Raw genomic sequence first — 71,181 nt, forward strand, 5'->3', positions numbered from 1 at the left:
TTTTTTTTTTGAGATGGAGTCTCACTCTATCGCCCAGGTTGGAGTGCAGGTCGGCTCACTGCAACCTCCACCTCCTGGGTTCAAGCAATTCTCCTGCCTCAGCCTCCCGAGTAGCTGGGACTACAGGCACCCGCCACCACATCCAGCTAATTTTTGTATTTTTAGTAGAGATGTGGTTTCACCATGTTGACCAGACTGGTCTCAAACTGCTGACCTCTAGGGATACACCCGTCTCAGCCTCCCACAGTGCTGGGATTACAGGCACGAGTCACCACATCCAGCCAAATGTTTGCTGAATTCTTATAGCCCCAGCATTGTCCAAGGCTCTGGAAACACCGTGGTGGACAGGACACCATCCCTGTCCTTAAGAAAGGTGAGTATAGAATTCGAGCGTAAGTGGAGAAAGAAGAAAGAGAGAAAGAGAAGGAGAGGAAAGAAGGAACAGAAGAAAGGGAAGGAAGGGAAGGAAAGAAAGGGAAGGAAGGGAAGGGAAGGGAAAGGAAGGGAAAAGAAGGAAAGAAAACAGAGAAAGAAAAGAAAAGAGAAAAGAAAAGAAGACAGACTGGGTGCAGTTCCTCACACCTGTAATCCCAGCACTTTGGGAGGTTGAGGTGTGCAGATCACTTGAGGTCAGGAGTTTGAGACCAGGCTGGCCAACATGGTGAAACTGGTCTCTACTAAAAATACAAAAATTAGCCAGGTGTGGTGGCACGTACCTGTAATCCCAGCTACTTGGGAGGCTGAGGCAGGAGATCACTTGAACCTGGGAGGCGGAGGTTGCAGTGAGCTGAGATTGCACCACTGCCCTCCAGCGAGGGCAACAGAGAGAGACTTCGTCTCAAAAAAAAAAAAAAAAAAAAAAAAAAAAAAAAAGAAAGAAAGAAAAAGAAGAAGACAAAAAAGGAAAAAAAAAAAAAAAAAAGAGAGAGAGCAGTAAGGTGAGAGGATGGAGGATGTAAAGAAACTCCCTGTCTGCTGTCCCAGTGAGACCTAAACATGGGGAGCCAGAGAGGGGAGTCAGAGGAGGCACAGTGTGTTAGGACGGGTTCCCCAGCCCTGGGAAGCTCTTCCTGGAGGAAGTAGCATCCTGGCTTGTGTGCAACAGAGACTGAGCAGAATCAGGAAAATATAAACATGTCTCGGCCGGGCGCTGTGGATCACACCTGTAATCCCAGCACTTTGGGAGGCTGAGGCAGGAGGATTGCTTGAGCCCAGGAGTTCAAGACCAGCCTGGGCAACATAATGGGACCCTGTCTCTACAAAATCTTAAAAGTCAGCTGGGCATGGTGGCACGTGTCTGTAGTCCCAGCTACTTGGGGAGGCTGAGGCGGGAGGATCACTTGAGGCCAGGAGGTTGAGGCTGCAGTGAGACATGATCACACCACTGCACTCCAGCCTGGGTGACAGAGTGAGACCCTGTCTCAAACAAACAAACAACTAAAAAACCGTGTCTCCTGGAGTTGGAAGAAAAACAAACTTTTGTTTGTTTATTTCCAGTTAATCCATTTACGCTGAAAGCAGTTCTAGGGGAGTGGTTCGTTCGTTCGTTTGTTTGTTCTTCCTTCCTTCCTTCTTTCCTTCCTTCTTACTTTCTCGCTTTCTTCTTTTTTCTTTCTCTCTTGCTTTATTCTTTCCTTGTCTTTTCTTTCTCTTTTTTTTTTTTCTTTCTTGCTCTCTTGCTTTCTTCTTTCTTTCTTTCTGTTTCTTTTTTCTTTTTTTTTTTGAAACAGGGTCTCCCTCTGTAGCCCAGGCTGAAGTGCAGTGGTGCAATCTCAGCTCACTACAGCCTCCAGCTCCTTGGTTCAAGCGATTCTCCTGCCTCAGCCTCCCAAGTAGCTGGGACTATAGGCATGCACTACCACACCCGGCTAAGTTTTGTAATTTTAGTAGAGACAGGGTTTCACCATGTTGCCCAGGCTGGTCTTGAACTCCTGACCTCAAGTGATCCACCTACCTTAGCCCCCAAAAGTGCTGGGATTACAGGCACGAGCCACCACACCCGGCCGAGGGGGGTTTTCTTATCCCCTTTTACAGCCTAGAAAACTGTGGTTCAGAGAGGGAAGGTGGTTTGTTCGCGGCCACAGAACTCATGAATGGCAGAACCAAGACTCAGAGCCGGATCTGTGTCATGCCTGTGCTTTGTGCTGCCTCTGAGAGTCAGTCTCAGAGTCCTATCCCCACAACCCTTACGCTGAGAATGAACCTTCAGGGTGACTTTCCCCAGACTTTGTCCCGAAGCTAAAACTACTCTGTAGTTAAGGGACAATATCAGAGCCAAGGGCAAATAGCAGCTAGATAGATAAGGGGAGGCATCTGCAGGTTAGCAAAAGTCAGCAAATTCCCTTCCAACTTTCAATCAGCCAATAAAAAAAGGGAAATGCAGCCCATCCCACCAGCTTCCAGAACATAACAACAAACTGCCGCTTGCCTGGGAGAAGCGCGGCTCTTCCCCATTCTGAGTCTTGAGAGAAGTTTCCGCAAGCAAGATTGTGACCGGGCCATGACCCATAGCAAGAACTGAATGTTCCTTTGGGTTTGTGATTATTCAGAAGTTAGAAGGCTGGGGAGAGAGACTTCCAGGGAATGCCTTTTTAGAGGCTGAAAAGCTTTATCTGCAAAGTGGTTATTTTCCTTGGCAAAAAAGAAGCAGCAGGCTGGCCGGGCACGGTGGTCCATGCCTGTAATCCCAGCATTTTGGGAGGCCGAGGTGGGCAGATCACCTGAGGTTGGGAGTTCACAGACAAACCTGACCAACATGGAGAAGCCCCGTCTCTACTAAAAATACAAAAATAGCCGGGCGTGGTGATGCACAACTGTAATCTCAGCTACTTGGGAGGCCGAGGCATGAGAATTGCTTGAACCCAGGAGGCGAAGGTTGCAGTGAGCCGAGATTGCCCCACTGCACTCCAATCTGGGCAACAGCGTGAGACTCCATTTCAAAAAAAAAAAAAAAAAAAGGAGTGGCAAAAAGTGGAAGATGGAATTAGTAGGAGCCAGGGGAGGAGAGGGCCTGGGGTCCTCTTGCTGGTCGGCTTGGGGCTGAGCATTTGGGGAACTCCAGCCTGGGCGATAGAGTGAGATTCCATCTCAAAAAAAAAAAAACACAAAAAAACAGGTTGCAGTAAAGAAGCCAGCCAAAACCCACCAAAACCAAGACAGCGATGAAAGTCACCTCTGATCCTCCTCCCTGCTCATTATACTCTAATTATAATATATTAGCATGCTAAAAGACACAGCCACCACTGCCATAACAGTTTATAGATGCCATGGCAATGTCAAGAAGTTACGCTATATGGTCTAAAAAGGCGGAGGAATCCTCAGTTCCCTGAAAACTCATGAATAACCCACCCGTTCTTTAGCACAGAATCAAAACCAACTGTAAGGATGCTTATTCAAGCACCCCATGCCACTGCTGTGCCTATGGAGTAGCCATTCTGTATAACTCTACTTTCTTAATAAACTTGCTTTCACTTTACTCTATTTGTCCTGAATTCTTTCTTGCACTAGGTCCAAGAACCGTCTCCTGAGGTCTGGATCGGGACCCCGTTCCTTGATAGTTTGTATGTCCAGCAAATTACTAATCATATGTGTATGTTTTTTGTTGCACAAATAGTATCATACAGTACGTACTCTTGTGCATTTTGATTGCTTTCATTTAAAAATAGATCTTTGGCCACGCATGGTGGCTCACACCTGTAATCCCAGCACTTTGGGAGGCCGAGGCAGGCGGATCACGAGGTCAGGAGTTCAAGACCAGCCTGGCCAACATGGTGAAACCCTGTCTCTACAAAATACAAAAATTAGCCAGGTGTGGTGGCGGGTGCCTGTGATTCCAGCTATTCGGGGAGGGGCTGAGGCGGGAGAATTACTTGAACGGGGGAAGCGGAGGTTGCAGTGAGCCAAGATCACGCCACTGCACTCCAGCCTGGGTAACAGAGCAAGACTCTGTCCCCCGCCCAAAAAAAAAAAATAGATCTTTATCGAGTCATCTATGAATGGGCAAATGAACTTGTTGCCAGTTTTCCACAACTACCGATATTACTGCAATAAACCTCTCTGCCCAGGTACCTCTTTGCATTTGCATAGGGTTCCCTTCAGGAAGTGGAGTTGCTGAGTCAATAGATATGTGTGTGAAGCATTTTAGCAGATGCTACCAGATCATCCTCCAAAGAGGCTGGTCCAGTAGATGCTTTAGCTGGTAGTGCAACAGAGTGCCAGGTTCCCCACACTCCCAGATGCCTGCTACCCTCTTCTTCTGTCCCGCCTGCTTCAGTCCTCTCATGGTCACTGGCTGGAGTATAGCCACCATGTGGTACAACCTCTGGGGAAATAAATGAAGACCACCCAAATGAAAACTAACACACTACTTATTCAGAGCTTGTTACAGCAAGGGGGTCAGCCTCCATCCCTTGAAGAGACTCAGAGGCAGGCAGGGGAGGGGGAACACTTTGCAGCAGGAAAAAGGGAAGGCACAGGGCTGCTTTGTTTTATTGATTTCCTTATTTTTGAGACAGAGTCTCACTCTGTCACACAGGCTGGAGTGCAGTGGTGCGATCTCAGCTCAGTGCAAACTCTGCCTCCCAGTTCAAATGATTCTCCAGCCTCAGCCTCCCGAGTAGCTGGGATTACAGGTGTGCGCCACCACGCCTGGCTAATTTTTGTATTTTCAGTTGAGATGAGGTTCCACCATGTTGGCCAGGCTGGTCTCAAACTCCTGACCTAGTGATCCACCCACCTTGGCCTCCCAAAATGCTGGGATTGCAGGCATGAGTCACTGCACCCAGCCTGATGGACCACATATACAACGGTGGCCCCACCCCATAAGATATAATACTAAATTTTTACTCTACCTTTTGTATGTTTAATGTGTTTAAGGAAGGAGACCACTACTACTCCTGCTGCCCTCCTCCCCCCACCTTGCCTAGTTCACAAGACAGGAGGAAAGAGAGAAACAAACAAAAGTAAGATAAATAGCCAGACAACCTTGGCACCACCACCCGGCCCTAGGAGTTAAAAAAAGTAGTAATAATAACATCAACCCCTGACCTAAACTACTTGTGTTATCTGTAAATTCCAGACACAGTATGAAAAAAAGCATCGTAAAACTTTTTGTTCTGTTAGCTGATGCATGTAGCCCCCAGTCACGTTTCCCACGCTTGCTCGATTTATCACGACCCTTTCACGTGGACCTCTTAAAGTTGTAAGCCTTTGAAAAGGCCAACTATTTCGGCCGGGCGCGGTGGCTCAAGCCCGTAATCCCAGCACTTTGGGAGGCCGAGACGGGCAGATGACGAGGTCAGGAGATTGAGACCATCCTGGCTAACATGGTGAAACCCCGTCTCTACTAAAAAAATACAAAAAAACTAGCCGGGCGAGGTGGCGGGCGCCTGTAGTCCCAGCTACTGGGGAGGCTGAGGCAGGAGAATGGCATGAACCCGGGAGGTGGAGCTTGCAGTGAGCTGAGATCCTGCCACTGCACTCCAGCCTGGGCGACGGAGTGAGACTCCGCCTCAAAAAAAAAAAAAAAACAAAAAAAGGCCAAGTATTTCTTTTTCGGGGAGCTCGGCTCTTAAGACGCGAGTCTGCTGATGCTCCCGGCCGAATAAAAAACCTCTCCCTTCTTTAAGCCGGTGTCGGAGGAGTTTTGTCTGCGGCTCATCCTGCTACATGTTCAGATACACAAATACTTATCATCGGTTGCAGTTGCCTCCAGTGTTCAGTACAGTCACACGGTTGTACAGGTTTGCAGCCTAGGAGTGTAGCCGTCTAATAGGTTATCCTTGCCTGCTGCCTAGACAGAGCCAAGTTATCAAGACGGGGGAACTGCAATAGAGAGAGCTTAATTCATGCAGAGCTGGCTATAAAGGAGACCAGAGTTTTATTATTACTCAAATCAGTCTCCCTGAGAATTCAGGGATTGGAGGGTTTTTTTGTTTGTTTGTTTGTTTGTTTTGTTTTTTGTTTTTTGAGACAAGGTCTCACTCTGTCACCTACGCTGGAGTGCAGTAGCGTGATCTCAGCTCACTGCAACCTCCGCCTCCTGGGTTCAAGTGATTCTCCTGCCTCAGCCTCCCGAGTAGCCGGGATTACAGGCACACAGCACCACGCCTGGCTAATTTTTTTGTATTTTTGGAAGAGATGGGGTTTCACCCTGTTGGTCAGGCTGGTCTTGAACTCCTGACCTCAGGTGATCCGCCCACCTCGGCCTCCCAAAGTGCTGGGATTACAGGCATGAGCCACCGTGTCCGGCCCTAACTTGATGACCTTTCATTGGTTTTACGAGAACAGTTTAGTTTTGGGGAAGGGCTATTACCGTTTAAACTATAAACTAAATTTCTCTCAAAGTTAGCTTGGCCCATGCCCAGGAATGAGCAAAGACAGCCAACCTGTGAGGCTAGAAGCAAGATGGAGTCAGCCATGTCAGATTTCTCTCATGGTCATAATTTCCTCAGTTTTAATTTTTGCAAAGGCGGGTTCAGAAGCAATAGGCTAGACCATCTAACCTAGGTGTGTAGGAGGTTAGCCCATCTATGTTTGTGTGAGTCCACTTGATGTTTGCACAATGATGAAATCATTTAATAACACATTTCTCATATAATGCTTGAGCAATGCGTGTCTGCGTCATTGGCTTTCTGTGGTTGGTTCTGAGTTGGAAAAGTGGGGAGAATAGGGAAGCTGGCAGCGACTGAAACCATCTTTGCAAAAACCATAATAGTGAGAAAATGATGGCAATGAAAGAGAGCTGACACAACTAACCCCCATCTTGCCTTTAATCTCTAAACTGCCCTTGGTCATTCCTGAGCTTGGACCAAGCTAACTTTGGGTGAAATTTAGTTTACAGTTTAAATGATAGTAGCCCTTCCCCTAAATTAAACCACCTTTGTAAAATGCAAGAAAGACCACGAGGTTCGGAGGATGAGAGGGGCCTGAATTCTGCTAAGATTTGGGTAAGTTACCAGTCATTGTTCCAGAAGTCACAAGATCTGCAACTTCTCCAATTACTCATGTAGATAACATCACTATTGCAGAACCTGTGATAGACTTTTTTTTTTTTTTTGAGACGGAGTCTTGCTCTGTTGCCTAGGCTAGAGTGCAGTGGCGCGATCTCAACTCACCGCAAACTCTGCCTCCTGGGTTCAAGCAATTCTTATATCTCAGCCTCCTGAGTAGCTGGGATGACAGCTGCATGCCACCATGCCTGGCTAATTTTTGTGTTTTTAGTAGAGACTGAGTTTCACTTTGTTGGCCAGGCTGGTCTTGAACTCCTGACCTCAAGTGATCTGCCTGCCTCAGCCTCCCAAAGTGCTGGCATTAGAGGTGAGAGCCACTGCCCCCGGCCTATGATAGGCCTTTTAAGATGTGTTTTTGGACTGGGCACAGTGGCTCACAACTGTAATTCCAGCACTTTGGGAGGCCAAGGCGGGTGGATCATGAGGTAAGTAGATAGAGACCATCCTGGCTAACACGGTCAAAACCCGTCTCTACTAAAAAATACAAAAAATTAGCTGGGTGTGGTGGCGGGCACCTGTATTCCCAGCTACTCGGGAGGCTGAGGCAGGAGAATGGCATGAACCCAGGAGGCGGAGCTTGCAGTGAGCCAAGATCGCGCCACTGCACTCCAGCCTGGGGGACAGAGCAAGACACATCTCAAAAAAAAAAAAAAAAAAAAAAAAAGATGTGTTTTCAGACTTTTGCATTTCTGACTGTTTGATGATTCCACCCAGACCAGTGACTCCTCTGTGGCTCTACCCAGAAGTGGACTCAATGTAAAAGGACCATTTTCCACACCCCTATGATTGCATCCCCAACCAATCAGCAGCTCCCATTCCCTAGCCCCCTGCCTATCAAACTATCCTTGAAAAACCCTAGTCTCTAACTTTGGGGGAGGCTGAGTAATAATAGCACTCCAATCTCCTGTACAGCCAGCTCTGCATGAATTAAACTTCTCTGTTGCAATTCCCCTGTCTTGATAAATTGTCTTTACCTGGGCATTGGGCAAAATAAATGCATTGGGTGGTTACACTATGGACCAAGCATAGACTCTCCAGGATGAATGCTGCAGAGGCTGTGGTGAGAGTCCTGTGGTCTCATGCAGTTGGGACACTGTCTGTATTTCAGTCTCATCCCTGAATGCTCTGGTTCTCCTCCCTCCTTAGGAACATGCTTTCTCTCCGGGTGGAACCCCAGTCGCCATTCAGGTACCAACTCTGCAAAGTTGGTTCTGCAGGCTCCTTCTTCCCATCAGAATGTCCCCTGCTGTGTATTGTTTTGCTTTGCTACTTACTCTGCTTTGCATTAGACTTACAATAACTTTAGTAGCTACTGCATATGCAATGCCCACTACTGGGCCTCTGTGGTGCTCTGTGGACTCCTGGCTGCCAGTATGTGGCTCTCTGTGCCTTGGGGCTTTTTTTGAACCATGGAACTTATTCTGCTCCCACTTGCTGAAAGCCCACCCCTCACATACAGCTGGCAAAGACTGATGGAGTGGGTGTGTACTTCCGAGGGGGATGGATCTGTAGGTTGATGGATCCCCACCAGGTTACTTAAGGGTATATGTTGGCCACACATGGTGGCTCATGCCCGTAATCCCAGTACTTTGGGAGGCCAAGGTGGATGGATCATTTGAGGCTAGGAGTTTGAGACCAGCCTGGCCAATATAGTGAAATCCTATCTCTACTAAAAATACAAAAATTAGCTGAGTGTGGTGGCGCACACCTGTAATCCCAGCTACTCAGGAGGGTAAGGCAGAGAATAGCTTGAACCTGGGAGGCGGAGGCTGCAGTGAGCTGAGATTGCCCCACGGCACTCCAGTCTGGGCAACAGAGCAAGATTCCATCTCAAAAAAAAAAAAAAAAAAAAAAAAGGTATGTATGTCAGAGGCGTGTGACCCAGAGCAACTCCATCTTAAATACAGCCTAGGTAAAATGAGGCTGAGACCTACTGTGTGTATTCCCAGATGGTTAAGGCATTCTAAATCACAGCATGAGACAGGAGGTAGGCACAAGATACAGGTCATAAAAGACCTTGCTGATAAAACAGGTTGCGGTAAAGAAGCTGGCCAAAATCAACCACAACCAAGATGGCGACGAGGGTGACCTCTGGTTGTCCTCACTGCTACACTCCCACCAGTGCCATGACAGTTTACAAATGCCATGGCAACATCAGGAAGTTACCCTATATGGTCTAAAAAGGGTAGGCATGAATAGTCCACCCCTTGCTTAGCATATCATCAAGAAATAACCATAAAAAATGGGCAGCCAGTGTCCCTCAGTGCTGCTCTGTCTATGGCGTAGCTTTTTTTTTATTCCTCTGCTGTCTTAATAAACTTGCTTTCACTTTACTCTATGGACTCGCCCTGAATTCCTTCTTGTGTGAGATCCAAGAACCCTCTCTTGGGGTCTGGATCGGGACCCCTTGTATGTCTGCTGCTTAAACCTCACCTCCCAGGCCATGGTGCTGAGCCAAGGGGCAGGTGTCTCGGAGAACCCAAACGTCCCAGAGCGGATCCAGGAACATAGCCAAGGCAAACAGTCTCATTGTGTACAATAAGCAAAGAGCCAGAAAATTAGCTTCAAAGCAGCATAGAGACGGGTAGCAGGGCGGGTCTCTGAAGTTGTCCTGCTGCTAGCTAGGAGTCCTTGTATGTAAATCCTCATACACTTACCTACTCGCCATGCTGGACTTGTCTGAGTTCTCTGGTCTCGGCTCTTTCCCAGCTTGGGAGAACGTTCTTCTAGACAATCGCGAGTTTTCTGCATGACAGGGTCTCATGCCACTTTCCAGTGGTTTGAGCTCTGATTGTCCTCTACTAAATCATGCACTTTGTATTTTAATTTTTTATTTTATTTTTATTTTTGTGGAGACGAGGCTTCGCCATGTTTCCCAGGCTGGTCTCAAACTCCCAGGCTCAAGTAATCTGCCTGCCTCAGCCTCCCAAAGTGCCAGGATTACAGGCATGAGCCACCATGCCCCACTGATCATGCGCCTTTTTTTTTTTTTTTTTTTTTTTTTGAGACAAAGTCTTGCTCTGTTGCCCAGGCTGGAGTGCAGGCTCACTGTGGCCTTAACCTCCCGGGCTCAAGTAATCCTCTCATCTCAGCCTCCAAAGTAGCTGGGACTACAGGCTTGCACCACCTCACCCAGCTACTTTTTAAATTGTTTGTAGGCCAGGCACAGTGGCTCACACCTGTAATCCTAGCACTTTGAGAGGCCGAGATGGGCAGATCACTTGAGGTCAGGAGTTCGAGACCAGCCTGGCCAACATGGTAAAACCCTGTCTCTACTGAAAATACACAAATTAGCTGGACGTGGTGGCACATGCCTGTTGTTCCGGCTACTCAGCTGAGACAGGAGAATCACTTCAACCTGGGAGGTGGAGGTTGCAGTGAGCTGAGATGGTACCATTGCACTCCAGCCTAGGAGACAGAGCAAGACTCCGTCTGAAAAATAAATAAAAATAATTTTTGGGGGGGGGTAAAGAAAGGATCTCCCTATATTACCCAGTCTGGTCTTGAACTGCTGGGCTCACAAGATCCTCTGGCCTCCTAAAGTGCTGAGATTACAGTCATGAGCCACTGCACCCAGCCAGAGAACTGGAAAGCTGCACCATGTAGAAAACTTACGTATTTGGTGTCAAAACTGTTGTGGGCCTAGAAAGAGTTTTTCTCTTTCAAGGTCATGCAACTTGTAAAGCAGAATTGGCATTGAACCCACAGTGCTCTTGATTTGTGAGTGTGTTCACGTTATAATTCTAATTCTTTGAAGCAAAACATCATCGTGTATCATTTTTTAGCCTCCTAATACCCAGCCTGACCTGGGCGTGGTAGCAGGTGCCTGTAATCCCAGCTACTTGGGAGGCCGAGGCAACAGAATCGCTTGAATCTGGGAGGTGGAAGTTGCAGTGAGCCAAGATCACGCCATTGTACTGCAGCCTGGGCAATAACAGTGAAACTCCATTAAAAAAAAAAAAAAAAAATCAGTTTGGGGCCAGGTGCAATGGCTTACACCTTTAATCTCAGTGTTTTGGGAGGCCAAGGTGGAAGAACTGCTTGAGGCCAGGAGTTCTAGGCCAGCCTGGGCAACATAAAGAAAATTAAAAGATTAGCCAGGTGTGGTGGTACACACCTGTAGTCCCAGCTACTTAGAGAAGCTGAGGTGGGAGGATTGCCTGAGTCCAGAATTTCGTGGCTGCAGTGAGCTATGATTACACCACTGCTCTCCAGTCTGGGCAACAGGTGAGGCTGTGTCTCAAAAATTTTTTAAATTATTTAATTGAACCTAGCTGTGCATGTGTATTTTCAAAGTCAATAACAGGACTCTCAGCGGCAGGCCAAGGTCACTCCCAGATGCCTTGGGCTCCGGCTGTCTTCTTCCCCTCCAGTCTTGGAGAGGCAGCCTGGGATGCTTTCTGGGCACATACACCGTTGGTCACAGCCCAACCCTACCCACTCCAGGAGAGTAAAAAATATACAATGCCAGGCGCAGTGACTCACACCTGTAATCCCAGCACTTTGGGAGGCTGAGGCAGGTGGATCACCTGAGGTCAGGAATTCGAGACCAGCCTGACAACATGGTGAAACTCTGTCTCCACTAAAAATACAAAAACTTAGCCGGGCGTGGTGGCAGACACCTGTAGCCCCAGTTACTCAGGAGACTGAGGCAGAAGAATTGCTTGAACCTGGGAGGCGGAGGTTGCAGTGAGCTGAGATTGCACCATTGCACTCCAGCCTGGGGCGGCAAGAGTGAGACTCCATCACAAAAACAAAAGAAAAAAAAACAGAACACGCAAGACACAACAACCTTCAAAGAAAAAAAATCTCATTTTATTTGGACTATTATTTGAGAACAGCAACTTTGTCTACACTCTTGATAAACCCACACAGTATCTCATGCATAGAAAAAAAAAAAAAAGCTAGGGTCTTTTCTTCCCCTTATCCCCCCACCCCATCTTCCCTTCACCAAAATGTTGGGTGAGCCCAGATTTAAAGGCAGAACAGGCCCTTGGCCCCAAGACAGCATGGAGCAAACTGTCGCAAAGCAGGGAATCTCCTTAAAGTCATATCTTCACCAAAAGATTAAACTACCCAGGCTGGCCCTTCACCACTGGTCCTCCACGTTCATTTCTTTTTTTAAAAAAAAAAAAAAAAAAAAAAAAAACAACTGGCCGGGCGCGGTGGCTCAAGCCCGTAATCCCAGCACTTTGGGAGGCCAAGACGGGCGGATCACGAGGTCAGGAGATCGAGACCATCCTGACTAACACGGTGAAACCCTGTCTCTACTAAAAAATACAAAAAACTAGCCGGGCGTGGGGGCTGGCGCCTGTAGTCCCAGCTACTCGGGAGGTGGAAGCAGGAGAATGGCGTGAACCCGGGAGGCGGAGCTTGCAGTGAGCTGAGATCCAGCCACTGAACTCCAGCCTGGGCAACAGAGCGAGACTAGGTCTCAAAAAAAAAAAAAAACAAAAACAACACTATGATTTACTTTTTTTTTTTTTTTCAACATAAAAGTTTGAGTAGGCTGGGTGCGGTGGCTCACACCTGTAATCCCAGCATTTTGGGAGGCTGAGGCAGGTGGATCACTTGAGGCCAGGAGTTTGAGACCAGCCTGGCCAACATGGTGAAACCTCATCTCTACTAAAAATACAAAAATTAGTTGTGCGTGGTTGCGCACACCTGTAGTCCCAGGTACTTGGGAGGCTGAGGCAGGAGAATCACTTGAACCTGGGAGGCGGAGGTTGCAGTGAGCCGAGATTGTGCCACTGCACTCCAGCCTGGGTGACAGAGCGAGACTCTATCTCGGGGGGAAAAAAAAAAAAAAAAGCATCAGAACCAGGTCAGGAGAAGGGCAAAGAGTTGCCACTGCTCTCCTTCTGGGATCTTCTCACCCAGCTCCAGAAAGGCAAGGGGCTTTGGATGCTTGGAGCCATTGCTCAGCTCCCGGGGACCACATCACCTGCTCCCTCGAGTTTTTCATAGAAGAGACACATCCCTGGAGAGTGTTGCTAAGAAACAGGAAAATTAGCTCTTCCCCCCATCACTATGGCTTCCCCAGACCCCGAGCAGCCTGCCAAGCAGCCCAGGCCCAGACTCAGGGCTGGAGGGCTGGGCGGTGATTAGAGGGTGGTTTGGTTGCCAGGATCTCTCTGGACAGGGCCCTTGACACCCACTGCCCTGGCCCTAGGGGAAGCCTTCTTCTGCTTGGCATCCAGGTTCTTCATGTACCTCTGGACCCATGCCTGCTTGGGGTCGCCACAGAACTGCTGGCCCTTCTTGGTGGTGAAGCTGTGGAAGAAAGGGACAGGGGATTAGCTGAGGTCGACAGGGACCTTGGGCCACTCAACTTCATGGTGGGGAGGATGTGGACGCCCAGAGACAGTAAGGCCTTCTCGCAAGTTGCTGAGATGATACCATCTTCATTTTTTGACACGGTCTCACTCTGTCGTCCAGGCTGCAATGCAGTGGCGATCACAGCTCACTGCAGCCTCAACTTCCCAGGCTCAAGCGGTCCTCCCACCTTAGTCTCCTGAGTAGCTGGGACTACAGGAACATGCCACCATGCCCAGCTATTTTTTTTTTTTTTTTTTTTTTTTTTTTTGCAGAAACGGAGTCTCATTATATTGCCTAGGCTGGTCTTAAACTCCTGGCCTTAAGCAACCCTCCTAGGTCAGCCTCCCAAAGCACTGAGATTACAGACGTGAGCCACTGCACGTAGCTTTATCATTGTATTTCTACTTCATGCCTCTGTTTACAAAATGAGTTCACAGTTACTACCTATGAAGCTATTTGGAGGACAGACACATGTCGACCCACGTGACCTTGAGCAAGTCACCTTCCTGAGCCTCAGTTGTCCTCTGTAAAATGGGAACAACCATCCCTACCCCATAGAATTGTTGAGAGAATTAGATAAGACATTGTCCTGTGCCCCCGAATGGTGCCTCGTTGTATATTTGGTGCTCAGTAGATATTGAATCTAAATCCTTCTCCTGGTGGCTCACGCCTGTAATCCCAACACTTTGGAAGGTCGAGATGGGCAGATCGCTTGAGGTCAGAAGTTCGAGACCAGCCTGGTCAACATGGTGAAACCCTGTCTCTACTAAAAATACAAAACTTAGCCAGGCGTGGCGGTGCGCACCTGTAATCCCAGCTACTCGGGAGGCTGAGGCATGAGAATTGCTTGAACCTGGGAGACGGAGGTTGCAGTGAGCCAAGATTGCACCACTGCACTCCAGCCTGGGTGAGAGTGAGACTCTGTCTCAAAAAAAAAAAAAAAAAAAAAAAAAAAAAAAAAAAAAAATCCTCCTGGCTGGGTGTGGTGGTTCGTGGCTGTAATCCTAGCACTTTGGGAGGCTGAGATGGGAGGATCACTTGAGCCCAGGAGGTTGAGGCTGCAATGCAATGAGCTATGATCATGCCACTGCACTTCAGCTTGGGTGACAGAGCAAGACCCTATCTCCCAAAAAAAAAAAAAAAAGAAATAAAAGAAACAAAAAAATAAATATATCCTCCTTCTAGTTTTATGGGCAAGGAAGTTGAGGACCAGAGAGGGGAGGTGACGTCCCCAGGGATGCACACAGCCAGGGCCGGCTGACCTTGCTTCTCAGGGACACTGGAGTGGTACCTGCCCCAGCCCCTCTCCTACCACATGCCCATGAAGGATACCCACATCACTCCCACATTGAGGCACGTGCTCCTGTTGGACAACTGGTAGCTGACTACTCGGTTCTCAGGAATTCTCTTGGAAAGAAATGACATGCAGCAGGAAGAGGGGATGACCACAGAGCCTAGACGAGGAGAGAGAGAGAAGCCACGTCTTTTCCCAGCCTCCCCTCGGCTCTGGGCCTCAGAGCTGGAGCTTGAACCCTGCACCAAACACCACCAGTCCATTCACTGGGCTGCCCTTTCCCCAGCGCTTTCCTCCAGCCCCAGGCTGGTCAGTCCTGCACCCTCCACTGTGCCATCCCAGCCATGCCCTTGGAACTGCATCCTGCCCGAGGTCTTACCCGTAGGGATGATGTGGTGGGCACAGACACCAAGGAACAGAAGGCTGGTTACGATGGTCATTGGGCCTGCCATGTCCCAGAGAGCAGAAGCACCAGCTCGGGGCTCAAAGCCAACGTGCAGGAGGAAAGGACCTGGGGATAAAAAGCTTGGGTCCTTGCAGAGCACCCCAAACTCCCTCCCTCTGCCCTTTATAGGGCAACTAGAAGGAAACACACCCCCAAGCCTCCTCCACGCTTCCTTGAAAATCCTGAGGCCTGTGGTCTGGAAAGAGGAAGTTGTTGTCCCGTTGTTACCCAGCTGAGTCAAGGGTTATTTTGGGCTCCGAACAAAAGAGTGGGGGGAGGGGGCATCACCCCACCTCGGCCAAGTTCAAAGGTGTTGGATGCATTGTCAGAAGGCCCATGGGCCCCTGGCTGTGTTGGCTACTCCCTGTGGGATCCTGGATAAATCACTCATCTCCCTGAGCCTCAGTTAGTTCAGCTGAAAATGGGCAGAGTCATCCCTATCTTCTCCCTTCCATTCATTCATGCTTTCATTCATTCACCCGATTCTTTGTTACGCATGTGCTCTGTGCCAGGCACTGGGAGGATTCTAATGGGGAGACAGATGTGTGATCAAGGGTGTGTAACAGTCAATGAGAGGTCAGCTGGGCTCGGTGTCTCATGCTTATAATCCCTGCACTTTGGAAGTTTCAAGTGGGAGCATCATTTGAGGCCAGGAGTTTGAGACCAGCCTGGGCAACATAGCAAGACCCTCCTGTCTCTACAAAAAATAAAAAAATTAGCCAGGCGTGGTGGTGCAGGCTTGTAGTCTCACTTTTGGGGAGGCTGAGGTGGAAGTGTGTAGCAGGACGAGCTGCAGACAAAACTTCCGACACTGAGTTAAAGAAGGAAGGGGTTTATTCGGCTGGGGGCATCGGCAAGACTCCTGTCTCAAGTGCTGAGCCCCCCGAGTGAGCAATTCCTGTCCCTTTTAAGGGCTCACAACTCTAAGGGGGTGCGTGTGAGAGGGTCGTGATTGATTGAGCAAGCAGGGGGCACGTGACTGGGGGCTGCATGAGCCGGTAATTAGATCGGAACAAAACAAGATAGAGATTTTCACAGTGCACTTCTATACAATGTCTGTAATCTATAGATAACACAACCGATGAGGTCAGGGGTCGATCTTTAACTACCAGCCCAGGGTGCCGTGCCAGGCTGGCTGCCTGTGGATTTCATTTCTCCCTTTTAGTTTTTACTTCTTCTTTCTTTGGAGGCAGAAATTGGGCATAAGACGATATGAGGGGTGGTCTCCTCCCTTAGAAGGATGAATTGAACCCAGGAGTTCAAGGCTGCAGTGAGCTGTGATCACACCACGGCCTCTCCAGGCTGGGCAACAGAGCAACACCCTGTCTTACAATCAATCAATCAATCAATCAATCCATGACAGGTCCTGACAGAGCAAAGCAGATGCTCTCAGGGCCGCTTTCCATTAGCTCTTGGTGGCCTTGAAGTCCCAACAGCCATCACCCGCACCTTCAAGTTGCCGGAGCCACTTAGTCACCAAGGCTCTAGGGAAGTAGGAAGTGCCTGAAAAAGCACATCCTCTGGGGTGGCCAATGCCTGCCAGAGGGATGCTGACTCCAGGTCCAGCATGACCAACCCTGTTTCCTGAGTTTCCAGCTGGGTCAAATCTGTAGCCCTCTGTGCAGCAGGACTTTGCTTGGCCCCTTCCCCCTGACCAGATTCCCAGTCCCCTGATGGTCTCTCGTGGAGGTATCTCTTAATAAACCACAAGCCCATGAATCCCCGTCTCAGGGTCTGCTTTGGGGACCCGGACCCAGGACAAGGTGCGTGGGGGTAGGTGGGAGGAAGGGAAACATAGGACAAACAAGGGGCCAGGAGCTGTGGCTCATGCCTGTAATCCCAGCACTTTAGGAGGCTGAGGCGGGAGGATTGATTGAGGCCAGGAGTTTGAGACCAGCCGTGGCAACATAGCAAGACCCTGTCTCCAAAAGAAATAGAAAAATTAGCCAGGCATGGTAGTATGTGCCTGTAGTCCTAGCTACTGGGGAGGCTGAGGCAGGAGGATCGCTTGAGCCTAGGAGTTTGAGGCTACAGTGAGCTAGGAGAGCACCACTGAACTCCAGCCTGGGTGACAGAGCATAACCCTGTCTCTTAAAAAAGAACAAGGCTGGGTGAGGAGGTGGCTCACGTCTGTCATCCCAGCACTTTGGGAGGCTAAGGTGGGAGGATTATTTCAGCCCAGGAGTTCAAGACCAGCCTGCTCAACATAGCAAAACCCCATCTTTACAAAAAAATAAAAGAAAAAGAAAACAAACAAAACCACAGGAAAACTGGCCAATTGTGCCAGGAGGAAAGTCCAGGAGGGACTCATAACTGACAGCTGCACTGAGGTTGGAGGACGGACGGCACCAGCAACTATGCGGAAGCCTGTAAGTCATAACGTCCAGTTCAGTTGTAAGGGACTGAGGCAACTTTGTGAGACAGAGTGGGACATGGCTCCCACCTCACTCCACCCCTCATTCCAGGATCCCAGGTCAGGACCTCATGCTCAGAGACTCCCTTCACCCACTACTCCCATGTGGCTGACTGCCACGGTTACTACTTGAGACCCTTTCTCCAGCAGTTACTACTGTTACTGCTTGAAACCGTCATTACAAGACTGAACAAAGGGACCAATGTAGAAATGATAACAAAAAAACAAAAGAAACTGTTTTAAGGAAAGGCAGAAAGGGGAGAAGAGAGCTCCTTGATGCTACTGAGCAAAAGCAGCCCCTGAGCCTCTACAGCCCTTTATATTTATTGGGTAACAAGAGCAAGGAGGAGGAGGTAACGACCGGTCAGCTGCTTAATTGATCAGAGGTTCATCTTGTTACTGACAGGATTCAATTATTCCTAATCATAAGAAACATTTGTGTGGTCTCCCACGCTCCCATACCCAAACCCTACTCCCTTCTCTCCATTCCCCTTCTCCAACTTCCCGCTCTGGGATTCCAGGGCACACACCAACGCAGGACCCACACAGTGGCATAGTGGGGGCACCGTGGTACTCGTCACTTGGTGGCCATCTGGGTGTCTGTGTCTCAGTCTCATGCTTGACCTGAACACCTTGAGATCAATTTCTATACCCGCCAAGTGCCGAGCAAATCACTATACCATGGCCAGCGTTTGCAGAATGGATAGATGATGGATCAACTCTGAGACAATTTCCTCTGGACCAGAGACTCCTCTGTGGGCTTTGCTCACAGAGCACAACTGGGCTCAGCGTAATCACAGGGAAGGTCAGCAGGCGGGTCCCCTGATGGAGGCAAGACTGAAGTCAGGGAGCCTGGCAGCACCTGATCTCACTGCCTGTGCTTACAGAGTGAAAAATGCCGAGAGCCCAACTCAGGGCTTCATTAGCCTGGCACCTGTCCCTGTCTGCCTTTACCTTCCCATCAGCTGACAATAATTATCCTCTGCTGGCAGAGCAATTAGAGAGGATTAAGTGAGAAAAGTTGTGGGAAGGCCCTTTATGCATGCAGAGGCTTTTGTCTTTAAAAATGTATTTATGTATGTATGTATGTATTTATTTATTTATTTTATACGAAGTCTATCTGTGTCGCCGAGGCTGGAGTGCAGTGACGCAATCTTGGCTCACTGCAACCTCCACCTCCGAGGTTCAAGTGATCCTCCCGCCTCAGCCTCCCCAGTAGCTGAGATTACAGGCACCCGCCATCATATCTTGCTAATTGTTGTGTTTTTAGTAGAGACGGGATTTCACCATGTTGGTCAGGCTGGTCTCGAACTCCTGACCTCAGGTAATCCACCCACCTCAGCCTCCCAAAGTTCTGGGATTACAGGCATGAGCCACCGTGCCTGGCAAAAAAAAAAAAAAAAATTCTTTTGAGACAAGGTCACACTCTGTTGTCCAGGCTGGAGTGCAGTGGCGTGATCATAGCTCATTGCAGCTTCCAACTCCTGGGCTCAAGCAATCCTCCTGCCTCAGCCTCCTGAGTAGCTGGGACTACAGGTGCAGGCCACCACACCCGGCTAAGTTTTTAAACTTTTGGTAGAGACAGGGTACCCCTATGTTGCCCAGGCTGGTCTCCAACTCCTGGATTCAAGCAATCCTCCCACCTTGACCTCCCAAAGCACTGGGATTACAGGCATGAGCCATTGTGCCCAGCTCATCATGACGTCTTACAACAGCTCTTCTAATTTTTGCTCCCCAGTGATTCAGAGGGGATGCCGGATGACTGCCTGAATTTTCTCATTCAGTGGGTGCTGGGAGTGTGGTGTGTGGAGGGGAGGAAGTGAGGGAGAAAGGATGGCCAGGCAGAGGCAGCACTCAGGAGAAGAGTGAGTATGGGGTAAACAGGGCGGGGATGCCCACTATCCCCGTGTTGCAACAGGAGTGGGCGAGCAGAAGGTCATTGGGTGGGACTGTGTGGGGTGGGGTGCTTCAGTCCAGATTAGTAATACCCTTTAAGGGCTTTTCCAAGGCCTTAAAAAACACAAAATACCCAACCTTTTTTTTTTTTTTTTTTTTTTTTCCGCTTTGTCACCCAGGCTGAAGTGGAATGGCCTGATCTCGGCTCACTGCAGCCTCCGCCTCCTGGGTTCAAGCAATTCTCGTGCCTCAGTCTTCTGAGTAGCTGGGATTATAGGCACCTGCCACCATGTCTGGCTAATTTTTGTATTTTTAGTAGAGATAGAATTTCACCATGTTGGCCAGGCTGATCTCAAACTCCTGACCTCAAGTGTTTCATCCTCCTCGGCCTCCCACAGCGCTGGGATTACAGGCATGAGCCACTATACCGGGACAAAACACCCAGTGTTTTGTTGTTGTCGTTGTTGTTGCTTTTGTTTTGAGACACAGTCTCTGTTTGTCACCCAGGCTGGAGTGCAGTGGCATGATCTTGGCTCACTACAACCTCCTCCCCCCAGGTTCAAGCGATTCTCCTGCATCAGCCTCCTGAGTAGCTGGGATTACAGGTGCCCACCACCACACCTGGCTAATTTTTATGTTTTTAGCAGAAGCGGGGTTTCATCATGTTGGCTGAGCTAGTCTCAAATTCCTAACCTCAAGTGATCCACCCGCCTCAGCCTCCCAAAGTGCTGGGATGACCGGCATGAGCCACCTCGCCCAACCAAAACACCCAATCTTTATACTCTATACAGGGAAATTGTTAAGGCAGGGATTATCAACCCTGTTTTACGAGGGAAGAGCTGATACCTTACAAAGATACGTCAGCAGACACCATCACAGGGTCACTTAGCTCCCGAAACGGGAAACTGCATCCTTCCCCCTTGAAGTGGTGGAATCCAGCAGCCAGAGACATAAAGAGAGGGAGGAGGATGTCTTAGGAAAGCCGACTAGAAAGGGAGTGGATAGGTAAAAAGAGAACTAGAAAGCCAAGTGCAGTGGCTCAGGTCTGTGATCCCAGCACTTTGGGAGGCCAAGGCAGGAGGATCACCTGAGGCCAGGAGTTCGAGACCAGCCTGGACAACATGGTGAAACCCTATCTCTACTAAAAATACAAAAATTAGCTGGGCACGGTGGCACGCACCTGTAGTCCCAGCTACTTGGGAGGCTGAAGCAGGAGAATCGCTTGAACCTGGGAGGTAGAGCTTGCAGTGAGCCGAGATCGCGCCACTGCACTCTAGCCTGGGTGACAGAGCCAGACTCCATCTCAAAAAAAAAAAAAAAAAAGGAAAGGAAGAGGATAGGTAAAAAGAGAAAGAGAAAGCCAGGTGCAATGGCTCACACCTATAATCCCAGCACTTTGGGAGGCCGAGGTGGGAGGCTTGCTTCAGCCCAGGAGTTCGAGTCCAGCATGGGTAACATAGCAAGACCCAGACTCTTTAAAAAAAAAAAAAAAAAATTAGAAAGAGGAAGATGGAAGCAGTAGAAGTGGGAACCTGGCAGGGGCAGAAAGAGCATGTGTGGAGGAGCGTGGAGGGTGAGTGGGAAGTGACCCACAGCAGTGTGAGGCTCTTAGAACCCCTGATGGCTCCAGCGCAGACCCTGTCCCTCTCTTGGCCTCAGTTTCTCCATCTGAGAAGTAGGGTGTTGGCCACAGTGGCCTCTCCCCAAGTGTAGGACCACCAGCGGTGATACAAGAAGGAACATTTCTCATTTTATTGAAATGTTTTGTTATGGTCACCCCCTTTAATAAGGGACTTTAAGGAACTTTATATGTATATATAAAGTTATATATATTACAGTAATACAAGATTTCCCTAAGGTAAAAAATATGAGGGCTGGGCATGGTGGCTCATGCCTGTAAACCTAGCACTTTGGGAGGCCAAGGCGGGTGGATCACCTGAGGTCAGGAGTTCAGGATCAGCCTGACCAACATGGAGAAACCCCATCTCTACTAATACAAAACTAACCGGGCATGGTGGCGCATGCCTACAATCCCAGCTACTCGGGAGGCTGAGGCACAAGAATTGCTTGAACCTGGGTGGCGGAGGTTGTGGTAAGTGGAGATTGCACCATTGCACTCCAGACTGGGCAACAAGAGCGCAATTCCGTCTCAAAAAAAAAAAAAAATATATATATATATATATAAAATATATATTATATATATAATATTATATATAAATATATAATATATTATATTATATATAATATATAATACATATTATACATATATAAAATAAACATATAAGATATATATATATATAAGTAGGCTGGGCGATGCGGCTCACATCTGTAATCCCAGCACTTTGGGAGGCTGAGGCAGGTGGCTTGCTTGAGCTCAGGTGTTCAAGACCAGCCTGGGCAACATAGTGAAACCTCGACTCTACAAAAAATAAACAAAAAATTAGCCAGGTACTGTGGTGCATGCCTATAGTCCCAGCTATTTGGGAGACTGAAGCAAGAGGATCGTTTGAACCCAGGAGTTCAAGACTAGCCCATGACCCCATCTCTCAATAAATAAATAAAAGAAGGGGTCTGTCATCTCTGACAATAAATAACTGTAAATACCTGAGGATGGGGGCGGGGGGGCACTGGATCTGATGGCCCTAATTAGGGTAAAAGTAGACCACACACACACATACACAGAGAGAGAAAGACAGAAAGAAAAAAAAATCCTGTGTCTTCTTATTAAGGTCTGAAACTGAATTTAAGTCAAACCATAGGCTATGGTGTAGTAACATATTTTAGTCCCCGATCTGCTAAACATTGGCTGTATGAGCTTGGGCAACTTGTTCACTCCTCCCAAGCTTTGATTTCCTCATCTATGAAATGTTGGGGGTGGGGAGGATGAGGCCACCTTTTACCCATGGTCTTATGTGATTCTAGAATCCTAGAAAGTTACGGATGTAAGGGCTTTTAGTAAACAACAACTTCTTCTTCTTCTTCTTCTTCTTCTTCTTCTTCTTCTTCTTCTTCTTCTTCTTCTTCTTCTTCTTCTTCTTCCTTCTTCCTTCTTCCTTCTTCCTTCTTCTTTCTTCTTCTTTTTTTTTCAGACGGAATCTTGCTCTGTCATCCAGGCAGTAGTGCAATGGCGCAATCTCGGCTCACTGCAACCTCCACCTCCCTGGTTCAGGCAATTCCTCTGCCTCTGCCTCCCAAGTAGCTGGGATTACAGGTGCATGCCACCACGCTGGCTAATTTTTTTGTGCTTTTAGTGGAGACGGGGTTTCACTATGTTGGCCAGACTGGTTTCGAACTTCTGACCTTGGGTGATCTGCCTGCCTTGGCCTCCTAAATGCTGGGATTACAGGCGTGAGCTACTGTGCCCGGCAGTGCACATGCAGGTCTTCACCATCTAGCAGGAACCAGAGCCTTAAGCTAGAGGAATTCAGCCCCAAGGGAGGCTTTTCAGGTATCCATCCATCTACCTACCCATTAATTCATCTGCTCACTGATCCATCCATCCATCCATCCATCCACCCACCCACCCGCCCATCTACCCACTCATCCACCCATCCATTCACCCATCTATCCATCATCCATCCATCCATTTATCCAACCACTTATTCATCCATCCACCCATTCATCCTGCCATCATCCATCTACCTATCCACCCATCCACCTACCCACCCATGCATCCACATCTCCACCCATCCATCCATCCACCCACCCATCCACTCATTAATCCATCCATCCATCCATCCATCCATCCATCCACCCACCCATCCATCCATCCACCCACCCATCCATCCATCCATTCACCTATCCATCCATCCATTCACCCTTCCATCCATCCATTCATCCATCCATCCATCCACCCCTCCATCCATCCATCCATCCATCCATCCATCCATCCATCCATTCATCCATCCACCCACCCATCCATCCGTCCACCCACCCACCCACCCATCCATCCATCCACTCATCCATCCATCCATACATACATACATACAACCATACATACCTCATTGAACCCTGCTATATACCACATGCCCCATCCCACGCATACCAAGAAAAACTATATACAGGTGTTGCCTTGGAGAACTCTCACACTAGCCCTGAGAGACAGAGGCAATTATGACAGGTGATAAGTGTCCAGATGGAAGTCTACCGAGGCCACAATGGAGAGCAGAAGTCAGAGAAAACCTCGTGGAGGAGATGCCCCTTGTGCTGAGTTAGGCTGACCAAGGGGAGTGGGGCTTGGCAGGGAGGAAACTGGGCACAGAAGGGTATTTCAAGCCCTGGAGGCCACACAGATGAAGTCAAGGCAGAGGGGTGACTTGGTCAGGTTGGAGCCTTAAAGAAATCACTCTGGCTGCAGTAAGTCATGTGGTGGAACTGTTGAGAAGGCTGTGGTAGGAAATCTAGGACGGAGAGGTGGAGGCAGTTAGGATGGAAAGAAGGGGATGGATTTGAGGATCACTCAGGATTGCATTTGCTGAGCTCTGATGCCATACTGGTTGAGGAAAAGGAAGGACTGTCCAGGATAACACTTAGGTTTCAAACTTGAGTGCATGTGTTAGGGGGACCATTCATGGATAAAAACAGTCCACAGGGGCTGTGGGGCTTGGAGTACCAGGGGTTCTAGTAGATAATCGAGGCAGGCAGGGCAGGTAGGGAGAGGTCTTGATGTCCAATAAATTATCAGAACAAGGGAGGGGCTCAAGCCTGTAATCCCAGCACTTTGGGAGGCTGAGGTGGGCAGATCACCTGAGGTCAGGAGTTCGAGACTAGCCTGATCAACATGGAGAAACCCCGTCTCTACTAAAAGTACAAAATTAGCCGGGTGTGGTGGTGCATGCCTGTAATTCCAGCTACTCTGGAGGCTGAGGCAGGAGAATTGCTTAAAACCAGGAGGCAGGGGTTGCAGTGAGATAAGATTGCACCATTGCACTCCAGCCTGGGCAACAGAGCAAGACTCCATCTCAAAAAAAAAAAAAAAAAAAAATCAGAACAAAAAGACCCTTTAGAGTCTCACCTGTCCCCACACTTTGTGGCTGGGAACTGGAAGCCCAGGGAGATTAGACAGCCTCAACTGCCCCACCCAGCTCAAGACCCAGTGTAGCACCATGGGGATGGCATGATCCTAGAGGTAGACACTCCTGGGTTTCAGCCATGTCCCAACAATATGCTCACTTGGTGGCCCCAGGCAAGGTGTTTAGCCTCTGTGAAGCTTAATTCATTTACTGAAAGATGGGTGTGACTGTGCACCTCCCAGAATGGTGGAGGGAATAGGCCTCAAGCCTCAGTAAGGGACTCCATCAAATGCCACTAGACCAGTATCCCTTCAGCTGTTCCCCTAAAGCCCCACATGGCTCCTCTGAACTCATCTTATCCTCTTATTGTCCCCATGTCACCAGTAAGGAAACTGAGGTTCAGGCTGGGCACGGTGACTCACGCCTGTGATCCTAGCACTTTGGGCAGCTGAGGCAGTAGATCACCAGAGGTCAGGAGTTCGAGACCAGCCTGGCTAACATGGTGAATCCCATCTCTACTAAAAATACAAAACTTAGCCAGGCATGGTGGCGGGTGCCTGTAATCCCAGCTACTCTGGAGGCTGAGGCATGAGAATTGCCTGAACCCATAGGCAGAGGTTGCAGTGAGCCGAGATTGTGCCACTGCACCCCAGCCTGGGCGACAGAGCAAGACTCAATCTCCAAAAAGAAAAAAAAAAGAAAACTGAGGTTTAGAGAGTTAAATGACTTGCTCAAGACTCCTAAGCCACGATGGAGCAGAACTGGCCCTACATCTTCCTGGGAAGAAATCTATGCCCTTGTCATGGTGCCAGGCAGCATGCTCTGCTGAGTGGCACCAATGCCACCATGCCGAGTTCACTTTCTGAGCCGCTCTCCAATCCACCCCTTCCTTTAGACTCTCACGGCCACCATCTTTGCCCAGCCTCCTTCACTTCCTTCTTGCGTTCTTGTCCCAGCCTCCTAAAGAAAGCAGGTGGACATCTGGGGTGTGATGCAGGGGGGAGAAGGCAGTGGGGTGCCAGGATGAATGGGCACTGGGGTGGGGAGTGCAGGGGGCTGGATTCAGGTGTGCAGACTGGGGGTGTCACTGCTCCCTGGGGTATCCTGCTTCCTCACTACCAAACACACACACAAAGTCCCAGAATACTGGGCACAGGGGAGCCACTTACCCAGAGGTGACAGGGTGACAACTTGGTGCCAAGTGCAGAGCAGAAATCATTTCCTCTGACTCAATCGATCTGGGGTGGCAGGAAGAACGGGACGAGAGGAGGGGCGTCTGGGGAGGGAAGGGTGCCTCCCGTGCATCTCACCTGGCTTGGCTGGGAAATTCAGGAGTTCAAGGTTCACAAGGACTTCCGAGAGGTTGGATTTGTGGCAACAGGCAGACCCTGATGGGGGCCCAGGTGTAGGGTGGGTGGCGGTCCCCGTCAGAAGAGCACAGTGAGCCCATTGTCAGACAGACTTCTGTCCACGCAGACTTCTGTCCTGGAAAGGGTATGGTCCCAGATGGGGCTGGGGAGGAAAACAGGGGGCAGCTGTGGAGTGCCTTGCCCTTTGATCTCCAGATGGGAGGGCTTTCAACAGCTCAACAGGGACAGGAACAGGAGGCACAGATAGCAGCTGAAGCCGAGGGCACTGCTAACCAGATGGTAAACGGGGATGCTGCAGATCAAAGAAGTCAAGAGGATCTTTTTTTGGGGGGAGGTGGAGTGGGGGGAAGGGACACAGAGTCTCTCTCTGTTGCCCAGGCTGGAGTGCAGTGGTGCAATCTCAGCTCACTGCAACCTCTGCCTCCCAGGTTCACACGATTCTCCTGCCTCAGCCTCCTGAGTAGCTGGGATTACAGGTGCCCACCACCATGCCTGGCTAATTTTTTGCATATTTAATAGAGATGGGGTTTCACTGTGTGGGCCAGAGCGGTCTCAAAACTCCCGACCTCAGGCGATCTACCTCAAGCCTCAGCCTCCCAAAGTGCTGGGATTAAAGGCGTGAGCCACCGTGCCCAGCTGAGAGGATCTTTTTGTATGTCTCAGTGTCACGGCTGCCTCTTAGATGTTAAAAGCCCAAGGAGAAGGAAGCAGATCAAGCTGTCCAGAGACATAACTGACCACCTTGGATGACAGCAAGAGCCCCACCAAGGCAGGTATGCAAGCACCCCATGACAGATCTCCATGTAGGAAATTCAAGTCTCAGATGAGGGAGCCCTATTCAGCCGAGGCATTCTGGGATCCAGTGAAGGATGTATTTCAGACTTCATGTTATAAGAGCTCAGAGTCCACTGGAAAAACCAACACGGAAATAATTAGAGCCTGAGTATAGTGGTTGATGCCTCTAATCTCAGCACTTTGGGAGGGTTACTTGAGCCCAGAAGTTCAAGGCTAGCCTGAGCAACATGGTAAGACCCCGTCTCTACAAAAAATAAATATTTAAAATTAGCCAGGTGCACTGCTGACCCCAAGTGATCCTCCTACCTTGGCCTCCCAAAGTCCTGAGATTACAGGTGTGAACCGGAGTTCGAGACCAGCCTGGCCAACATGGCGAATCCCCATCTCTACTAAAAATATAAAAATTAGCTGGGCATGATGGTGGGCACCTGTAATCCCAGCTACTCAGGAGGCTGAAGCAGGAGAATTGCTTGAACCTGGGAGGCAGAGGTTGCGGTGAGCCAGGATTGCACCACTGCACTCCAACCTGAGTGACAGAAAGAGACTCCATCTTGGCTGGGGGCAGTGGTTCACACCTGTAATCCCAGCACTTTGGGAGGCCAAGGCGGGAGGATCACGAGGTCAGGAGATTGAGACTATCCTGGCTAACACGGTGAAACCCCGTGTCTACTAAAAATACAAAAAATTAGCCGGGTGTTGTTGCAGGTGCCTGTAGTCCCAGCTACTCGGGACGCTGAGGCAGGAGAATGGCATGAACTCGGGAGGCAGAGCTTGCAGTAAGCTGAGATCACGCCACTGCACCCCAGCCTGGGTGACAGAGCGAGACTCCGTCTCAAAAAAAAAAAAAAAAAAAAGAGAGAAAAAGACAGAGACTCCATCTCAAACAACAGCAACAAAAATTAACTAGGTGCAGTGGCACACATCTGTAGTCCCAGCTACTCAGGAGGCTGAGGTAGGAGGATCACTCAAGCCCCGGAAGTCGAGGCTGCAGTGAGCTATGATCATGCCACTGCACTCCAACCTGGGAGACAGAGTGAGACCCTATCTCAGAGTAATAACAGTAATAATTACAATACAGCATAAGATTTAGGAATCAGACTCATTGAGAACTTGGGAGGAAATTAGTCCTGGATTCTGATCCTGGCTCTACCCCAGCCTTGGCTTTGTCATTGGGAAGTGGAGACAAGTCCTTGCCCCTCCTCTAAGTATCACAAGGAGTGACTGAATGACTGTCCCTCATGGTCCAGGCACAGCTCCCAGCCTACAGTAAATATTGATAAGGACTAGTTAGTAAGGGGTATTCGTTGCTATTGCCAGGTAACTACCAGGTTGAAAGGGCTCTGCACAGGGAATCTGGGAAGCTTCAGAACAGGACAGGTGGGAGTTCCCAGGTGGAAAAGGAAGCAGGGCATTCCAGGCCAAGGGAAGACCAGGGGCAGGAGAGCCAGGTGAACACTGGGATGTGGCTGAGTTTCTGGAAGGCAAAAGGAAGAGGTGGGTCGGGCATGGTGACTGGGATTTCAGGCGTGAGTCACCACACCCGGCCTTAACTTCTTCCTTTCTGATTTGGATGCCTTTTATTTCTTTGTCCTGTCTAATTGCTCTGACAAGAGGAAGGCAAGGCGGCCAATAAGAGTCCATGATCAGGCCAGACATGATGGCTCATACCTGTAATCCCAGCACTTTGGGAAGCCAAAGTAGGCAGATCACTTGAGGTCAGGAGTTCGAGACCATCCTGGCCAACATGGTAAAACCTTGTCTCTACTAAAAATACAAAAATTAGCCAGGCGTGGTGGCATACACCTGTAATCCCAGCTACTGGGGAGGCTGAGGCAGGAGAATCGCTTGAACCCAGGAGCCGGAGGTTATAGTGAGCCGAGATCGTGCCACTGCACTCTAGCCTGGGCGACAGAGCAAGACTCTGTCTCAAAAAATAAAAACAAAAAATAAAAAAAGGAAGAGGTGAGGTTGGGCGGCTGGGGACAAAGGGCATGAATATCTATCATGTGATATCTCACATTCCTGCTCCAAATGCAACTGGTGGTATCATTCCTTAAAAATTCTCCAGGGAAGGCACCATCGCTTCGCCCACAATTCCCTCCCACCGCCCCCCGCCTCCTCCCCGACACACACACCTAATCAGGCCTCTCATTTTGTTGATTCTACCTATTTAACACCTCCCAGATCCACCTGTTCCTTTTTGGCCCATTCCGCTGCCTCCCAACTCACATCTCTCCACTCTGTGCCGTGCACAGCTGCAAAACAAAAGCCCCTCCTAAAACGCACACCAGCCTGGTCACCCCCACCTAAAATTCTTCACCAGTGCTCCATCACCAACAGCCAAACTTCATCCATTCACTCATAACCTTCATTTTTTTTTTTAACAATTTCTTCCCGCTACCCGATCTCTTGTACACTTAACGGTTTCATCCAAAAATAGCCACAAAAATCACAGATTTAGGGCCAGGCGTGGTGGCTCACACCTGTCATACCAGCACTTTGGGAGGCCAAGATGGGTGGATCACCTGAGGTCAGGAGTTCCAGACCAGCCTGGCCAACATGGTGAACCCCCCCTCTCTACTAAAAATACAAAAATTAGCCGGGCATGGTGGCAGGCGCCTGTAGTCCCAGCTACTTGGGGGCTGAGGCAGGGGAATTGCTTGAACCAAGGAAGCAGAGGTTGCAGTGAGCCGAGACTGTGCCATTGCACTCCAGCCTGGGCAACAGAGGGAGATGTCATCTCAAAAAAAAAAAAAAAAAAAAAAGTCACAGATTTAGTGCATTAGCTGTGTTTTCCCCTATACCCATTAAAATAAACCCACAAGTATTAAAGGAAACCAGGCCAGGTCTGGTGGCTCGCAGCTATAATCCCAGCACTTTGGGAGGCTGAGGTGGGAAATCGCTTGAGCCCAGGAGTTTGAGACCAGCCTGGGCAACATAGTGAAATGCCATCTCTACCAAAAATTAAAAATTTGGCTGGGGCTGGGCACAGTGGCTCATACCTGTAACCCCAGCACTTTGGGAGGCCGAAGCAGGTGGATCACCTGAGGTCAGGAGTTCAAGACCAGCCTGGCCAGCATGGCAAAACCCCATCTCTACTAAAAATACGAAAAAAAATTAGCCGGGCATGGTGGCACACACCTATAATCCCAGCTTCTTGGGAGGCTGAGGCAGGGGAATCGCTTGAACCTGGGAGGTGGAGGTTGCAGTGAGTCGAGATCTCACCATTGCACTCCAGCCTGGGCAACAGAGCAAGAAAAAAAAAATTGGCAGGGCATGGTGGCACGTGCCTGTGGTCCCAGCTACTTGGGAGGCTGAGGCGGGAAGATTGTTTGAGCCCAGGAGGTTAAGGCTGCAGTGAGCCATGTTTGCACCACTATGCTCCAGCCTGAGCAATAGAGTGAGACCCTGTTTCAATTTTTTAAAAATAATGAAAACATAAAGTAAACCAGGTGTGTGTGTGTGTGTGTGTGTGTGCACATGTGATGTCTGTCACAGAAGCTATCCATCCTCCATCCATATCCTCTTATCCTTCCCAATTCAGGGATGCTGGTCTGACCTCAACTGCCACCTTCTGGCTGGCTCAGTCCCCCAAGGCCAGGCTGACCTGGTGGGGAGGGGGACACAGGAATGCCACATGGGAGAGGCTGATACCAACACCAAGGATTATTAGCCAACACCTGGGCAGGTCTGGTTGACCAAGGTAAGGTGACGCCAGGGTTACACTGGCAAATATTTAACAAACTGGCTCTGTGGGGACAAGTGTGATTGGCAGCGTTTGCCAATTGCCATGGTGTAAACCCTCCCACCATGGCTGAATTCAAGCTACCCAAATGATGTCCCTGAAAGTGGAGTTGGGAAGAGATGCTGACAATCCACTCTCCCAGGTCGGTGTGAGCTGGCTATGATATGATATACCGCCAGGTGGGGCCCAGGACATTGTCTTAGGGAGCTCCTGCTCTGTAAGTCCTGAAAGACACATGGAGAAAAGAGAATAACATTGAGGCCAGGCACGGTGGCTCACTCCTATAATCCCAACACTTTGGGAGGCCGAGGCGGGTGGATCACTTGAGGTCAAGAGTTCAAGACCAGCCTGGCCAACATGGTAAAACCCTGTCTCTACTGAAAATACAAAAATTAGCCGGGTGTGGTGGTGCACGCCTGTAATCCCAGCACTTTGGGAGGCTGAGGCGGGTGGATCACCTGAGGTCAGGAGTTTTAAACCAGCCTGGCAAACATGGCGAAACCCCGTCTCTATTAAAAATTACAAAAATTAGCTGGGCATGTTGGTGGGTACCTGTAATCCTAGTTACTCAGGGGGCTGAGGCAGGAGAATCGCTGGAACCCAGGAGGCGGAGGTTGCAGTGAGCTGAGATCACGCCACTGCACTCCAGCCTGGGCAACAGAGCAAGACTCTGTCTCAAAAAAAAAAAAGAAAAGAAAAATAGAAAAAAGAAAAAGAACGGCGTTGAGAAGGAGGTTGGAGGATCTTGACTAACCTGAGGCTCACTGAAAACAGATGTATGCAGGAGAAAGGAAGAGCTACAAGCATATGCACAAGATTCTTGCTGAGGATCCACAGCTGGGGAAGCCCAGAAGGCAGGGAATTCCAGGACAGAAGGGGGCCGGAAGCCCTAACCGTCCAGTGTTCCTGTCAATCCCTGAGACTAGGTGGCATGCCTCTCCTTGTAGGTAGAAATACCTCCTGACTGGAGGCCAAGAAGGGACCAGATTCTGCTAATCCACAAAATATGATGGTCAAGAACTTCACTAAAAGAAGAAGTGGGGCCAGGCAAGGTGGCTCAAGCCTATAATCCCAGCACTTTGGGAGGCCGAGAAGGGCAGATCACGAAGTCAGGAGATCGAGACCATCCTGGCTAACACAGTGAAACCCTGTCTCTACTAAAAAATACAAAAAACTAGCCGGGCGACGTGGCAGGCACCTGTAGTCCCAGCTACTCAGGAGGCTGAGGCAGGAGAATGGCATGAACCTGGGAGGCGGAGCTTGCAGTGAGCTGAGATCTGGCCACTGCACTCCAGCCTGGGAAGCAGAGCGAGACTCCGTCTCAAAAAAAAAAAAAGAAGAAGTGAAAGGATTTCCTTCCTGAAGGACCCACACAGCTGGATTGCTTCCCTAAAACCAAAAAACCCTGGAGCCCTGCTTGCAGAGACCCAACCCCCTCACCACATTGCCGCAGGACACTGACGGTCTGAGGCTGGAGATGGACACACTCTGCCTACTTATTTGACCCCAACACTCATGGGGTCGGTTGGAATAGCCAGGAAACGTATGCATCCAGGATCCCAAGAGACAGTGAGTGGGCTGGGCACAGTGGCTCTCGCCTGTAATCCCAGCACTTTGGGAGGCCAAGGCGGGTGCATCACTTGAGGTCAGGAGTTCAAGACCAGCCTGGCCAAGATGATGAAACCCCATCTCTACTAAAAATACAAAAATTAGCCAAGTGTGGTGGTGCGCCTGTAGTCCCAGATACTCAGGAGGCTGAGGCACAAGAATCGCTTGAACCCAGGAGGCAGACAGAGGTTGCAGTGAGCCAAGCTCATGCCACTGCACTGCAGCCTGGGCAACAGAGTGAGACTCTGTCTCCAAAAAAAGAAGAGAAGAGAGAGAGAGCATCTGGCAGAAAACAGGAAAGCCCTGTGCAGTGGAGAGCTGCCGGCTGCTGGAGCCACGGCCCTGACTCTACCCTTTAGGAGGATATGAATTTGGACAGCACTTTCTTCCTCCATGCACTGGCACTAATGGTGCTTGCTTGCGATACCTTATTTTACTATTGGGAGGCTTGAATGAGACAGAGTCACAGGAGTACTTTGTTTTTTGAGACAGGGTTTTGCTCTGCCACATACTAACAGCTCACTGGCAGCCTCAGTCTCTCTGGGCTCAATTGATTCTTCTACCTCAACCTTCCAAGTAGCCGGGAATACAGGTACACGCCACCACGCCCAGCTCATTTTTGCTTTTTTTTTTTTTTTTTAAGAGATGAGGTTTTGCCAAGTTGCCCAGGTGGATCTTGAACCCCCAGGCTCAAGCCATTTGCCTGCCTTGGCCTCCCAGGATGCTGGGATTACAGGCGTGAACCACCACACCCACCCCACACAGGAGCACTTTGCAAACTGCAAAGCTTTGCAGAGAAATGAACAGTGAAATACGGGTGATGCCCCAGCCACCCAACCCCACTGGAAATCAGCTTCTGTTCATTAGCTCAGCAGCTCAGGCCACAAAGGAAGTCTTTGGACAAGCTGGAAAGTTAGTCACCCAGTGAGTTTGGAAGCCTGGGGAAGGTAGAATCCCCAGGGAGCCCCAGGGGCAGGCGGGAGACACCAAGACAGACAAAGGCACTGAGGGGAGATAGGAAGATTCTCAACACCAACGCTTCTGCTGCATCCGGGAGCATCTCTGCCCTCACAAGGCTTTTAACCTCGCCAGGAAAGCAAGGTGCACAGGACAGACCACTTTGCTCATCCTCTTCTCCAGAATATCTGAGAAATGCCTAGTGATTCCTGCCTCCCCTGCCCTAGTCTCTCTCCCTGCTTTCTGCCACTATGGTCCACAGCCCTAAAGAATGACTCCTCCCAAGGAATGGTCTCCTTAGGAACACAGTCTCCCGGAATATGCCAGCTCCAATTGGAGAACATCTATGTGACACGAGAGGTTCTGAGTATTTTGCAATTATTTTTTGTTGTGGTTATTGGAGACAGGGTCTCCCTCCGTTGTCCAGGCTGGAGTGCAGTGGTGTGATCTCAGTTCACTGCATCCTCCCCCTCCCAACGTCCCAGGTCCAAGCAATTCTCATGCCTCAGCCTCCTGAGTAGCTGGGACTACAGGCACACACCACCATACCTGGCTAATTTTTGTATTTTTAGTAGAGGTGGAGTTTCACCATGTTGGCCAGTCTGGTCGCGAACTCCTGACCTCAAGTGATTCGCTCACCTTGGCCTCCCAAAGTGCTCGGGTTACAGGCGTGAGTCACCACACACAGCCATATTTTGGAGTTCTTGAGAGGTCCACAGCTGAAAAATCTGAACGTGAGATTTTAAAAACTTTATTTGGGTCTTCCTTAATTTCTTTCAACAATGTTTTGTAGTTTTCAGTATATAATTCTTTCACCTCCTTGGTTAAATTTATTCCTAGTTATTTTAGAAGAGATATTGGTATGTATTTTTCTTTTCTTGTGATGTCTTTGTCTGCTTTTGGTATCAGGGTAATACTGTCCTCATAGAATGAGTTGGAAAACATTCTCTCCTCTTCTATGTTTTGGAAGAGTTGGTGAAGAATTGGTGGTTAATCCTTTTTTCTTTTTTTCTTTTTCTGGGACCGCAGGGGTACTCCACCATGCCTGGCTAATTTTTGCATTTTTAGTAGAGACAGGGTTTCATCATATTGCCTAGGCTGGTCTCAAACTCTTGAGCAAGAAGTCCTCTTTACCTCTGCCTCATGCAGAGGTGCTTTTGCCTCTTTTCTGTTTTAGCTAGTCCTCAATCTGGTCCAAAGTTGGATTCCCTCCCTCTGGAGTTGAGTCCCACGTCCTACCTCAGCTGGATCATAAAGGAAAAAGTCATAGTGGCGGGGCACGATGGCTCACACCTGTAATCCCAGCACTGTGGGAGGCTGAGGCGGGTGGATCACCTGAGGTCAGGAGTTTGAGACCAGCTTGGACAATATGGTGAAACCCCACCTCTACTAAAAATACAAAAATGAGCCTGGCGTGGTGGTGCATGCCTATAATCCCAGCTACTCGAGAGGCTGAGGCAGGAGAATCGCTTGAACCTGCCAGGCGGGGGTTGCAGTGAGCCGAGATCGTGCCATTGCACTCCAGCCTGGGCAACAAGAGCAAAACTGTGTCTCAAAAAAAAAAAAAAAAAAAAAAAAAAGTCATAGGAATCTGGAGGAATCCAAGTGCAGACTTCCTTATGCTTTCTCCCTCCTATAAAGGATCACATGGGCTGGGATTATAGGCATGTACCACCATGCTCGGCTAATTTTTGTATTTTTAGTAGACACGGGGTTTCACCATGTTGGCCAAGTTAGTCTCAAACTCCTGACCTCATGTGATCTCCCCGCCTTGGCCTCCCACAGTGCTGGGATTACAGGCATGAGCCACCGCACCTGGCAAACGTTTTTACTTTTGACTTAAATTGTCATATATATTTTAAACAAATTAAGCGTAAAAAGATTGCCTTCATATTTGCTCATGTTTACTGTTTGTCATGTCCTTTCTTCTTTCCTAAAGATCTGGATCTTCTTTTTTTTGAGACAGGGTCTCACTCTGTCACCCTGGCTAGAGTAGGGTGACACAATCATAGCTTACTGCAGCTTTGACCTCCCCAGCTCAAGCCATCCTCCCACCTCAGCCTCCAAAGTAGCTGGGATTACAGGCACACACCACCACACCCAACTAATTTTTAAATTTTTTTGTAGAGATGGGGTCTGACTATGTTGCCCAGACTGGTCTCAAACTTCTAGGCTCAAGTGATCCTCCTTCCTTAGCTTCCCAAAGTGTTGGGATTACAGGCGTGAGCCACCATGCCCAGCGAAGTTCTTGACATGATAATGCTGTCCGGCCAGAACTTGGGGTGGGGATCACTATGCCCATCTTACTGATGGACAAACCAAGGCCTAGAGAGAGTTAGCCACTTCCCCTCTCAACTAGTAAGCAGCAGAACTGGAATCAAAATCTAGGTCTATCAGCTGGGAGCGGTGGCTCCATCCCATAATCACAGCACTTTGTGAGGCCGAGGTGAGCAGATTGCTTGAGCTCAGGAGTTCAAGACAAGCCTAGGCAACATGGTGAAACCTGATCTCTACTAAAAATACAAAATATTAGCCATGTATGGTGGTGTGTGTCTGTATTCCTAGCTACTCAGGAGGCTGAGGTGGGAGGATTGCTTGAGCCCAGGAGATGGAGGCTGCAGTAAGATGAGACAGCAGCACTGCACTCCAGCCTGGGCAACAGAGGAAGAGAGAGAAAGAGAGAAAGGAAAGAAGGAAGGAAGGAAGGAAGGAAGGAAGGAAGGAAGGAAGGAAGGAAGGAAGGAAGGAAGGAAGGAAGGAAAGAAGGAAGGAAGGAAGGAAGGAAGGATCTAGGAATCTAGGTCTATCAACTCTCAGTCCAGCATCTCCCTACGTGTCTCAAGAACTGCAAAATATGGCTGTGTGTGGTGGCTCATGCCTGTAATCCCAGCACTTTGGGAGGCTGAGGCGAGCAGAACTCTTCAGGTCAGGAGTTCGAGACCAGACTGGCCAACATAGTGAAACCCCATCTCTACTAAAAATACAAAAATTAGCCAGGTATGGTGGTGTGCGCCTGTAATCCCAGCTACTCGGGAGGCTGAGGCATGAGAATTGCTTGGACCTGGGAGGCTGGGAGGGGGAGGTTACAGTGAGCTGAGATAGTGCCATTGCATTCCAGCCTGGGCAACAAAGCGAGACCCTGTCTCAAAAAAAAAAAGGAAGGAAGGAAAAGAAAAGAAAAGAAAGAAACGCAAAATAGTCAGAACTCATGTCACATAGATGTTCTCCAATTGGAGTTGGCACATTCTGGGGACTGTGTTCCTAAGGAGACCATTCCTTGGGAGGAGTCATTCTTTAGGGCTGTGGACCATAGTGGCAGAAAGCAGGGAGAGAGACTAGGGCAGGGGAGGCAGGAATCACTAGGCATTTCTCAGATATTCTGGAGAAGAGGATGAGCAAAGTGGTCTGTCCTGTGTACCTTGCCTTCCTGGCGAGGTTAAAAGCCTTGTGGGGGCAGAGATGCTCCCGGATGCAGCAGAAGGGTTGGTGTTGAGAATCTTCCTATCTCCCCTCTCAGTGCCTTTGTCTGTCTTGGTGTCTCCCGCCTCCCCCTGGGGCTCCCTGGGGATTCTACCGTCCCCAGGCTTCCAAACTCACTGGGTGACTAACTTTCCAGCTTGTCCAAAGACTTCCTTTGTGGCCTGAGCTGCTGAGCTAATGAACAGAAGCTGATTTCCAGCGGGGTTGGGTGGCAGAGGCATCACCGGTATTTCACTGTTCATTTCTCTGCAAAGCTTTGCAGTTTGCAAAGTGCTCCTGTGTGGGGTGGGTGTGGTGGTTCACGCCTGTAATCCCAGCATCTTGGGAGGTCAAGGCAGGCAGACGGCTTGAGCCCGGGGGTTCAAGATCCACCTGGGCAACATGGCAAAACCTCATCTCTACAAAAAAAAAAAAAAAAAATGAGCTGGGTGTGGTGGCGTGTGCCTGTATTCCCAGCTACTTGGAAGGTTGAGGTGGAAGGATCAACGGAGCCTGGAGAGATTGAGGCTGCCAGTGAGCTGTTATCACGTGGCTGCACTCCAGCTGGGGTGACAGAGCGAAACCCTGTCTCAAAAAACAAAGTGCTCCTGTGACTCTGTCTCTTTCAAGTCTCCCAATAGTAAAATAAGATGCTACAAGCAAGCACCTTAGTGCCAGTGCATGGAGGAAGAAAGTGCTGTCCAAATTCATATCCTCCCAAATGGTAGAATCTGGGCCCTGGCTCCAGCAGCCGGCAGCTGCTCTCCACCACACAAGGTTTTCCTGCCATGCTCTCTCTCTCTCTCTCTTTCTTTTTTTTTTTTTTTTTTTTTTTTTTTTTGAGACAGAGTCTCACTCTGTTGCCCAGGCTACAGTGTAGTGTCATGATCTTGGCTCACTGAAACCTCCACCTCCCGGGTTCAAGTGATTCTCCTGCCTCAGCCTCCCGAGTAGTGGGACTGTAGGTGCCCCACCACACACCTGGCTAATTTTTATATTTTTAGTAGAGACAGGGTTTCATCATGTTGGCCACGCTGGTCTTGAACTCCTGACCTCAAGTGATGCACCCACCTTGGCCTCCCAAAGTGCTGGGATTACAGGCAAGAGCCACCATGCCCGGCCCACACACCTGTCTCTTGGGACCCGGAATGCCCACATTTCCTGGCTATTCTAACTGACCCCATGAGTGTTGGGGTCAAATAAGTGGGCAGAATGTGTCCATCTCCAGCCTCAGGCCGTCAGTGTCTTGCGGCAGTGTGGTAAGGGGGCTGGTGTCTGCAAGCAGGGCTCCAGGGTTTTTTGGTCTTAGGGAAGCAATCCAGCTGTGCGAGTCCTCCAGGAAGGAAATCCTTTCACTTCTTCTTTTAGTGAAGTTCTTGACCACCAGATTTTGTGGATTAGCAGAATCTGGTCCTTTCTTGGCCTCTAATCAGGAGGTATCTTTTTTTTTTTTTAATTTATTATTATTTTTTTAAACAGAGTTTTGCTCTTTGCTGCCCAGGCTGGAGCACAATGGCACGATCTCAGCTCACGACAACCTCTGCCTCATGGGTTCAAGGGATTCTCCTGCCTCAGCCTCCCATGTAGCTGGGATTACAGCCACCTGCCACCATGCCCCATTAATTTTTGTATTTTTAGTAGAGACAAGGTTTCCCCATGATGGCCAGGCTGGTCTGGAGCTCCTGACCTCAGGCGATCCACCGCCCTCAGCCTCCCAACGTGCTGGGATTACAGGCGTGAGCCACCATGCCCGGCTAAATTTTGTATTTTTAGTAGAGACAGGGTTTCACCATGTTGGTCAGACTGGTCTAGAATTCTCGACCTCAGGTGATCCACCTTCCTGCCTCTCCTAAAGTGCTGGGATTATAGGCGTGAGCCACCTCGCCTGGCCCAGGAGTTATTTCTACAAGGAGAATGATGACACCTCGTCTCGGGACATGATGGGAAAACCGGGTGGTTAGGGCGTCCTGCCCGCTTCTGTCCTGGGACTCCCTGCCTTCTGGGCCTCGCCAGCTGCGGACCAGCGGGTGGTGCCGGCGTGGAGACGGGTGGGAAACTGCTGGTGTCCAATCTAGATTTTGGCGTGTCAGACGCCGACATTCGGGAACGCTTTGCAGAATCCGGAACGCTGAAGAAGACGGCTATGCACTATAATCGCTCTGGCCGCTGCTTAGGATCAGCAGACATGCACTTTGAGCGGAAGGCACCCGCCCTGAAAGCCATGATGCAGTACCACGGCGCCCCTCTGGCTGCCCCGTGAACATTCAGCTTGTCACATCACAGATCGAAATACAGCAGACACCTGCACAGAGCGTAAACAGAGGTGGCATGACTAGAAACCGTGAGGCTGGAGGTTCCCCTTTTGGTGGTAGAGGAGGCACCCGGGGAGGCACCCATGGAGGCGCCCAGGAAAGAGACAGAGGCGCCCGCAGGAATTCAAAGCAGCGGCTTTTCGGCAGAGGAGCTGGACGCCTGTAATGCGAGAATGGACACCAGTTAAGCAGACCAGCAAATCTGCGTGCGCAAGAGCATGCGAAACACGACCCAGGCGTCTCCTCTTGCTACATGGTGGGGAGGTGGTGGCTGCGGCTGTGCGGCCAATGATGGATTTGTTTCTTTTATGTTTTAAAATAGGATTTTAAAACTCATGTAAAGGTTTCTTTCTTTCTTCTTTCTTCTTTTTTCTTTTCTTTTCTCTTTTCTTTTCTTTCTCTTTTTTCTGAAACAGAAAAAAAATCCCATGTTCCCGTGTTGAAAGATTGAAATACCGTTAAGATGACAATAGTCCCCAAATGACCTACAGATTTAACACAACCGCTAGCAAAATCTCAACTAGTTTCTTTGCAGAAATTGACAAGTGACTCTAAAATTCATATGGAAATTCAAAGGACCCAGATGTCAAAACTTAATACAAAACTAGAATAATCAAGACAGCTTGATCCTGGCATACGGATGGACATATAGATCAGTGGAATAGAATTGACGGTCTAGAAATAAACCCTCACGTTTATAGTCAGTTGATTTTTGACAAGAGTGCCAAGGCCATTCAATGGGGAAAGAAGTATTTTCAACAGATGGTGCTAGAACATTTGAATATCCATCCGCAAAAGAAAGAAATGCAACTGCTACCACATACCATATACAAAAACTAACTTGGCTAGGTGCGCTGGCTCATGCCTGTAATCCTAGCACTTTGGAAGGCCGAGGTGGGAGGATTGCTTGAGGCCAAGAGTTCAAGACCAACCTGGCCAACATAGCGAGACTTCATCTATTAAAAAAAAATTATCTCGGCCGGGCGCCATGGCTCACGCTTGTAATCCCAGCACTCTGGGAGGCCGAGGCGGGCGGATCACGAGGTCAGGAGATCGAGACAATCCTGGCTAACACGGTGAAATCCCATCTCTACTAAAAATACAAAAAATTAGCCAGGCATGGTGGTGGGCGCCTGTAGTCCCAGCTACTGGGGAGGCTGAGGCAGGAGAATGACGTGAATGCGGGAGGCGGAGCTTGTAGTGAGCCGAGATCGTGCCACTGCACTCCAGCTTGGGCCACAGAGCCAGACTCCATCTCAAAAAAAAAAAAAGAAAAGAAAAGAAAAAAAGAAAAAAAAATTAATGCAACATGGATCAAATACCTAAATGTAAGAGCTAAAACTATAAAACATAGGGAAGAAATATAGGGGTAAATTTGTTCCTCTGTTACCCAGGCTGGAGTGCCATGGCATGACTATAGTTCACTACAGTCCCCAACACCTGGGCTCGAGTGATCCTTCCACCTCAGCCTCAGAAGTAGCTGAGACTACAGGCATACACCACCATGCCTGGCTAATTTTTGTTTATTTTTTATAGGAATGAGGTCTCACTATGTTGCCCAGACTTGTCTCAAACTCCTGACCTCAAGTGATCCTTCTGCTTTGTGACACTTGAAATTTATTTCAAAATAATAAGGAGGCTATAAGAAAAATTAAAAAAAAAATTGGGACTGGGCAGGGTGGCTACACAAGTAGTCTCAGCTACTCGGAAGGCTGAGGTGGGAGAATTGCTTGAGTCCAGGAGGTCGAGGCTGCAGTGAGCCATGGTCTCACCACTTCATGCTAACCTGGGCAACAGTGCAAGACCCTATCTCAAAAAAAAAAAAAAAAGAATCATAAGACTTTTGCTTAAGAATTGCTGGGCGGGCACAGTGGCTCAAGCCTGTAATCCCAGCACTTTGGGAGGCCGAGGTGGGCAGATCACCTGAGGTCAGGAGTTTGAGACTAGCCTGGCCAACATGGTGAAACCCCGTCTCTACTAAAAAAAAAAAAAAAATTAGCTGGGCATAGTGGTATGTGCCTGTAATCCCAGCTACTGGGGAGGCTAAAGCATGAGAATCACTTGAACTCTGGAGGCGGAGGTTGCAGTGAGCTGAGATCGTGCCGCTGCACTCCAGCCTGGGTAACAAGAGCAAAACTCTTGTCTCAAAAAAAAAAAAGACTTACTTAAGATATTTTTCAGATCCTGAATTCCAGCAAAACAGCTGATGCCAACCAGTTTGAAGACCCCTGCAGAGGAAGAGAATGAGCGTGAGAACACAGCTTCTTCATCTCCCTGTCCCATGACTTCACCCAGCACACTTCCACCCATCAACCACCTCCACATTTCAGCCCACTCCAAAACCCTGAAAAACCCTAACTCCAAATTCCTGGAGAGATCAATTTGAGATTTCCTCCATCTCCTCGTTTGGTGGCCTTATGAAGAAACCTCATTCTCTACTGCAACCTGGTGTATCTGTGTATTGACTTGCCGTGAACATCAGACAAGGGAGCTATCTCCGGATACATTACATTGTTGGTGGTGATGAAAAATGGTGCAGTGCCGTGGAAAAGCAGTTCCTCCTGTTAAACATAGAATCACTAGGCTGGGTGCAGTGGCTCATGCCTGTAATCCCAGCACTTTGAGAGGCTGAGGTGGGTGGATCACTTGAGGTCAGGGGTTCAAGACCAGCCTGGCCAATATGGTGAAACACTGTGTCTACCAAAAATACAAAAAAAAAAAAAAAATTAGCTGCGCATGGTGGTGCGTGTCTGTAATCCCAGTTACTGGGGAGGCTGAGGCAGGAGAATTGCTTGAACCTGGGAGGTGGAGGTTGCAGTGAGCTGAAATCATGCCCCTACACTCCAGCCTGGGCGACAGAGCAAGACTGTGTCTCAGAAAACAAACAAACCCAGAATCACTAGATGATCCAGTATATTGAGCATGTGTCTTTATTTTCTGTATGTTGATTCTTTTTGTTTTGTTTTGTTTTTGAGATAGAGTCTTGCTGTGTCTCCCAGGCTGGAGTGCATTGGCATGATCTTGCCTCCCTGCAACTTCTGCCTCCTGGGTTCAAGCTATCCTCATGCCTCAGCCTCTCTTGTACCTGGGACTACAGGCATGCACCATTACGCTCAGCTAATTTTTGTATTTTTAGTAGAGATGGGGTTTCACCATGTTGGCCAGTCTCCTTGACCTCCTTGAACTTGAGCTACCGACCTCAGGTGATCTGCCTGCCTCGATCTCCCAAAGTGCTGGGCTTATAGGCATGAGCCACCATGCCTGGTCTGTATTTTGATTCTATTTTTTGACATCTGGAGGCTTGCTGGTGCTAGAGGAGGAAACTGACCCTCCCAGGGTTAGCTAATACCAAGAGATAACAAACAACTTATAGTTAGGGGTGTTTCAGGGTTTTGGAGTAGGTTGAAGTGTGGAGGTGGTTGATGGCTAGGGGTATACCTTTTTGTTTTGTTCTGATTTTTTATGTTTTAGACATAGAGTAGCCGGGCATGGTGGCTCACGCCTGTAATCCCAGCACTTTGGGAGGCCGAGGCAGGCAGATCACCAGGTCAGGAGATTGAGACCATCCTGGCTAACACAGTGAAATCCCGTCTCTACTAAAAATACAAAAAAATTAGCTGGGCGTGGTGGCGGGCGCCTGTAGTCCCAGCTACTCGGGAGGCTGAGGCAGAAGAATGGCGTGAACCCGGGAGGCGGAGCTTGCAGTGAGCTGAGATCACACCACTGCACTCCAGCCTGGGCGACCGAGCAAGACTCCATCTCAGAACAAAACAAAAGCCACAGTCTCACTCTGTTGTCCAGGCTGCAGTGTGATGGTGCGATCAGAGCTCACTACAGCTTTGAACTCCCAGGCTCAAGTGATCCTTCTGCTTCAGTCTCCCAAGTAGCTGGGACTACAGGCACATAACACCATACCTGGCTATTTCAAACAGTTTTTATAGAGGCAGGGTCTTGCTCCTGAATACCTGGGACTATAGGTGCATGCACCACCTCACTCACCTGACTCACCTGTGATTGATTTTTAATAGAGATGGGGTCTTGCTTTGTTGCCCAGACTGGTCTGGAACTCCCGAGCTCAAGCAATCCTCCCGCCTTGGCCTCCCAGAGTGCTGGGATTCGAGTCTGGAGGCTAGAGTTTTCCAATCCCTGATCCAGATGCTTCCAGCTGAGTCTTGGAAGGGGCTGCAGTCAGAGGCTGCAGGTACCAACCTGCCCACAGGATCTCTTCCAATATGATTCCTCCGCAACTCCCAGCCTCAGTCATTGCAATAGAAGCCAATTTCTGGTGAAACTGTATTAGTCAAGGCTCTCAAAGAAACAGAATGAATAGGATACACATACAGAGAGAGGAAAAGAATCTTTTCATTATTTTAAAGAATTGGCTTAGGCTGGGCGTGGCGGCTCATGCCTGTAATCCCAGCACTTTGGGAGCCGAGGCAGGTAGATCACCTGAGGTCAGGAGTTCAAGACTAGACTGATCAACATGGAGAAACCCTGTCTCTACTAAAAATACAAAAAATTACCCGGGTGTAGTGGCGCATGCCTATAATCCCAGCTACTCGGGAGGCTGAGGCAGGAGAATCGCTTGAACCTGGGAGATAGAGGTTGCGGTGAGCCGAGATCACACCATTGCAGTCCAGCCTGAGCAACAAGAGTGAAACTCTGTCTGAAAAAAAAAAAAAAAAAAAAAAAAAAAATTGGCTTAGGCCGGGCACGGTAGCTTACGCCTGTAATCCCAGCACTTTGGGAGGCCAAGGCAGGCAGATCACCTGTGGTCAGGAGTTCAAGACCAGGCTGCCCAACATGGTGAAACCTCATCTCTACTAAAAATACAAAAATTAGCCAGGTGTGGTGGTGGGCGGGCGCCTGTAATCCCAGCTACTCGGGAGGCTGGGGCAGGAGAATCACTTGAACCTGGGAGGCGGAGGTTTCAGTGAGCTGAGATCATGCCACTGCACTCCAGCCTGGGCAACAAAAGCAAGACTGTCTCGGGAGAAAAAGAAAAAGAATTGGCTTCTCTAATTGTGGAGGCTGGAAAGTTCAAAATGTGTAGGGCAGGCTGGCAGGCTGGAGATCCAGGGAAGAGGTGGTTTTGCAGCCTCACGTCTAAATTGTTCAGGCAGACCAAGCAGGCTGGAAACCCAACCAGGGTTTCTATGTTGCAGTGGAATTAAGGCCCAATTCCTTCTTCTTCAGGAAACCTCACTCTTTGACCTTAAAGCCTTCAACTGAGGCCGGGCGCGGTGGCTCGAGCCTGTAATCCCAGCACTTTGGGAGGCCGAGACAGGTGGATCATGAAGTCAGGAGATCGAGACCATCTTGGCTAACACGGTGAAACCCCATCTCTACTAAAAAATACAAAAAACTAGCCGGGTGAGGTGGCGGGCGCCTGTAGTCCCAGCTACTCGGGAGGCTGAGGCAGGAGAATGGCGTGAACCTGGGAGGCGGAGCTTGCAGTGAGCTGAGATCCGGCCACTGTGCTCCAGCGTGGGCGACAGAGCCAGACCCCGTCTCAAAAAAAAAAAAAAAAAAAAAGCCATCAACTGATTGGATGAGACCCACCTGCTTTGTGGAGGGTCCTCGTCTTTATTCAAAGTCTGCTGATTTAAATGTTCATCACAGCCAGGCACGGTGGCTCACACCTGTAATCCCAGCACTTTGGGAGGCCAAGGCAGGAGGATCGCTTTGAGTCCAGGAGTTTGAGACCAACCTGGGCAACATAGCAAGACCCTGTCTCTACAAAAAATAAAATAAAGCCAGGCATGGTAGTGCCAGCCTGTAGTCCCAGCTACTTGGGAGGCTGAGGTGGGAGGATCACTTGAGTCTGGAAGGTTGAGGCTGTAGTGAGCTATGATTGCCCCACTGCACTCCAGCCTGGGCGACAGAGCAAGACTCTGTCTCTGAAATAAAAATTTAAAAAGTTAATCATGTCTGAAAATGACCTTTGTGGTAGCACCTAGATTGGTGTTAACATCTAAACTGGTGTCTAGACAGACACCTTAGCATAGCCAAGTTGTCAGAAAATTAGATACAACATAGCTCTTTTGTCTGTGCCTCAAAATCCAAGTTTAGCAGCCCCAGGGACAGAAAAAGTTTTTGTTTTCTCTTTGATTTGAGACCCACTTCCCCAAGTTTCTTTTTTTTTTTTTTTTTTTTTTTTTGAGACTGAGTCTCACTCTGTCGCCTAGGCTGGAGTCCTATAGTGCAATCTTGGCTCACTGCAACCTCCATCTCCCAGGTTCAAGTGATTCACATGCCTCAGCCTCCCAGGTAGCTGGGATCACAGGTGTGTGCCACCATGACCGGCTAATTTTTTTGTAATTTTGGTAAAGAAAGGGTTTTGCCATGTTGGCCAGGCTGGCCGTGGACTCCTGACCTCAAATGATCTGCAAACCTTGGTCTCTCAAAGTTCTGAGATTACAGGCATTAGCCACCGTACCCGGCCTTTTCTTTTCTTTCTTTCTTTCTTTCTTTTCTTTTTTTTTTTTTTTCTGTTCCAAAGACTGGCCTCTTTCCAGGACAACTTTTGATGAAATTTCCACTCTTTTCAGCGGAAGCACAGCTCCCACCCACACTGATAAGAGACATTTCCTTCTTGCTGCGTCAGGATGATGAGAATTGAAGTCCAGTTTAACCCTGTCCTTAACCCTCCCTGGGGCCCTGGATGGGTATTTCAGTAGCTCCCAGCCTCTCGCTGACCGCTGGACCCAAATACACAGAAGAATCCTACACAAGGTAAGTATTTGACGGACACCTGTTAGTTGGCCTCAGCTTTAGGAAGCTTTATTGGATCTGAAAATAACGTTATTTCCCCAGGCCAGCCCTCCCCACATACCTTGCCTCCAGCCTAGTGTCACAGTGCCTGTGTTTCTGTCCAAAAAGTCATATGGGGTGTTTGCAGGCTGGACTCAGAGCTGGAAGACTCCCTGCCAAGTAATGAGCATTTACCAGTGACCAGCGTCTATTGCATGCCAGACACTGTATCTAACCCTCAAGAGAGCCTGTAAGCAAGACAGACGCCACCATCCTGCTGTCACTTTGTTGTTGTTTTTATTTATTTGTTTGTTTTGTTTTTGAAACTGCATCTCACTCTGTCGCCCAGGCTGGAGTGCAGTGGCGCAATCTCAGCTCACTGCAACCTCCGCCTCCCAGGTTCAAGCGATTCTCCTGCCTCAGCCTCCCAAGTAGCTGGGATTACAGGCGTGAGCCACCACACTTGGCTAATTTTTTTATATTTTTAGTAGAGACAGGGTTTCACCATGTTGGCCAGGCTGGTCTCGAACTCCTGACCTCACGTGATCTGCCCACCTTGGCCTCCCAAAGTGCTGCGATTACAGATGTGACCCACCGCGCCCGGTGTTTTTTTTTTTTTTTCTTTCATATTTTAATAGGTATAGGACCTCACTCTATCATTCAGGCTGGAGTTCAATGGCATATTCATAACTCACTGCAGCCTTGAACTCCTGGGATCTGGTGATCCTCCTACCTCAGCCTCCCAAGTAGCTGAAACTATAAGATTGCCACCACACCTGGCTAATTAAAAAAATATATACATACACACACACATATACATATATGTACACACACACACACACATATATGTATATATCTGTGATGAGATCTTACTATGTTGCTCAGGCTGGTCTTGAACTCCTAGCCTCAAGCAATCCTCCCACCTTGGCCTCCCAAAGTGCTAGGATTACAGATGTGAACCACTGTGCCAGCCTCTGATTCCACCGTTCATGGAGGCGCCCCAGGGGCCAGCAGAGAGATTTCCAGAACGGGAAACACCCCTGCAGAAGTGGAGATCAATAGGAACAATAATGTATATTTCCAAACTGAACAGTGACTCATATTAAACCTCTGTTTCACAATAGGACCTTACATGCAAAATGGCCCCTAAGTACAGAAGGAGCCAAGAAACCAAAGAACGAAGCAGACAAATCCAGTTTGTCATCACGGGGTGTTTCACTGGGGGAGATATGGACAGAAGCATCATCTTGGGTGGCCACAAGGCAGGTAGATCTCCATGCTGTTACATCCCGGACCCAGGAACTATATACCATAAGGAAAGAATGCACATGCTCCAGAGGGCATGTGTAGGAATTTGCTTAAGGGCAGGATTTACAGTATGTACGCGTTTATCAAGGTTGATTTGATCTAAGTGTTACCGGAAAGGGGTCCTGATCCAGACCCCAGCAGAGGGTTCTTGGATCTCACACCAGAAAGAATTCAGGGCGAGTTCATAGAGTCAAGTCAAAGCAAGTTTATTAGGAAAGTAACGTAGAGAAAGACACAGCTACTCCACAGACAGATTAGGGTGTTCCCAAAAGGCAGAGGAGGAACACGTCCACCCTAGGGATAATACTCGTTTATATATAGCATAAGAAAAGATTATGAGGAGATGTATTCTGCTACAAGGGTTTGTGATAAAGGATTAATTTTCTTACTGTATTTTGCAGGAATCGAAGTTATCGTAGGAATGCTTCTGTTCTCAAGATACCAGGATATCAGGACACTCCTAAATCTGGGTCTGTTTAGTAAACATTATCAATCTCTTCCATTAACTGTAAACATCTAGAGGCTAGGAATACCCCACTTTCTGGGAATGCAGTCCAGCAAGCCCCAGCCTCATTTTTCTCAGCCCTCACTCAAGATAGAGTCACTCTGGTTCAAACGCCTCTGGCATAAGGGCAGGATTAATGGTAAGTATGTGCTTTTATACAAGGAATGATAGATAAACTGGAAATCTTAGAGGCATTCCTGGAACCAGGGTTAATCAGAAGCCTGGCTTCCAAGAGGGAGTTATTTCAGCTTCCACAACATCTTTCCAGATAGATGGGACTTCACAGATTTCCCCAAGAATCACGGATAGAATTGGTTTGACAAGTGCGTGATTAAATAGACCACTTTATGGCTCCCGTAGAGGCTGGCGTGATGGTTTATGCCTACAATCCCAGCACTTTGGGAGGCTGAGGCAGGAGGATTGCTTGAACTCAGGAGTTCGAGACCAGCCTGGGCAACTTAGGGAGACCCTGTCTTGTTTGTTTGTTTGTTTGTTTGCTTTGTGTTTTTTGAGATAGTCCCACTGTCATTGCCAGGCTGCAGTGCAGTGGCACAATCGGCTTACTGCAGCCTCGACCTCCTGGGCTCAAGCAATCGTCCTACCTCAGCCTCCTGAGTGGTGGGGACTACAGGTGCTTACCACCACACGTGGCCAATTTTAAAAAAGAAAATTTGGAGTTGGGTGCGGTGGCTCACGCCCATAATCCCAACACTTTGGGAGGCCAAGGCAGGTGGATCATCTGAGGTCGGGAGTTCAAGACCAGCCTGGCCAACATGGTGAAACCCCATCTCTACTAAAGATACAAAAGTTATCTGGGTGTGGTGATGTGCGCCTATAATCCCAGCCACTTAGAAAGCTGAGGCGGGAGAATCACTTGAACCCAGAAGGTGGAGGTTGCAGTGAGCCCAGATCATGCCACTGTACTCCAGCCTGGGTGACAGAGTGAGACTCTGTATTAAAAAAGAAAAAAAATTGTACACAGGGTTTCATCATGTTGCCCAAGCTGCTCTCAAACTCTTGAGCTCAAGCAATCCACCCGCCTCAGCTTCCCAAAGTGCTGGGATTACAGGCGTGCGCCACGGTGTCTGACCTAAAAAAAAAAAAAAAAAAAATGCTTTTTAAGTAACAAAAATAAAAATATGGTTCCCATAAAAAATAATCATCCAGAAGGCAAACCCAAGGCTACCCATTCTGAGATCATAGAAACTTCTTGCAACTTTAAAAGACTAGTTTTCCCAGATTCTACTTATTTTGTCAATAAGGAATGAAACTCTGCAGAATATTTGAAGTAGTTTATTCTGAGCCAAATGTGAGGACCATGACCAATGACACAGCCTCAGGAGGTCCTGAGAATCTGTGCCCAAGGTGGTGGGGCTGCAGCTTAGTTTTATATGTTTTAGGGAGAGATAAGACATCAACCAATACATGTAAGGTATGCACTGGTTCAGTCCGGAAAGGCAGGACAACTCAAAGGCAGGGTGTGGGGAGGGCTTTCAGGTCCTGGGTGGATTCAAAGATTTTCTGATTGGCAATTGTTGAAAGACTTAGGTCATTATCTAAACACTTGGAATCAAGAGAAGGAAGTGTCTGGGTTAAGATGAGGGGTTGTGGAGACCAAGGTTCTTATTATGTAGATGAAGCCTCCAGGTAGCAGGTTTCAGAGAGAATAGATGGTAAATGTTTCTTATCAGACTTAAAATAATGCCAGACTCTTAGTTAATTCCCTCCTAAATCAGGAAAAAGACCTGGAAAGGGAAGGGGATTCCCTATAGAACGTAGATGTTCCACACAAAAGACAGTTTTGCAGGGCCATTTCAAAATATGTCAAAGAAGCCGGGCACAGTGGATCACGCCTGTAATCCCAGCACTTTGGAAGCCGAGGTGGGTGGATCACCTGAGGTCAGGAGTTCAAGACCAGCCTGGCCAACATGGCAAAACCCCATATCTACTAAAAATACAAAAATTAGCTGGGCATGGTGGCTGGCACCTGTAATCCCAACTACTTGGGAGGCTAAGGCACAAGAATCACTTGAACCTGGGAGGCAGAGGTTGCAGTGAGCCAAGATCACACCATTACATTCCTATACATATACACACACATATATATACGCGCGCACACATATATATGTGTGTGTGTGTGTGTGTGTGTGTGTGTGTGTATGTATCTCAAAGAAATATAGTTGTGGGTAAAATACTTTGATTTCTTTCAGGGCCTGCTATCTGTCATGCTGGTATCTTATTGCTACAAAGAATCTGTTTTGTCAGTCTTAAGGTCTGTCTTTTAATGTTCATGCTCTTTTGCTGCACCTGAATTTCAAAGGGAGGTGGGTATAATGAGGTATAATGAGGTATAATGAGGCACTAACTTTGGAGTGCCCATGGCTGAAAGAGGGGTCCATTCTGTTGATTGGGGTGCTTAGAATTTTGTTTTTGGTTTGCACAGCAACTATTCACACTTGACAACCCTTCAAATATTTTCAAACATGTTAGTCCCTGACTTTGTTTTTTGTTTTTTGTTTTTGAGACAGAGTTCCGCTCTTGTTGCCCTGGCTAGAGTGCAGTGGTATGATCTTGGCTCACTACAACCTCCACCTCCCAGGCTCAAGTAATTCTCCCGCCTCAGCCTCCTGAGTAGCTGGGATTACAGGCACCCACCACCACGCCTGGCTAATTTTTTTGTGTGTATTTTTAGTAGAGATGGGGTTTCACCATGTTGACCAGGCTGGTCTCGAACTCCTGATCTCAGGTGATCCACCCACCTCAGCCTCCCAAAGTGCTGGGATTAGAGGCATGACCCACCGTGCCCAGCCAGTCCCTGACTCTTACATTCTCCAGGCGTTCAGCCATTCCTCATGTCACCTCTTCTCAATTCCCCATCTCACCCATCTTGTTAGCTCCTCCATGAACTTGATCTACCTATTCAGTGGTTTTCAACCCCGGTAGCACAATGGAATCACCCAGGGAGGTTTGACAAATGTAGATGCCTGAGGAAGCTTTAGGAGACTTCATGATTTTATTAAGTACAAAGTGAAACATGGTAACAGAACAGTGGAAAATCTCAGAAGACACCACTTGAACCAAATGGTCAAGGTGAACATCACTAGCAATGAGATATAATGACATCATGAACCCGCTACTGTGATACACTAAAAAGGACACAGCTTGGAGGCTGAGTACAGTAGCTCACACCTGTAATCCCAGCACTTTAGGAGGCTGAGGCAGGAGGATCACTTGAGCTCAGGAATTCGAGATCAGCCTGGGCAACATAATGAGACCCTGTCTTTACAAAATTACAAAAATTAGCACAATGATGCATACCTGTAATTCCAGCTACTTGGGAGGCTGAGGTGGGAGGATTGCTTAAGCCTGGGAGGTCAAGGCTGCAGTGAGCTATGATTTCACCACTGTACTCCAGGCTGGGTGACAGAGTGAGACCCTGTCTCAAAAAATAAATAAAAAGGACACAACTGTACTGTTATGGTCTCATTGAGAAAAATGTATAGCCTCAATCTAACCACAAGATAACATCAGACAAACCCTAATTGATGGACATTCTACAAAGTAACTGTCCAGTAGTCTTTGAAAATGTCAAGACCGTGAAAGGGCAGGAATGCCTCAGTGTCTCCAGCTCAGTGACGCTGACAGATGGCTGTAGACCTGGCCGACATCTTGTCTACAACCTTAAGAGAAACCTTAAATTCAAACTGTGTACCTAAGTCATTTCTGAATCCCTGACCTAAAAAAGTATGTAAAAATAATCAATGTTTTTTTTTTTTTTTTCTTTTAGAAACAGGGTCTCACTCTGTCACCCAGGCTGGCGTGCAGTGGTGCAATCTTGGCTCACTGCAGCCTCAACCTCCCAGGCTCAAGCGATCCTCCTACCTCAGCCTCCCTAGTAGCTGGGACTACAGGTATGTCCCACCACACTTAGCTAATTTTTAAAAATTTTTTGGTAGAGATGGGTCTCACTATGTTGCCAGGCTGGCCTTTTTTTTTTTTTTTTGAGACAAGAGTCTTGCTCTTGTCACCCATGCTGGAGTGCAGTGGGGCAATCTCAGCTCACTGCAAACTCTGCCTTCCAGGTTCAAGCGATTCTCCTGCCTCAGCCTCCCAAGTAGCTGGGATTACAGGCACCCACCACCGCACCTGGCTAATTTTTGTATTTTTAGTAGAGACGGGGTTTCACCATGTTGGCCAGGCTGGTCTTGGACTCCTGACCTCAATTGATCCACCCCGCTCGGCCTGCCAAAGTGTAATCCCATGCCTGGGATTACAGGCATGAGCCACCACACCCGGTTCACAGCTTCTTTTCTAAAACCCCCGAGTCTTTTCGTGCAGTGCCACGCCTCTCCTTTCTGGGACTTGGTCATGGCTTTGTGACCAGAGGCTTAGCTATTTCATCTCCTAAGATTTGGACCTTTTCTCTAGCGTGTTAGGATCCTGAATGTCTCCTCTCCCACCTCCAGATTTGGGCACGCACTCTTGAAAATCAGGGCTTTTTTTTAGAGACAGGGTCTTGCTCCATCACCCAGGCTGGAGTGCAGTGGTGCGACCATGGCTTGCACCAGTGGTGCGGCCTCAACCTCCTGGGCTCCAGCGATCCTCCTGCCTCAGCCTCCTGAGTAGCTGGGACCAGAGGCACAAGCCACCACCCTCAGCCATTTTTCATGTGTGTAGAGACAAAGCCTTGCTAAGTTGCCCAGGCTGGTCTCCAATACCCAGCCTCAAGCAATTCTCCTGCCGCAGTCTCCCAAAGTGCTGGAATAACAGGAGTGAGCCATGGTGTCTGGCAAAAATGAGAGCTTCTCCATCTTCATTTGAGATCCCGGTGGCAACACTGAACAGGAGGATGGAGCCCTGCTGTCCATCCCTAGGTGTCCTGGTTTGCATCTGTCTGGTTGTCTCTGTTAGAGGGCTGGGCTTGCAGTCCCAAGGGGCCACACTGGCCAGGCAGGGAGGTTACTCAAATTGTCTCAGACTAGAGACAGCCAGAGGGGTCTCACTCTGTCACCCAGGCTGGAGTCCGCTGGCACTATCTCAGCTCACTGCAACCTCTGCCTCCCGGGTTCAAGCAATTCTCATGTCTCAGCCTTCTGAGTAGCTGGGATTACAGGTGCATGCCACCTGTATTTTTTGGTAGTGATGGGTTTCACCACGTTGGCCAGGCTGGTCTCAAACTCCTGACCTCAGGTGATCCGCCTGCCTCAGCCTCCCAAAGTACTGGGATTACAGGCGTGAGCCACCACCTCCGGCCTTCTTTTATTTTTATTTTATTTTATTTTGAGACAAGTTCTCACTCTGTCACCCAGTCTGGAGTGCGGTGGTGCAATCATATAGCTCACTGCAGCCTCCAACTCCTAGCCTCAAGAGATCCTCCCACCTCTGCCTACTGAGTAGCTAGGACTACAGGTATGCAGCTTCATGTCCAGCTAAGTTTTTACAATTTTTTGTAGAGACGGGATTTCATGATGTTGCCCAGGCTGGTCACAAACTCCTGGGCTCAAGCGATCCTCCCGCCTCAGCCTCCCCAAGTGTCAGGATTACAAGCATGAGCATCTGGTCTGGATGGACTTTTGAATGATCCACTGGCCAGCCTGAAAATAAGCCCACTCTGCCAGGTGAGCAGTTTTGTAGGACAGTGGAATCCAAATGTATCTTGGCAGTGAAAACAGTGGTGTGAAATTGGTAAGAAGAATTTTAACAGAGGCCAGGTGCAGTGGCTCACGTCTGTAATCCCAGCACTTTGGGAGGCCGAGGCAGGTGGATCACCTGAGGTCAGGAGTTCGAGACCAACCTGGCCAACATGGCAAAACCCCGTCTCAACCAAAAATACAAAAATTGGCCGGGCATGATGGTGTGCTCCTGTAATCCCAGTCACTCAGGAGGCTGAGGCAGAAGCATCACTTGAACCCGGGAGGCAGAGGTTGCAGTGAGCCAAGATCGCACCACTGCACTCCAGCCTGGGCGACAGAGTGAGACCCTGTCTCAAAAAATAAAAAAGAAAAAAAAGAATTTTAACAGGGAGGTTTGTAAACACCTAAACCTAAGCCCATAAACCCAGTAGACTACTTGGTAATTGTAGCTTAACTGTAGCCCATGTGAGACAATTCAGGACTTTGGTTGATTATAAAAGGGAATTGATGACATAATAAGCAGCTGGGTGCCTCCCTTCTATCATCCCAATGCTTTAGGAGGCTGAGGCAGGAGGATTGCTTGAGCCCAGGAGTTTGAGTCCAGACTGGGCAACATAGCAAGACCCCATCTTTAAAAGAAAAACATTGTTTATAACTGGCCCACATAGTTCAAACTCATGTTGTTTAAGCACCAATTGTAATTTCATACAGTTTCAGAGAAAAAAATCCACCCACTGTTGGCCAAGTGTGTTGGGCTGGGATATTTTCTTCTGGCACCTCCTTGTAGTGGGCAAGTTTGCACACCTTGTACTTCCACTTGTGACTCGGACTCTTAGACTCTGGGACTCTCTGTGAAAATGTATTTGCAAGTATTTAACAAGGAAGAGATAAACTGAAACCAGGTGGAATGGCTCACATCTGTAATCCCCGCACTTTGGGAGGCTGAGGCAGGAAGATCACTTGAGGCCAGGAGTTGGAGACCAGCCTGGGCAACGCAGCAAGACCCCATCTCTAAAAAAAAAAAAAAAATTTTTTTAAAGAAAGAGATAAATCAAAAGTTGGATTGTCAGTAGACTTGTGTTTTACCAGATAGCTGATCTTAGGACTATCTAGCAAGAAAGGAACATTTTGTACAAAAACTAGCTAGGCATGGTGGCATGTGCCTGTAATCCCAGCTACTTAGGAGGCTGAGACAGGAGAATCGCTTGAATCTGGGAGGTTGCAGTGAGCCGAGATTGTGCCACTGAACTCTAGCCTGGGTGACAGAGCGAGACTCCATCTCAAAAAAAAAAAGAAAAGAAAAGAACATTTTGGTCTGGGGAGTTTTCAACAGATTGAGGTAGGAGTGTGTGTGCATGTATGTGTGTGTGTGTGTGTGTTTAGCAAATTCAGCTGCAGCTGGGAAGAGGCAGAGGAAGTAAGGTCAAAATGTATAGAAGAAGTGGTGGTTGGGGGACTATGGCTGAGGGTCTATTTCTCTGGAAGGCATAGGGTCCATTGATCTTGGTTGGCAGCAATATCTCAGAGTGGGACTCTCCTAAGTCAGTGTGTGTTCACTGTGATTGAAGGCTTGTAATCGCTGAGAAATAGCCACCTCTTGTTAGCACCAGGCCATGGAAATGGAAGAATATTTGCCCTAAAGTTGCTAATGGTCGTCCAATGAAGATGATTTTTAATCTAGTTATCATTTATTTTGAAATTTTTAAAAATAAGTCAAATGACTTTTTTTTTTTTTTTTCCTGAGACGGAGTCTTACTCTGTCCCCCAGGCTTTAGTACAGTGGCGCAATCTTGGCTCACTGCAACCTCCACCTCCCGGGTTCAAATGATTATCCTGCCTCAGCCCCTGGAGTAGCTAGGATTACACCTGCCACCACCACACCCAGCTAGTTTTTGTATTTTTAGTAGAGATGGGGTTTCTCTATGTTGGCCAGCCTGGTCTCAAACCCCTGACCTCAGGCAATCTACCTGCCTCAGCGTCCTAAAGTGCTAGGATTACAGGCGTGAGCCACCGTGCCTGGCCTTAAATGACTTTTTATTTCAACTTTCACTTTAGATTCAGAGGTGCACGGGCAGGTTTTTTACATGGGTATACTTCCGGATGCTGAGGTTTGGGGTTTGAATGATCCCATCACCCAAGTAGTGAACACTGGACCCAATAGGTCGTTTATCAGTCCTTGCCTCCCTCCCTCCCCATTCCAGTAGTCCCCAGTGTCTATCGCTCCCATCTTTTTTTTTTTTTTTTTTTTGAGACAAAGTCTTGCTTTGTTGCTCAGGCTGAAGTGCAGTGCCGTGATCTTGGTTTACTGCAGGCTCTGCCTTCTGGGCTCAAGCAATTCTCCTGCCTCAGACTCCAGAGTAGCTGGGATTACAGGTGCCCACCACCACATCTGGCCAATTATTGTATTTTTAGTAGAGACAGAGTTTCACCATGTTGGCCAGGCTGGTTTTGACCTCAAGTGCTGGTTTTGACCCACCTTGGCCTCCCGAAGTGCTGGGATTACAGGTGTGAGCCGCTGTGCCCGGCCTATCATTCCCATCTTTGTGTCCGTGTATACCCAGTGCTTAGCTCCCTTTGCTAAGAAAGAACATGCAGTATTTAATTGTTTGTTTCTGCATCAGTTTGCTTAGGATAATGGCCTCCAGATGCATCCTTCTGACTGCAAATGACATCGTTTCATTATTTTTTATGGCTGTATAATATTCCATGATATATATGGACCACTTTTTTTGTTTTATTTATTTATTTATTTATTGAGATGGAGTTTCACTCTTGTTGCCCAGGCTGGAGTACAATGGCACAATCTCGGCTCACCGCCACCTCTGCCTCCTGGGTTCAAGCGATTCTCCTGCCTCAGCCTCCCGAATAGCTGGGATCACAGGCATGCGCCACCATGCCCAGCTAATTTTGTATTTTTAGTAGAGACGGGGTTTCTCCATGTTGGTCAGGCTGGTCTCGAACTCCCAACCCCAGGTGATCCACCCACCTCAGCCTCCCAAAGTGCTGGGATTACAGGTGTGAGCCACCATGCTTGGCTGAACCACATTTTCTTTATCCAGTCCACCATTGATGGGTACCTAGGTTGATTCTGATTATCATTTATCTTAATAACTACTGTGCATAGATGATAATGTCCCAGGCTCTCTGGGAAGTACAAAGATGATTCAGATTTAGGATCTACCCCAGTAACCTTGACATTTGTTCATATTTTTTGGGGGGATGGGGGAGGGTTGAGATAGGGTCTCCCTCAGTCGCCAAGGCTGGAATGCAGTGGTGCGATCACAGCTCACTGAAGTCTTGAGCTTCTGGGCTCAAGCAATCCTCCTGCCTCAGACTCCTGAGTAACTGGGACTACAGGCGTGCGACCACCACGCCGGACTAATTTTTGTTGTTGCTTTTTTCTGTAGAGACAGGGTTTCAGCATGTTGCCCAGGCTGGTCTTGAACTCCTGGGCTCAAGCAATCCTCCCGTCTCGGCCTCTCAAAGTACTGAGATTACAGGCGTGAGCCACCACACCAGGCAGATAATTCTTCATATGAATTCCCACATAAAGGGTTACCACAGCAGTATACCAAGGGGCAGGCTGATGCTCCTTTTACAGGGAAGAGCAGCAAATATTTGGAATCATGAGGCAACAGACCACAGTCCACCCTCTTGGTGAGTGCTTTCCTTCCTGCCCTACACATGAAAATACAGTCACTCCCCTCTTCAAAGAAAACACGCTTCCCGCCCTACACATGAAAATATAGTCATTCCCCTCTTCTAGGAAAACACCCCAAATCCCACCCAGTCATAGCATGAGGCTCAAAGTCTAGGGTCTTGTGATAGTCTCCGTTTCAGATCAGTTTTGGCTGTCCTCAATCCATGGAGCAATGAACTAAACAGGGAAGTTATCTGATCTCCTCTCCAGTATTTACCAGCATACAATAGTGAAATAGAAAGGGTTAGCCCTGCTGGTCACTCCCACTCATATACGGGAAGCGTGGAACGCAGGAGCCGACTGGCCCACAGCAGTTCTAAAAGGCATATGCTGGCCCGGCAGAGTGGTTCATACCTGTCATCCCAGCACTTTGGGAGGCCATGGTAGGAGGATCGCTTGAGCCCGGGAGTTTGAGACCAGCCTGAGCAACATAGAAAGATCCCATCTCTTTAAAAAAAAAAAAAAAAAAAAAAAAAGGCATATGCCCTGGGCATCCGTTGCCAAAGCTCCCTACCTGGGAATGGGGAAAATTTCTTGACTAGGTCTTGATCTGTCCCTGGAAGTGGCTGCCTGATTGCTTGTGGTTTTTTCTGTTTGTTTGTTTTGTTTTTTGTGTTTTGTTTTTTTCTGAGATGGAGTCTCACTCTGTCACCCAGGCTGGAGTGCAGTAGCACGATCTCGGCTCACTGAAACCTCCGCCTCCCGGGTTCATGCGATTTTCCTGCCTCAGCCTCCCCTGTAGCTAGGACTACAGGTGCACGCCACCACACCCAGCTAGTTTTTGTATTTTTAGTAGAGATGGGGTTTTGCCATGTTGGCCAGGCTGGTCTCGAACTCTTGACCTGAAGTGATCTGCCCACCCTCAGCCTCCCAAAGTGCTAGGATTACAGGCGTGAGCCACTGTACCCGGCCAGGACCCTTGTTCTTGATGGCTGTCTCTGCTCCAACCCCTGGGAGGCTCATTAAACCCAATGGCCATATCTGAGGTCACCATTGCCTGTATGTTCTCCATGGAGCTGAGTGGCGTTCTCACCTTGCTTCCTGCTGCGGAATGTTGGTAAGTCAAAGAGTCATTTTAAGTATTGAAATGGTCACTGTTTCTTGGAGTTCAGACGAATGCTTCTTTGGGTGGTACACATTTCCCAAAAATTTAGATGGTTTTGGGATAAGTATGGTGGTTCACATCTGTAATTCCAACACTGTGGGAGGCCAAGGAGGGAGGATGACTTGAGCCCAGGAGGGCAAGACAAGCCTGGGCAAGATAGCAAGACCCCATATCTCTACAAAAAAAAAAAAAAAAGTTTTTTTAAAAATTTTTAAATTAGCTGACGCATACCTGTAGTCCCAGCTACTTGGGAGGCTTAGGTGGGGGTATCACTTGAGCCTGGGAGGCTGAAGGATTGCGCCACTGTACTCTAGCTTGGGCAACAGAATAAGAAGACCCTGCCTCAAAAAAATTTTAATTGATTTCATAAATATGTGGTTCTGGCCAGCTCTAAGTGGTAGTGACACTTTCTGAGACATGCATCTCTAGACTTCATTGCAGATCCTTGAACTTCCGGTCTTCCTCGGAGGGCCGTTCTGTCTTTCTCTCTTTTTTGTTTTGTTTTGAGATGGAGTCTCACTCTGTTGCTCGGGCTGGAGTGCCGTGGCACCGTCTGGGCTCACTGCAAACTCCTCCTCCCGGGTTCAAGCGATTCTCTCGCCTCAGCCTCCTGAGTCGCCAGGATTACAGGCGCACACCATCACATCCAGCTAATTTTTTGTATCTTTAGTAGAGACGGGGTTTTGCCATGCTGGCTGGGGTGGTCTCAATCTCCTGACCTCATGATCCACCCGCCTTGGTCTCCCAAAGTGCTGGGATTACAGGCATGAGTGAGTCACCGTACCCGGCCTCTTTTTTTTTTTTTTTTTTTTTTTAGACAGGGTCTCACACTGCCACCCAGGCTAGAGGGCAGTGGTGCAGTCATGGCTCACTATGGCCTCGACCTCCCAAGCTCAAGTGATCCTCCCACCTCAGCCTCCTGGGTGGCTGGGACTACAAGTATGCACCACCATGCTCAGCTAATTTTTTGTAATTTGTAAAAAGAGAGTTTTGCCATGTTGTCCAGGCTGATCTCGAACTCCTGGGCTCAAGTGACTCACCCACCTTGGCCTTCCAAAGTGCTGAGATTACAGATGTGAGCCACAGTGTCTGGGTGCGCTCTTGGCCCCATAATCCTTGGTCATTTTGTCCAGTTGAAAGTATTTACGGCAGGGCCTGGTGGCTCACACCTGTCATCCCAGCACTTTGGGAGACTGAAGCAGGTGGATCATGAGGTCAGGAGTTCAAGACCAGCCTGGCCAAGATGGTGAAACCCTATCTCTACTAAAAATAAAAAATTAGGGCATAGTGGCAGGCACCTGTAATCCCAGCTACTCAGAAGGCTGAGGCAGGAGAATCGCTTGAACCTGGGTGGCAGAGGTTGCAATGAACCAAGATCACGCCACTGCACTCCAGCCTGGATGACAGAGCTAGGCTCCATCTCAAAAAAAAAAAAAAAAAAAAAAATTTACTTGGTACCCTATTAATGGATTCAGAAGTTTTAACAGAGTTCAACCCGTTTATCCTTGATTTGCCATAACCATGAGGCTGAGTATTATACATAAAGCTTTTTCTCACAAAGACTTCTCAGTTTTATCATTCACCTTTTGGGAATTAGACTCACCTTTCTACTTTGTAAGCCCTGGAATTTCTGGACTTTCTATATTACCTTTAAATTCTGCTTGCGACCGGGTGTGGTGGCTCACCCCTGTAATCCCAGCACTTTGGGAGGCCAAGGTGGGCAGATCATTTAAGGTCAGGAGTTCGAGACCAGCCTGGCCAACATGGTGAAACCCCGTCTCTACTAAAAATACAAAAATTAGCTGGGCTGGTAGTGGGCACATGTAATCCCAGCTACTTGGAAGGCTGAGGCATGAGAATCGCTTGAACCCAGGAGGCGGAGGTTGCAGTGAGCCGAGATTGCACCATCGTGTGCCAGCCTGGGTGACAAGAGCAAAACTCCATCTCAAAAAAAAAAAAAAAAAAAAAAAAAAAAAACCATTCTGCCTGCAAACTGGCTCATTCTTTTTTATTGCAGCTTGTCAGATGTAACCAATAGAAACCAACTCGTGTTACCAAAATTCCTTTTCCCATTTCTTTACCCAAAGCCAAAAAATTCATTTGCTAAGTTATCTTCTTTCCATGTTATTTCAAGTGAGGATTTTGGCAAAGGTTGTCCCAGTGCATGAGGTGGGCTGCCATTTTTCCAACCTCCAACGACAGTCACCACCTGGCCCCAAAGCTAATATTGCCTGTAGATTTTTGTACTTGGGTATCAACTTTTGTATAGATCGGTGTTCACTATTATGCTACAATAACAACTTCAAACTTCAGCAAGCTTATAAAAAAGCAAAGGTTTGCCGGGCATGGTGGCTCATGCCTGTAATCTCAACACTTTGGGAGGCTGAGGAGGGAGGATCATTTGAGTCCAGGAGTTCATTCAAGACCAGCCTGGGCAACATGGCGAAACCTCCTCTCTACAAAAAATCAGTTGGACATGGTGGTGTGTGCCTGTAGTCCCAGCTGCTCAGGAGACTGAGGTGGGAGAATTGCTTGAGCCCTGGAGGTGGAGGTTGAAGTGAGCCAAAATCGCACCACTACACTCCAGTCTGGGCAACAGAGCAAGACCCCACCTCAAGAAAAAGAAGAAGAAGGAGAAGGAGAAGAAGAAGAAGATGGAGAAGTTGTGGGTAGAAGAAAGTCTGTCTAGTCAGATTGAGGTTTCTCTCGAAAGCGTAGGATACACTGACCTATGTTAGCCTCTGGTAACATTTCAGAAAATGATTCGCTAGGTCATTATGTTCTCACTGTCATTAAATGGTTGTCAAAATTGCTAAGAAATAGGAACCTCTTCCTAGCCCCATGGGCTATGGGAATGAAAAAAGTAGTTGCCCTAAAGGTGCTAATGCTTACCCATAGAAAATATGTCCATTTAATTATTGTTTAATAAGCAACTACTAAACATCAGGCAGTGTACTAGGCTCCCTGAGAGGAATGAAATTGATCCAGATTTAGGGTCTACTCTCAAGAAACTGGAAATATCTTCATATTTAAATTTTACTTGAAAATCTACATACAGGGAAATTTATTCTTTTTGGTGTACAATTCTAACTGAGATTTTGTTTTCTTCTTCTTCTTTTTTTTTTTTTTTAAACGAGATATGATCTGGCTATGTCGTCCAGGCTGATCTTGAACTCCTGGGCTCAAGCGATCCTTTTACCTTGGCCTCCCAAAATGCTGGGATTACAACAAATGTAAGCCAGACTGCCCAGCCCTTTGACCAATTTTTAATTGAGCTGTCTTGTTATTGTTGAGTTGTAGGCATTCTTTATATATTGTGGATACTAAGCCTTTATCAGATAGGTGATTTACACACATTTCTCCCATTTAGGTGGGTTGTCTTTTCTCTCTTTCTTTCTTTCTTTCTTTCTTTTTCTTGAGACAGAGTCTTGCTTTGTTGCCCAGGCTAGAGCACGGTGGTGTGATCTCAGCTCACTGCAACCTCCACCTCCCAAGTTCAAGTGATTCTCCTGCCTCAGCCTCTTGAGTAGCTGGGATTACAGGGCATGCACCACCACACCCAGCTAATTTTTGAGATCTTGCCACTGCACTCCAGCCTGGGCAACAGAGTGAGACTCTATCTCAAAAAAAAAAAAAAAAAGGAAAAAAAGAGTTGATAGTTTTAGCACTTATATCTAGCTGTCTTCTATTTTGAATGGATTTTGCACATGAGATGGAGTTCTTTATTATTTTGCATGTAGGTATCCAGTTGTCCCAACACTATCTGTTGAAAAGACTCTTCCCTCTAGAATGATCTTGACACTGTTGTCAAAATCGGTTCACCAATAAAACCATCTGGTCCTGGACCTTTATTTGTTGGAGGTTTTTTGATAACTCTGCTGGTTATGTGTCTGTTCTATTCCTTCCTGAGTCAATTTTGGTAGTTGTTTGTTTGTTTGTTTCTTTCTTTCTTTCTTTCTTTCTTCCTTTCTTCCTTTCATTTTTCTTTCTCTTTCTTTTTCTCTTTCTTTCTTTCTTTTTCTCTCTTTCTCTCTCTCCCTCTTTCTTTTCTTTTCTTTTCCAGGATCTCACTCTGTTGCCCAGGCTGGGGTGCAGTGGCATGATCATAGCTCACTGCAGGCTCAACCTCCCAGGCCCAAGCAGTTCTTCCATCTCAGCCTCCCAAGCAGCTGGGACCACAGGTGTGCACCACCATGCCTGGCTAATTTTTTTATTTTTGTAGAGGCTGGGACTCCTATGTTGCCCAGGCTGGTCTTGAACTTCTGGCCTAAAGTGATCCTCCCACCTCAGCCTCCCAAAGTGCTGGGATTACCGGCATGAGCTACTGTGCCTGGCTCCCTTCCAATACTTTTTATTTCTGTAAGGTAGGTAGTAGTATCTCCTCTTTCATTCCTGATTTTCTTATTTGAGTCCTCTCTCTCTCTCTCTCTCTCTCTCTCTTTCTCTCTCTCAATTTGGTCTGGCTAAACATTTGTCAATTATGTTTATCTTTTCAAAGAATCAATGTTATGGGTTAAATTGTTTCCTCCAGAAAGATGTGTTTGAGTTCTAGCCCCCAGAATATGCAAATGTGATGTTATTTGGAAATAGGGTCTTTGTAGATACAACCAAGTGAAGATCAGGTCATAGTGGAGTGGAGTGGGCCTTAATCCAATGACTGATGTCCTCATATGAAGAAAGAGGCCGGGTGCGGTGGCTCACACTGTAATCCCAGCACTTTGGGAGGCCGAGGCGGACAGATCACAAGGTCAGGAGATCAAGACCATCCTGGCGAACACTGTGAAACCCCATCTCTACTAAAAATACAAAAAATTAGCCGGGCGTGGTGGCGGGCGCCTGTAGTCCCAGCTACTCGGGAGGCTGAGGCAGGAGAATGGCATGAACCTGGGAGGCGGAGCTTGCAGTGAGCCGAGATAGCGCCACTGCACTCCAGCCTGGGTGACAGAGCGAGACTCTGTCTCAAAAAAACAAAAAAAGAAAAGAGATGTGGACACAGACACACAGTGGAGAATGCTATGTAAAGATGGAAACAGAGATCAGAGTGATGTGTCCACAAGCCGTGGAATGCCAAGAATTGTTAGCAACCACCAAATCTAGGAGAGGGGCATGGAACAGTTTCTCCCTCTGAACCTCTGGAAGGAACCAGCCAGGCTGACACCTAGATTTCAGGTTTCTAAATAACTGTGAGAAACTAAATTTCTGTTGTTTTAGGCCACCTGGTTGGTAGGAAATTTTTTTTTACAGCAGCGCCCTAGAAAACTAATATGCCAATATTGGTTTCATTCATCTTGTGTCTTGCTTTCCTATTCTCTATTTCATTTATTTCCACTCTAATCTTTTTTTTTTTTTTTTTTTTTCCCATATGGAATCTCACTCTGTTGCCCAGGCTGGAATGCAGCAAAGTGATCTCAGCTCACTGCAATCTCTGCCTCCCAGGTTCAAGCATTCTGGTGCCTCAGCCTCCTGAGTAGCTGGGATTACAGGGGCACGCCACCACCCCCAGCTAATTTTTGTATTTTTAGTAGAGATGGAGTTTCACCATGTTGGACAGGCTGGTCTTGAACTTCTGACCTCAAGTGATCCACCCACCTCAGTCTCCCAAAGTGCTGGGATTACAGGCATGAGCCACTGCACTCGGCCTCTGAGCACTGTTTTTAATACATTTTACAAGTTTTAGTATGTTACATTTTTATTTTTAAGCATCTTGAAGTATTTTATAATTGCTTTTTTTATGTGTATGTGGAGATGGGGTCTCACTATGTTGCCCAGGCTGGTCTCAAACTCCTGAGCTCACACAATCCTCCTACCTCGGCCTCTGAAAGTGCTGGGATTATGGGTGTGAGCCACTGCACCCAGGTATATTTTCTGATTGCCTTGGTGATTTCTCCTTGGATCAATTGGATATTGAGAAGTGTATTGTTTTAATTTCATATTTTTTTTTCTGTTATTGAAGTCTAATTTCATTTCTTTGTAATAGGAGAACATACTTGGCATGATATTTTTTTTCTTTTTGAGGCAAGGTCTCACTTTGTCACCCAGGCTGGAGTGTGGTGGTGGGGATCTCCGCTCACTGCAACCTCTGCCTCCCAGGCTCAATAGATCCTCCCACCTCAGCCTCCCTAGTAGCTGGGACTACAGCCATGCCCCACCACAGCTGGCTAACTGTTTGCTTTTTTTTTTTTCTTTTTTTTTTGAGAGGCAGTCTTGCTCTGTCGCCCAGGCTGGAGTGCAGTGGTGTGATCTCGGCTCACTGCAACCTCTACCTCCCAGGTTTAAGCGATTCTTCTGCCTCAGCTTCCCAAGTAGCAGGGACTACAGGCACGCACCACCACACCCAGGTAATTTTTGTATTTTTAGTAGAGACAGGGTTTCACTATGTTGACCAGGCTGGTCTCCAACTCCTAACCTCATGATCCGCCCACCTCAGCCTCCCAAAGCACTGGGATTACAGGCATGAGCCACCATGCCCAACCAACTATTTGTATTTTTAGTAGAGACAGGGTTTTGCCACGTTGTCCAGGCTGGTCTCAAATTCCTCGGCCCAAGCAATCTTTCCATCTTGGCCTCCCAAAGTGCTGGGATTATAAGCATGAGCTACATCATTTCAATCCTCTTACATTTATTGAGATTCACTTTATGGCCTAATGTATGTTCTATTCATCCTGGAGAATGTTCCACGTATACTGGGGAAGACTATATAGTCTGCTGTTGTCGAATGTTCTATTTGTGCCTGTCAGGTTTAGTCGGTTGACAGCATTGTTCCAGTCTTCCGTAACCATGCTGATTTCCTGTCTAGCTGTCCTATCCATTATCGCAAGTGGAAGTACACGCGCTAGTGGAATTACATACAGTAGTGGAATTACTAGGTCATATGGTAACTCTATGTTTTAGCTTTTTGAGGAACTGCCAAACTGTCTTCTACAGCAGCTTCACCATTTTACATTTCCATCAGCAGTGCAAAAGGATTCCAGTCTTTCTACATCCTTGGCAGCGCTTGTTATTTTCTGGTTTTTTAAAAAATACATCATCGCTATTCTAATAAGGTGTGAAGTGGTATCTCATTGCCTTTTCGATTCGAATCTCCTTAATGATTAGCGATGTTGAGCATCTTTTCATGTGCTTATTGGCACTTGTCTGTTTTCTTTGGAGAAATATCTATTCAAGTTCTTTGCCCAATTTTCTTTCTTATTTTCTTTTTCTTTTTTTGGGATGGAGTTTCGCTCTTGTTGCCCAGGCCGGAGTGCAATGGCACAATCTTAGCTCACTGCAACCTCCGCCTCCAGGGTTCAAGCGATTCTCCTGTCTTAGCTTCCTGAGTAGCTGGGATTACAGGCTTGTGCCACCACACCCAGCGATTTTTATATTTTTGGTAGAGACAGGGTTTCACCATGTTGGTCAGGCTGGTCTCAAACTCCTGACCTCAAGTGATCTGTCTGCCTTGGCCTCCCAAAGTGCTGGGATTACAGGCATGAGCCACTGCACCCGGCACTAGTTTTCAATTGGTTTGTTCATTGTTGAGTTGTAGGAATTCTTTATGTATATTGGATATTGATTTGTAAATATTCCCTCCCTTTCTGTAGGTTGTCTTTCTACTCTCTTGATAAATTTCTTTTGATGCACAAAAGTTTAAAATTTGGTGGTCGGGCACAGTGGCTCACACCTCTAATCCCAGCACTTTGGGAGGCCGAGGCAGGAGGACCGCTTGAGCCCAGGAGTTTGAGACCAGCCTGGACAAAACAGAGAGACCCCGTCTCTGCCTTAAAAAAATTTTGTTTTAAAGTTTTAAATTTTGATAAAGTTCAACTTATCTATTTTTTCTTTTATTGCCTTTTTATGATTTTTGGTGACACATCCAAGAAATTATTGCCAAAGCCAATGTGTTTTCTTCTAAGAGTCTTGTAAGTTTTACCCCTTGTATTTAGGTTTTTGATCCATTTGGAGTTAATTTCTGTATATGGTGTGAGGGAAGGGTCAAATGGCATTTTTTTGCATATGGATATCCCACTTTTCTCAGCACTGTTTGTTGAAAACGTTGTCCTTTCCCCATTGAATGGTCTTGGCCCTCATGTCAAAAGGCAATTGACCATAAATGTGAGGGTTTATTTCTGTGTTCTTTCTTCTATTTCATTGGTCCACAGTTCTGTCCTTGCACCAGTTCTACACCATTTTGACTATTGTCACTTTGAATCACTTTGAGTAAACTCACTGCTCTTTTTTTTTTTTTTTTTTTTTTTTTTTAAGACAGAGTTTCTCTCTGTCGCCCAGGCTGGAGTGCAGTGGCACTATCTCGGCTCACTGTAACCTCTGGCTCCCAGGTTCAAGCCATTCTGCTGCCTCAGCCTCCCAAGTAGCTGGCACCACCTCGCCCGGCTAATTTTTGTATTTTTAGTAGAAATGGGGTTTCACCATGTTGGCCAGGCTGGTCTCAAACTCCTGGCCTCAGGTGATCCACCTGCCTCGGCCTCCCAAAGTGCTGGGGTTACAGGTGTGAGCCACCGCACTTGGCCTAAATAGATTCATTCTCAATTATCCTGCTTCTCTGCCCCCATGCCTTCCCTGCCCTCCCAGCTTCTCCAAATCTGTCCTCTCCAAAATGCAATTGTACCTTTCCTACCCCTACCCCAATCCCAATCTTCTTCTCCCTCTAGCTTCCCCCAGACTCAAGGGCGCCACCGTTCATGTAGGAGTGCTCCTTGATTTCTCTCTCTCTCTTTTTTTTTTTTGAGACAGTATCTTACTCTGTCACCTAGGCTGGAGCGCAGTGGCACAATCAGGGCTCACTGCAGCCTCGACCTCCCAAGCTCAAGCAATCCTCCCACCTCACCCTCCCAAGTAGCTGGGACTACAGGTGCATGCCACAATGCCCTGCTAATTTTTGTATTTTTTTGTAGAGATGAGGTCTTCTATGTTTCCCAGGCTGGTCTCAAATTCCTGAGTTCAAGTGATCCACCCACTTCAGCCTCCCAAAGTTCTGGGATTACAGGCATGAGCCATCGTACCTGGCCTGACTTCTCTTTCTCTTACCCCCATACCCACTCCATCAGCCATCTCATAGACTCCACTTCCAGATATATTAGAAATCCACTTGCTTCTCCCCTCCTCAGCTGCTACTTCCCTCATCCAACCACAGTCGTCTCTTTCCAGGATTCCTGCAACACCTACAGAAAATGGTGAGATGAGCCAGGCATGGTCGCTCATGCCTTTAATCCCAGCACTTTGGGAGGCTGAGGTGGGTGGATCACTGGAAGTCAGGAGTTCGAGACCAGCCTGGCCAACATGGTGAAACCCCGTCTCTATTAAAAATACAAAAACTCGCTGGGTGTGCTGGTGAGTGCCTGTAGTCCCAGCTACTCAGGAGGCTGAGGCTGGAGAATCATTTGAACCTGGGAGGTGGAGGATGCAGTGAGCTGAGATCGCACCATTGCACTCCAGCCTGGGCAACAGAGCAAGACTCTAGTCTCAAAAAAAAAAAAAAAACAAGGCGGGGGGAAGGAAAAAAGAAAATGGTGAAACGAACCATTTTCACTCGCCTCCTTCCACACAACAGCCACAGTAATCTTTTTTGTTTCTTTTTAAATTAATTAATTAATTTTTTTTTTTTTTTTTTGAGTCAAGGTCTCACTGTGTCTCACTCAGGTGAGAGGGCAGTGGCATGATCACAGCTCACTGTAGCCTTAACCTCCTTGGCTCAAGCGATCCTCCTGCCTCAGCCCCCTGAGTAGTTGGGACTACAGGCACACACCAGCATGCGTGGCTAACATAAAAAATATTTTTGTAAAGATAGTATCTCACTATGTTGCCAAGGCTGGTCTTGTACTCCTGGACTCAAGAGATCCTCCTGCCTCAGCCTCTCAAAGCAATGTGATTACAGGCATGAGCCACTGTGCCTGGCCTGTTTGTGTATTTGTGTGTATGTGTGTGTGTGTGTGTGTGTGTGTGTGTGTGTGTGTGTGTGTGTATATATATATATATATATATATTTTTTTTTTTTTTTTGAGACAGGATCTCTCTGTGTCACCCAGGCTGGAGTGTAGTGTTGTGGACATAGCTCACTGTAGCCTCAAACTCCCAGGCTCAAGTGATTCTCCCACCTCAGCCTCCCAAAGTGCTGGGATTACAGACATGAACCACTGTGCCTGGCCTCTCCTATACCTTTTGAAGCCTTTTATTATTTATGTAACATACCATAATCACGGTTAGGAACCTTGCCTCTCTCAATAAAATATTTTAGGTAGCACTCCATATGGATACTAGCTTCCTTAGTTTGGGATTTTTTTGGTTTTGTTTTTATGACTACAGAGGATTCCTTCAAGAGGACACACCATAATTTATTGACTGGGTGCGGTGGCTCACACCTGTAATCCCAGCACTTTGGGAGGCCAAGGTGGGTGGATCACCTGAGGTCAGGAGTTCAAGACCAGCCTGGCCAACATGGTGAAACCCCGTCTCTACTAAATACAAAAAATTAGCGGGTCATAGTGGCACACACCTGTAATCCCAGCTATTTGGAAGGCTGAGGCAGGGAAAAAAAAAAGGACACACCATAATTTATTAATCATTCCCACATTAATCGACATCTGGGTCATCTCTAATCATTTATTATTGCAGTCAATGCTGCAATGAATAACTTCTTAAACCACCTTGCGCTTAAGCAAGGATATCTACAAGTCAGAATCCTAGAAGTGAAATTGATCAAAGATATGTACATTTGTCATTTTGATAGATATTGTCAGATTCCCTTCCATAGAAATTGCACCCAGCCGGGTGCGGTGGCTCATGACTGTAATCCCAGCCCTTTGGGAGGCCAAGGTGGGTGGATTACCTGAGGTCAGGAGTCGAGACTAACCTGACCAATGTGGTAAAACCTCATCTCCACTAAAAATACAATTAGCCAGGTGTGGTGGCATGTGCCTGTGGTCCCAGCTACTGGGGTGGCTGAGACAGGAGAATTGCTTGAACCCAGGAGGCAGAGGTTGTAGTGAGCCAAGATCACGCCACTGCACTCCAGCCTGGGTGACAGAGGGAGACTCCATCTCAAAAAACAAACAAACAAACAAAAATTAGCCAGGAGTGGTGGCACACACCTGTAATCCTACTCAGGGGGCTGAGGCAGGAGATTCGATTGAACCCGGGAGATGGAGGCTGCAGTGAGCCAAGATCGCACCACTGCACTCCAACCTGGGTGACAGAGCAAGATTCAATCTCAAAGAAAAAAAAAAAATTGCACCCATTTTTGATCTCATCAGCAATGTTTTCGAGTGCTTGTTTCCCATTCCTTCTAAAACATAAACGGGTCATTAATCATTATCCTCCCAGCTTAACCTCTCTAAGCAACTTCCCACTGTCCTTGGAAATAGCGTCTACTTTCCTCACCGTGGCCTCCAAGGGCTTGCCTACATTATCTGACTCCTACCTGTCTTGTTTCCCATGCCCTGCTGAAGGCAAGTGTTGGGGACATCTAAGGGATGCCAGGCAGAAGGGTTGGGAGGAAGTTGGCATTTCTTCCCAAGGGGATGTGTGGTTGGGCAGTGGACCTGCAGCCTGTGCCCATCCTATGAATGTGGGGAAAGAGAGCATGGCACATGAATGCTAGGGAAGGCAGGCTGCAGTTTCATAACTTCAGGGGATTGCCATCCAGTACGATGGATCTGGGAAAATTGGGGCATTGGGGTGCCTGTTTAAAGCCATCGTCTGTGAGTGAGCCACGTCACAGGCCAGCCAGCAGAGGACCGTATTCCGCTTTGGGATGAGGCCATTTCTCCATCAGACCAGAGGAAGCCGCACCCAGCTGTCCACCAGGAGGCAGTGGGGACCCGGCATGGGGGCTGCAGAGCAGTTAATGAGCTGGAGTCCGGAGCTGGCAACCGCCCCCTGCGTTCTACTGATGACAGCCTCCTGTTGAACAAGGAGCCGCGCTGCTCCCTGGGGCACGGGCCTGACAGGCTGAAACCACGCAGGGTGGGAGGCCGGAGGGACCTGATGTACAGCTCCCCTGGGATGCCCGGGGGTGGACGAGGTTTAGGTCCCACCCAACCCTCAACCATTCCATCCCTGCAGTCATTCCATGCCTTCCCAAGGGGTCTGCAGATGTGCAATGGAGTTGGGGGGTCAATCCAGGAACCACTAGCTAAGTGGGGTGCCTGGCATCGGTCCCAGAGCTGTCTTAGCTGTGCAAAGTGAGATATCACCTCCTGAACCCTATGATGCACCTGTAAAGGGAAAATGTGAAATCTCAGGACCCCCGAAATTTATGCCAAAGGGAAAGCTAAGCTCAAAGGCTGAATCACGCAACACACTCTCTGCTGTCTGTGTCTCCGTCTCTCTCTTTGTGTTAGACAGGGTCTTGCTCTGTCACCCAGGCTGCAGTGCAGTGACGCAATCATGGCTCACTGTTGCAGCCTGGACCTCCTGGACTCAAGCAATCCTTCCTCCTCAACCTCCCAAAGTGCTGGGATTATAGGCATGAGCCACGGCGCCCAGCCGGGAAGAAGTATTGATACAAGCAACAACATGATGAATCTCAGATCATCTGGCTGAGTAAAAGAAACTAGACCAAAACCACAAGTGCCTATTATATGATTCCATTCATATAACATTTTAGTAAATCTAAATGAATCTACAGTGACAGAAAGCAGCCATTGGTTGCCTGGGGATAAAGAAGGCAGGGATTACAGAGTAGAAGGGATTAAAGAAGGGCGAGAGATAACTTTTTGGGGTGGTGGATGTGTCATTATCTGAATTGTGGTGATAGTTTCATGAGAGTGTGTGTATATATATGTCAAAATTATCAAAATCTATACTGTAATTAATGTAGTTTACTGTAAGTAAATTAAACCTTTTTGGTTTTTTCGAGATGGAGTTTTGCTCTGTTGCCCAGGTTGCAGTGCAGTGGCACAATCTTGGCTCACTGCAACCTCTGCCTTCTGGGTTCATATGATTCTCATGCCTCAGCCTCCTGAGTAGCTGTGACTACAGGTGCCTGCCACCACGCCTGGATAATTTTCGTATTTTTAGTAGAGACAAGGTTTCATCATGTTGGCCAAGCTGGTCTTGAATTCCTGACCTTAAGCAATTCTCCTGCCTTGGCCTCCCAATGTGCTGGGATTACAGGGGTGAGCCACCACACCTGGCCTCAGTAAATAAAATTTTAATAAAACTTTTTTTAAATGCCAATATAATCATGCCTGTAATCCCAGTGCTTTGGGAGGCCAAGGCAAGAGGATTGCTTGAGGCCAGGAGTTCGAGACCAGCCTGGGCAATATAGCTAGACCTTCTGTTTGCCAAAAAAAAAAATGCTGATGTGTCAAAAATAAATATTTTTCATCACTGGCTCAAATTTTAATATCTTCCTTTGCCATGTATACTGAATGAGGTGGGGAATGGGGGAATGGAATAATTTGGGTCAGTAAAGATGATCAAGGCTCAATGTCAATCCTACAATATACTGCTTTCATTGCTGAAACCGTATATGCTTATTACAGCAAAGTCAGAACAAGATTGAGACGGGGTCTCACCCTGTCACCCAGGCTGGAGTGCAATGGCA

General features: G+C 48.0%; 1 protein-coding gene and 1 pseudogene across 1 annotated transcript; one reads left to right on the forward strand and one right to left on the reverse strand.

The window, feature by feature from the left end:
• Positions 1-12,873: 12,873 nt before the first annotated feature.
• CCL24 (C-C motif chemokine ligand 24) lies at positions 12,874-15,151 on the reverse strand. The gene is made up of 3 exons (XM_008018364.3): positions 15,002-15,151; positions 14,665-14,782; positions 12,874-13,283 (listed from the first exon to the last, which is right to left on the reverse strand). The coding sequence occupies exons 1-3, from the start codon at positions 15,072-15,074 to the stop codon at positions 13,115-13,117; spliced, it is 360 nt and encodes a 119-aa protein (XP_008016555.1). The 5' UTR covers positions 15,075-15,151; the 3' UTR covers positions 12,874-13,114.
• Positions 15,152-36,254: 21,103 nt separating this feature from the next.
• Positions 36,255-38,822, forward strand: LOC103246649 (THO complex subunit 4 pseudogene; annotated as a pseudogene).
• Positions 38,823-71,181: the final 32,359 nt, after the last annotated feature.

Source organism: Chlorocebus sabaeus, chromosome 28 (genome assembly GCF_047675955.1).
Source record: "Chlorocebus sabaeus isolate Y175 chromosome 28, mChlSab1.0.hap1, whole genome shotgun sequence".
In the NCBI taxonomy this organism is placed as follows: Eukaryota; Metazoa; Chordata; class Mammalia; order Primates; family Cercopithecidae; genus Chlorocebus; species Chlorocebus sabaeus.

Excerpts from the sequence above, each read along its gene's own strand:
- CCL24 (XM_008018364.3), bottom strand. The coding sequence starts at position 15,074 with ATGGCAGGCCCAATGACCATCGTAACCAGCCTTCTGTTCCTTGGTGTC. Across the intron at positions 14,783-15,001 it reads CCACCACATCATCCCTACGG|GCTCTGTGGTCATCCCCTCT; the intron begins GTAAGACCTCGG and ends CTCCTCGTCTAG. Across the intron at positions 13,284-14,664 it reads TGCCTCAATGTGGGAGTGAT|CTTCACCACCAAGAAGGGCC; the intron begins GTGGGTATCCTT and ends TTTCTTCCACAG.